Source organism: Pinus tabuliformis, chromosome 1_1 (assembly GCF_031772625.1).
Source record: "Pinus tabuliformis cultivar Carrire ecotype Pingquan chromosome 1_1, CPIR1, whole genome shotgun sequence".
Taxonomy (NCBI): domain Eukaryota; kingdom Viridiplantae; phylum Streptophyta; class Pinopsida; order Pinales; family Pinaceae; genus Pinus; species Pinus tabuliformis.
Genome location: NC_142297.1, coordinates 598335855 through 598407943, shown reverse-complemented (window position 1 = coordinate 598407943; position 72089 = coordinate 598335855).

Sequence of the window (72089 nt, the reverse complement as noted above, 5' to 3'; positions counted from 1 at the left end):
AAAGACTCAGGAAATGATTCGGTCGTAGTATATGATGGTTGGCACAGGCTCAGGGGGAGCATATGCTTTGAATAATGCATTGTTGGCATTATGGTTAGAAGTCCTTAGTAATGATGCTTATTGACACATCTTTCTACTGATTGTTGATTGACCAAGAGAATGGATTGCAGGTTATGATGCTTATGGTGTAGATCATATGGTGTATGATAGTTGCTGATAACTATCATGGTCATGTTTAGGTCCTTGGTCCTTGTGAGTTTATATAATGTATTTTGTTACCCCACTATGCATGGGATGGATGATGTAATGGTTCTTGTTGTTGAGTCATGTATAAACTTTTGGTATATCCCCACTTGGTTGGGTGGATGAGTCTAAAAATGGGTATTCCCACTTGGTTGGGAGATTGATGTATATAGTCATGTTATGCTTTTGCAGACCACGCATGTGCTCAGGGGGAGCATGAAGGAATTGGTACATCTTGAAAAATATAAATGGGGATTTCAATCAGAAATTTCAACAGGTACTCACGGGGAGTATGCACAGTAGAGGGAGAGAAATTCTTGGTCTGCCCTTTTCCCTTGATTTCAAAGGGGGAGAGTGACTTGGTATGGTGGTTTCCATCAAGTCCAAAGGGGAAGATTATTGGCATTATGATACAGGTGTTTTCCTTGATGGAAACTCACTTAGAGGTATGATATAGGTGTTGTTCTTGGTGGCAACTCAATCAGAGGACAGATCTTAGTACAACAGGTCAAGAGAGAGATATACACAGGTTAACCTTGATGAAAGTGTGTATACACGTGGGTGAGAAGAACGAAAGGCACGTATACGTACACACACAGGTTCACAGAAGGAAAGGTGCATACATGTCGGAAAACTAAGTTTTGGTCCATGGTATTTGGTCCAAGGTATTGGTTCTAAGTGCTTTTGGACCATGGTATTGAAAGAGGCCTAAACCTATATAAGGAGAAGATCATTAGGCCAAGGGGTGGATGTGCAAGTAATGAATGTCTAATGAAAGGTGAAGATCTAAGTATGTTGGTTATGGGTTTATGATGCTTGGGTCGATCTGAATCAAGTTGGAAATGGCAGCGAAGGTTTAAGTAATTATCTTTAGATCTGTACGTGGATTCTCACTGGTGAAAGCGCGTGTACACGCGGTTTTGACATAGTCAAGTAGCATATACATTATGATATTTGATGTTTCAGATTGCTGTTGGTTCTAGTGGTTGTGCAGAGTTTTGGGCTCTGGTCTATTTTGAGGTAACTGTATTTTGATGACAGGGTTTTAGTGATTTAATATCGGGTGATTCAGAGATTGACAGTACAGGTATAGGTGATGATTGTATTGCAGTGGTGATTGTTTTGTATTTATGGATACAGTCTGAAAATTTATGAAACATGGTCCCTAAAAGAAAAGAGAAGGTTGTAGCCTTATGTAGGTAAGCACCTACGTACTAGTACATCAGCTAGTACAAGAGCTAAGGGGGTTGTAGCTCCCTTCCAGGAGAAACTAGAGAACGAGAAAAGGTTGTAGCCTTCTACAGGTAGAAGCCTGTGTACTGGTATAAGACTGCACCAATACAGAAATATTGTAAAAAGAAGTTTCTTATTAAAAGAAGATAGAGACAACTTGCAGCAGGTGGTTTTCACCCACATTAAGTTTCCACCTTATATCATGGTGTTCATGTGTGCTTCTTATGTGTGATGATCTGTTCTATTTTACTGCACGTATTTACTATTCATATGGTTAATAATGTTCTAATGCACTCATTGAAGATCAACTAACAGAATCTTAATTTTACTAGATGTACGCTAGTTGCATTTGACACAGTCGCGTATATACACAGATATCCTTAACTGAAGTAGCGTATATTAATCTGAGCATGAAAATGAAAAGGTGTTTGATTTGCTAATACTGATTCACACCCCCCCAGTGTTATTTCCAACATGTTGGTGCAAAGATCTTTGCGTTAAGACCTCCCAACTCTTCCTGGATTGCTGCAAGATCAGCAACGCACTGAGCAGCTACCTAATGGACCTCTTCGACACATTGTTCAGAGACCGTTGTAGCTGAACTATTGCCCTGAACTTTTCCGTATGTTGCTTGCAGCTGTGTGAGCTTTGCTTCAATAGAGGTTGTATCAATGTATGCCTCATCAATCCACGACTATAAGCACACCTTCAAAATGGCTTCCTTGTGTCGAGCAACATCCACCTACTCCTTGAGCGCTTTTGCTTGCTACATCCAAGTGAGCCTCTGTGTAAGGGAAACCATTTGCGCGGTCCCTTTTACTTCATCATATTTCTGTTGCAGCTCACACACCTCTGTTTCTAGGCGCTGTATGTTCGGGTCCTCCTGCAGAGTGGTGAGAACCTTGAATGACTCCTCAAACAACTTTGTGTAGTCTTTCACTACACCGTTGACCTCCTCTATTGCTGTTATGATTGCAAGGGTGCATTGTTCCTTAAACTTTGGCAGAGTTGAAGGCTACGCCTTCAATTGCAATTCGGCTATCTGAAGGTTTAGTTCGAGCTAAACCCTAACCATTTCTTCCTTTGCCTTGCGCACCCCTGCTGCTAGTCTCCGGACACGCCCCTCCACTGGTTCTTCTGCTTGGATGGCCAACTCTAGGACCATCTAATAGGCTTCCTCGACCACCTACACCAGCTGCATGTTCTGCGCCACTACCTCTTCACCCTGCAGGCTCAACTGTTCGATGTTGATGCATTGCTTGCTCATTACGTGGAGCGTGCAACCCTCACTGGCTCGCAGTTCTGCAGTAACTCCATCCTACAAAACATAGAGTGTCTCTTGAGGGAGCGTAGCCATATTTAGCCCAATTCCCTTCAACCCGCTAACCATAAGCCTGTCGGCCTCATTTTCTATCATGAGTGCTCCATCTAGCAGCACTATGGTGTTGGTCATCCGGGCGAGCAGCATTTTCTCGGCTGCGGTCGTGCTTAGTGTGAGGCTAGTTGACATAGTAGCAGCCTATGGAGTGTGCATCTACAACTCCTGTATCTGCGCTCGGGTAGCCCCCAACACCATCTAGTGTTCCTCTGCGAACTGCTAGAAGGCCTCCGTAGTGACATCCCTCACTGTCTCCCCAATGTCATGCAGATCCCTTAGTAAGTGTGATTGTGTTGAAAGAAGTCTTTGAAGCCTTAAACTTCTTCCACGGTCCTACCTGCTCTTTTAGGCGTGGTCATTTCAGCTGAGTGAACGCTGTCTGCGGGTCCATGCCACATTGCATTGTGTTTGTCTCGTGTTCAGGTGAAGGCAAATTTTCTCCCTTGTGCTCTTCCTCAACTGCCTTCCCCTACTCTTCCGCCTCCTTCACAGCGTCATGTGTCACCTAGGTCTTAGTTGTTGTTGCTTCGTTCCTACGCTTCTCTGCCAACTGCGCCATCCGCAGTTTTGCCTCATCATTTTTCCTCTGTTCGGCAGACTTCTATGCTTGTACCGTGGAGTTGGCTGGAGCCCGCCACTCCGATGGCCACGACTCAAGGACCGTAAAGATGACATTGTCCGTTGCCAGGTAGGGTAGCTCATTCCATATCTTTGCAGGGTACTTCCACGCCCTAATGTACACGTGGTGGAAATCTTCCTTGAACTCTGCAAAGCTCTGAAAACTGTTGTAGACCATGGGCAATAACCACGGCTTGCGATTAATTCCCATTCTGATGTTCATCTCCATGAACACCCAAAATATTTTACCGTCCCTTATTCTCTGCGCATCTCTGGTTATCCACGGTGAAGCATACTTCACTGCCTCCGGAAGGTCCTACATGGTCGTTGGGAGCTGGCTGTCCTCAGGCAATTCCTATGCCATTAGTACTATGTACAACAATAGCCACGCATGATAAGTCTTCCCCTACTCCTATGCCTCGTGATAGTTCTCAAGGAACTCGTCCCATAAGTAGTTTTCCCAGTTAAACTGGACCCCTTCTGCGCATTGCGTGGCAAGTGCAACCATCGGTGCGGGCACCTCATCCATGCGGCACTTCCGCATAATCTTTCCGGCCAATATCTGCGTCACGACTTTGATTGCAGGGTTGGTGATGCTAGAAATAGCGTACCTTCACTTCTTCTTCTCCAGCTTAAACTTCTTCTTCATGGCATCTGCAATGGCCAAGTCATCACTCCTGCCCTCTGAGATATTTGTTGGATCCTCCCCTTTGCAAGGGAGCCAGGTAATTCTGTGAATCAAGTGATCTGTGATGGGGACAAGCTCCTCTAGCCAGAAGCACCCATCATGCACTAGGTAGAGAAGCTGCCTGATGAGAAAAATAGTCACTGAGATGCGATGGTAATGCGGCACCTAGAGTAGGTTTAACAGTCCTGCCTTCTTCACACCTCTCAGTGGCTGGTGCGACTCCAACTCTATGACTTCGGTCGGTGTGTTTTCCTTCTGCCACATTAGCTGTGCGGTTGCCAAATGTGGGAACTTCTCGTGGTCCACGAGATGCCAGTCTTCAAATTTTAGTACAGGCACTCGCCCTAAGCACGCTCCTTCAAAAATAATGTCGTCAGGGAGTAGCGGGGTTTGTAGAGAGCTCTTGCTCTCATCTAGGTCTTTGGGCACTTTTTCTTTCCCCTTTCGCAGAGGAACATACGTGGACAACCTGGTCAGAGGGTTTGCACCCTGTGTTTCCACCTCCATTTCTCCATCCTCCTCCTCCTCTACTAGGATTTCTTCAAATTCTTCCTCCTTGTCAGCCTCCAAGTTGATAGCCTTCCCCTTTTCTTCCATGGTAAGCCTAGTTCTTAGCGAGTTTCTAGGGGATACACGAACTGGTACCATAGCTTGCTTATCTTTCATGGGTCTCCGTGTGCGCTACAATTTAGGGATTTCTGTGACTATCCTAGCACTTTCTAGGGCTTCTACTTCCATCATGGCCCACATGGATTCCTCAACGGTCATTACTCCGATATCCATGGCTTCCTTAGGCGCGACCATAGTTCTATTCCACAATTCTCTCAACGGCTCGGGTAAGTTCTCAAACAATGACTTCGCCTTCAAAATATCGAACAAGTCTGGGTTCATAAATGTCTGGGTGCACAACAACTCAGTTCTCAAATTACCAAGTGTTGTTGGTTGGGCAGCCCTTTGTAATTTATAGTGCCTTTTGATTTTGAATTCAACAGTTCCCCCAACATTTGATCCATTATGCCCACTTGGCCGCAGATTTTCACAAATCTAGCCCATAAATTTTTCCTTAAATGCTTCCTGCCCACTCCATTTGGTCTCAAACCAAGAATCACATTGTGAATAGTGACTGTAACAGTCACTTTGCATCCAACCCACTCGGTATCACAGCTAACCTCGCACTGTCGCGGACCCTGTGACATTTCACTACTACACGCAGTCCTGACATCGCGCAGCTCCTGGGTAGAGTATTTTATAGTCCCGTGCCTCTTTTTAGCTGCTTGGAGTGCTAAAACTGTGCTTTCGTTGGCTAGTCAGATGGCCGAGCCACCTGTGTATAGCTTCAAATGAGTACCATTTACTTTTCTTGGGAAAAGTTCTCCATTTAATTTTACCAACTGCACCGTGCCACCATCTGTGATCTCCTTAATAACATACGGTCCCATCCAATGCATTTTGAGCTTCCCTGGGAATTTATCAAACTTACTATCATTTAACAACACCAAATCATTCATGTTAAAGGTGCGTAGCTTAATATGTCAATCATGTCAGTGCTTTTCGCACTACTTTTGTACCTGTCGGTGGAATCTAGCCAAAAATCATTCTTCTTCAAGCTCCTCCAACTACGCGAGCCTCTCTTCCAGGGATCCGTGGTCCATCATACCTATGAGCATTGCTATACACAGACTAGGCACGATGTACTCCTTAGGCATTACGGCTTCTACTCCATAGACAAGCCTAAAAGGTGTATGTCGTGTCAGTTTCTTGCATGTCATCCTATAATCCCATAATACAGTAGGTATGCGCAGGTCTCAACCACTTTGCTACGCATTGGATACCTTACTCAACGCATTGCACACCTTATTGAATTCCACGTGGAGAACCTTATGTGCGATTGTTCTTCCAACATAAAGAGCCATTTGCACATTTGTCCCCCTAACGCATGCTTATTGACCATACCTCTCAACCCAGAGTTCATGTGCATTTGCGTAGGTCATTTTCCATATGCATGCACCCACCTAGCCATATGTGCGCGCGGATCATCCCGTTCATTGTATTTGTTTTTCAATCGCACCCTAGGCTTCCCAAATCATGTGCGCATCATCCTTCTACATTCATGCCAATCGTTAAAGCTCCCTTTGTGCGTTCCCCACCATCTCATGGGCGAAGCGTGTAGTACCCAATCCAAAGCCTAGAAGCGTTGCATCTCTGGAACTTCCCTTTCAAATTTATCCAAGAAGGTATCTACCTCATGTAAACCATCATAAGTAGGCAGATCTCTTACTTATGTCAATACGCAGTGCAGTGACCTGGTCATCATATTACAATTTAGCGTGGTTACTTCGTGTAACTGATTCTGCCATCACTCTACCTCCTCATCAGAATTCGAAGTACAGGAGCTCTCGCACTCCCATGAAATTTTCCCATTCGTGGTAGGATTTACCCAGTCTTACTCTCACGCTGTTATCTTGTAGATATAGTCCAAGTCATCATCACTTTCATAATCATGCATCAGCTCTGTATAGCGCAATCCCTCAATAAGGTCTAAGGGTATAATTGCGCACAATGACTTCTTCTCAAAAATCATCTTGCACTTCTTCAGATTAATTACCCCGTTCATGTCAGTGGTGTTATAGACAATTTTGTGCCTTATAGCAACAAGCATGAATTGTCAATAATCCAAGGGATCCAAAGTTCCCTAAACATGATGTTCCTACCCCTAGAGGAACAAGGTCAGCAAACCAACAACTCTCAGATCAGTTCTCCACTTGAAAACACTCAAAAACAAGCAATCCTGAAATCAAAGCAGGTGCTCCACTAGGTTTCTGCGCTGAAACTCAGTTGCTCCATGGTGTACCTGCGTTGCAAAGCAAGTGGAACAAAGGCCACCTGCGCTGAGCGAGATGGGACAAGTGGCACACTGAGTCATTGCTCTGGAATCTTCCAAAAATGACACTTGGATCAGGTATTTCGCCTTGTGATGAGTCAGAGGCTCTGTTTCTCCAAGTGGAAGCAAGGTTCTCCAAGTGGACTCAAGAACTGAAGATCAACTAAAGATTAACTGAAGAGAGAGAAGACAGAAGGGAGCTACACATCAGTTGCAAGCTGACTCATCCTTTCTCAATTAATCTATATATTGAGCTCTCTCCTATGAGCTCAGGAGGCTGGAATTTTGTGCAAAGTAATGATATGCTATTGGTTTCACTATAGAGCTATTGGGTGATTGCTTGAGAGAGGTGAAGAGGAGAAATTCTTCCTGCTGGGAGGTGTTGCTGGATTAGGACCTTCAATGGTTGTAACACTCTCAGAACCTTTACTTCTTCATTAATAAAAGCTATTGAGGTTCTTCTATATGCTCTTGTTTCAATGATATATTGTGATGATTGTATATTTGATTTACACTAATCTATGAATCAGTTATGATTGCATGTTGCTTGTAGTTTCCTTCTTTGCTATTTTGCAGGATCTCACTGTAGCTGGGCTAGCAATAGAGCAAGGAGCTGGGAGCAAGCAACCATAAAGAAGAGTTTGGATTCGACATTAAGCGCAAGGCAACGGTTAGTGCATTCCTCCATTCTCTTTTGCTTTCATAAAGAAGTAAACCTTAAGTAGTTTGTTTTACAGTTGTTGCTGAGGTACTATCACCCTTAGAGTGGGATAGGGTCATCCAAGTCGGATACTTTTCCCTACAACAAACTGGTGACTCCGCTGGGGATCGTATCCATTTGATTGTGTTTGTAGTATTTTGCTATTCATTTCCTGAACAAAAGAATACCAAATCGAAAAGCTTTTGACTATATCAAAAGCGAAGTAGAGGGCAGCTACTCTAGCTCATTTCTGAGCAAGTTCATGATTTGAAGAGCTGATCTACAAGGATCCTTGTAAGCTCTTAGTGATAGCTTTTCACCTTCCTTATCATCCCTTTGAGTGTGCTTGACTGATTGCTTCTGATTTGAGCAAAAACCGTGCATTTTTTAGAAAATTATGACCCGGAAACTGTGAAAACGCAACTTTCGTTTTCCAAAGCAGGTAGTACACAGGCTACCTGCTTTGCAACGCAGGTCCCGAAGGGGCTACCTGTGCTGAGAGCCAGATTGGCTGTGCAGCACCTGCGTTGGCCCAATTTTGCCTAGTTCTGTTGGGGTTTCCTCCTTTTCTCTTGCCTGTTTTCACTATAGATTTGGCTGCCAGTTACCAGTCTTGCACCTGTTCTGAAACCAACATTACTTGCCATCATTCTGCCTCTGTTATATAACGAAATTGTACTTGTTATTTTGTATTTCTTACTCATTTACAATTTCCCGTAACGAAGAGTAAACTAGTCTTGCTTTTGGCCTCTTAGATCTGAACCTGTGTTAGGCATTTTGCTGGTCTAAAAGAGTTAGCTTGTTTGCTGTCCATAGCTGATTAGTCATTTTACTTTCGTCATTATGGTTTGATTTCATGTATTTCCAGTGATTAAACAAGTGAATCTTAAGGTGTCTTTTGATTTTGGACAAGCTTGTTTGTTTTCACTTTAAATCGAAATCAAAGTTATATAACAACTTTCTTTTTGTAAAACATCAACATTAAGAAAGGGAAAAGAAAATACATGCATTGTGCATTTTGCATTTGAAAAAGTTTGCATGATGATTTAGGAGAAAGTGCATTAGTTTGTGCTGTATGAGCTGTGTGAAAAGAATTTGCCTTTCTTCTCCCTCAGTAGTTAAGATATTCATCAGTCAAAAAGATTTGAAAAAGCTTGCTTCTCATCTTAGGCTGCATTTAGGAATTTGTCATATACATCTCGTGGTGAACCTTGCAAGGCAAACTTTAAAAAGATCAACTTAAAATATACTGAATGAACCTAACAACGCATTGTAACATAACGCAAACATCTAGAGGTCTAGGTAGAGACGTGTTCCGGCGTCGTTAAACATAGTGACTGTCGATCTCTACGAAGGTGGGTGATTCCTCCTGAGAGTCGGTGGCACTAATACGGACTTGTGCTCCCACGTACCGTCGCGTATATATTGGGAGACCCCTATAGGCAATTATCCTTTATCCATAGGAAGCCGTGTCGGCCGCCCTACTGATCGCGATGCAGTGAACACAACATTCACGAAGATCGACCACCCGTACCGTAAAACGTATTCTGTGGTTTCGCGAAAGGTTTGGCACACCCTCTGCCTAGATCTCCAGAGCAGTTTCTTTTGGCCCTTTTCAAACTCTATAACTGAAAAGGTCCAACCGAGCATTTGTCACTTCGGGCTCGTTAATACATCGAAGGAGACTAGAGTTATCTTTAGCTTTTTCTCGACTCTTAAAACATGAAAAAGCAAAGTTATGTTTAAAAGCGTCTAATAAAATTCATTCAAATCGGAAACACAAATTTTCCCCTTTATATTTTAGTTGATCGAGTAATCCGCAATCGTGGAAGAAAGTCAATTGAATATCCGTCGTTCTCGGAGGCTTGCGAGTCAACCGTCTTTGTCTCCGGAATCGAAAACAATCCGGGCAAAGCGAACTCGTCGAACCAGTTCAAAATCTCCTTTAAAAGTTAGAACAAGTGTTCCAACAACATCTGAGATTCTGGTTACTCCAAACATTTCCGGAAACCCTGCCTCCATAGAAGAAGTTCAACCGCCACAGAGGGACAGTATTACTGATCCTAGTCTGGGGGAAAATACTTGTATGACTAAACCAGTTCCATCTGTAACCGGTCCAGAGAGTTTTGTTCCTCAAACATCTGTCGCTGTCAATACAACCCCTTCTTCGGCACCGGAAATCTTTTACGGACCTGACGGTCTTCCTCTTCCACCTGGTCTGATTGCGATAGAGGAAATTATAGAGGAATCGCAAGTATCCGCTCCAACTCATTTTGGAGTAGGGGTCACTCTATTTCCTGCTACAACAGAAGTTTGTCCATCACCAGTGGAAGTTCCTGTAGAATCACTAGGCAATCAATTGGATAGACTAAAAATGTCTGGACAACCGTCGACATCTAGGACTGTGTCAAATGACACGGCGACGGCAGAATTACCTGCTGCAAATCCAACAATGTTCGCCGGCATACCATCTGTCCGAACTAGCTCTCAGTCGCTAGAAGGAGTCCACCAAGAGACTATCTCGACAGTATGGTCTGTTCCTGTTTGTTCCGAAGTAATGTCTGGTAACTCTTATGGTGAGACTCATCAAATTGACCCTTTTGGGAATCTAATTAGGCCATCCAGTCCTCCAGGACAATCAATTGCCTTGAGTTCTGGATTACCACCGTATGGGGGGCAGTATGCCCTTTCATTACCCCCTCCGGGAGGGTACCCATACGGGAGTTCTCAACCTTATTCAAGTTATGGTGGAATTGCAGCGAGTAGTTGGGTACCTATGCTATCCCAACCACCAAGAGTTGTATATTCTATGCAACAGTGTGTACCTGTGACGAACATCCCGACTACACCGGCTATTGTAACCGTGTCGCAAGTTCAAACAATGCCTGTTGTATGTCAACCTCAGATTTCTCAAGTTCTCATGCAACAGCCCCTTGACCCTGCGACCCAACCACAATCGCCTACTGGTGGGGCGACACAAGTACAATCGGGTACAATCACCTCACATCTTGGTCCAATGGTTAGTGTAGCGCAACAACCCATGGTATCGCAACCATGGATAGTGCAATACCAACACTCACAATTCCAACAAGTGTACCAAGGTTCTGAACAGCAAATCTTTGCGAATACTGGACAACCATATATCCAAAATGGTCAAAATCAACCACTTTATAGTGGTCAAGTCCATCAACCGTATCAATCATACCAACATCAACTCCATTATGCTGGTATGCAAAGACCAACTGTTCAGGCGATTCCATCGTATCCTGGTTACGCTTCACCTAACTTGAATCAACAGTTACCATTCGTGGCGACTTTAGAGTTGCCTGATTTACATCGGTTAACCAATGATCCAATTGCTTACGCCCCATGGTGGCCAGTGATTCCGCACAAACTTCCATCCGACATTCCTAAATTCAATGGAAATCCAGGTGAAGACCCGTCGAATCATGTGATGACATTTCATCTATGGTGTTCGTCGAACACTTTAAACGACGATTCGATAAGGCTTCGCCTCTTTCAGAGGACATTGACAGGTCCAGCGGCAAAATGGTATATAGAATTGCCTAGAGCTTCGTTCGACAATTTTAGCTCCCTTGCCACGACATTCTTAACCCACTTTCAATTACCAATAAGGTATGAAACGGGAACAGAGATATTGACCAACTTCAAACAGACAACCGCAACTCATATATCAGATCATATACATGAGTGGCGACGTGGACGAAGAATGGTTAAAACATACGTTCCTGATCAGCTTTTAGCTGAGTGGTTTATAAAGTCGTTACTTCCGGCCATAACGGAAGATGTGGCAAAGGGGGGAGTCGTAACAGAAGTGCAGGTTATCGCTCGTGCACAATATTTGGACTTAGTATATACTCAGTCCGGCACGCTCTATGACAAAATACCAGATGCCCCTAGACCAGAGTTTTCAATCCCTCCTCCTCCTAAATCAAATAGTGACTCTCATGCCGGCGATGGCGTGATTGGCACGGCAAACACGAATCCGAAAAGGAGCAATCAAAAGAAGGCCCGTAAGGATTCGAATCAAAATGCGCATGAAGAAGTTCTTGCTTCGGAAGTAAATGCCGTATCGACGGATAAGGGCAAAGAAACCAATCAACCAGGAAGCAAGAAGAATCAAAACGAAGGGAAGAAAGATCAAAGAAAGTCACCTCCTCGAAAAACTCCTCGTAGAAAGGAGAAAACACCTAGGAGATGTCACATATGTGACGATGATCATTGGACGGCAGATTGCCCATACAAAGCTGAGTTTAAAAGATTCGTAAAGAATCTGCATACTCCAGCTGTGTTGACTGATCCTTTTCCCGACCCAAGTCAAAATCTGGTTGTGAATCAAAATGCTTCCCGATCCCAAGTGCTTATGTTGTCCACCTCAAAGCAGCAGAATAATGCTTTGACAAGGAATAAAGGTTACCGGAATCCACAGCGGTCGAATAACAAGGCTGATAAACAAACTAGTAGTTCGACAACAACTTTGAACGAAGTTGTGCCACCCATCGTTCCTAAGCCAATAATAAACTCGCCAAAGGGAGTAGTACACAAATCGACATTTAATCCTCGTGAAAAAATAACACAGGATTATAATATAATAGAGGACCTAGCCCAATCGTCATCCGCTATGTCGACACTTGAGGTAGCGCAAAATTGCACCTCCCAAGAGCAAGCTTTATTATCAGCTATAGGTGGGATTGGCCCAATGGATTCCAATCTTGTGGCCTTTGATCATAAAGGATATGACCCTAAGTTACCAGCTCAACAAGCTTTCCTTATTAAAGTGAAAGCCCTCAACAAAACTGTTCATCGAACAATTATTGATGAGGGGGCATCTACATGTCTTATGTCAATGAGTTGCTGGAAAAATTTAGGCTCACCACCCTTGTCGAAATCGTCAACGGCGTTAAAAGCATTTGATGGACGATCATACACTCCAAACGAGATTTTAAGTAACTTGCAAGTTGAACTGGGGGGCAAAACAGTAGAATTTGATGTGGAAGTAATCGACGGAAACCTCGATTACAACATCCTACTGGGAAGGCCTTGGATATATGCCATGGCTGCAGTTGTGTCGACCTACTACAGGAGAATTGTATTTCCTTTTCAAGGAAAAATTACAATCGTTGACCAACAAACATTTCTCCCCAACAGTTCTCAAGTTACGGGAAGCAGCACAATGATCCATGAAAGTAATCAATCACTCCAAAATATTGGAGTAGGTCTCCTAAAAGATCCTGCCTTAATGGGTACTTTTTCCCTACCGCCAGTAGGTAATCTGGCGGAAGTAGCCACAGTGGAAACCTACAATATGAAATCTTCTATATCCAACGGATTCAAAAGATTCCTAAACATTTTGTCAGCATGGATCGTTGCCCTAATGGAAATACTGTAAATACAGTGGGCTTCGAGGACGGTTCTTATCTCGTGTCAACCTCGTTAAAAAATGAAACAAGAAGTCATGAGGATAGTTCTTTTACTATGTCAACCTCAATAAAAAATGAAACAAATCCCCTTTTCAAAATTCAAAGGTAAACCTTCATTCCAACCACCAAGTTGAATGCAATGAAGCTTGGGGGGCACCCTCCTTTGACATGCGTCATTATGATGCTGGGGGCATGCAAAATAATCGAGCAAGGTTTGATCGCTTTCAAGCTCGTTAAAAAATGAAGCCATCATCGAGCAGTTTTAGCACACAGTTCATGCTCGTTAAAAAATAAACGCAAGATTCGAGCAGTTTTTGTACAGAGTTCATGCTCGTTAAAAAATAAACATAAATTGTGAGCAATCTTTCCCTATAGTTCAAGCTCATCCAGAAAAAATGAACCGGTAAATAACCTGGAGAAATGTAACCTTTGAAAGCCGTTTTAAAAACCTTTGGTCGTGTTCTTGTAGTCTCACTTCCATCCGTTCATTTGGCCAATCGTTCATCTCCATATGTGTGTTTACCCATTTTGAGGAACAGCTGCGAAGAGTGATTTCACTTAGCCATCCTTGTGACACTGCCGTGATTGGAAAATTCCAACCTGTACCTGGAATCTGCTGCTATCCCTGTTTATCACTCGTTCCTCAAAAGACGAGTCTTCTTTGAGCTCTTTTCACTGACTCGTAAAATATGAAAAGTTTGCCGAGTTTTGGCCTTCCAGCTCGTTAAAAGGACCGGAAGAGCTATCCCTCCTCTAGATTTTAATCTTTTTGGACCTAAGGGATTATTGCACAAAAAGATCGAGCACTTGTTTTGTTCGGCTCGTTAAAGAAATCGAAAATTCATCCCTTTTGTATTGTTTTATATTTTTTCGGACTTAAGGGATTAGATGACGAAAAAGGAATTTTGGAGTTAACTTTCCGTACCTTTTCAGACTCTCTAAAAATGAAAAGGACCGAGTTTTCCTTGTCGTTAGACTCGTTAAAATGATTAAATAGCGACAAACTTGTCTTTAGACGAGAACGAGTTTCCCTATCGCTAGGCTCGTTAAAACATAGCGATGGGCTTGCCCGAAGGGCAGGTTATAGAACAAGCATATGTTATCCTCCTCAAGCTTGACAAAAATAAAGAGGTACTGGTCAGCAATGACTGGGGAAAAATTGGGAGAACCTCACAGCATTAATGGTAGCAAGTCGCTCTTGAACATGACACTTTGTCCTCCGTATCACATCGGGTTGGGTTGTTTCATTCACCGGTCTCATAACCATGGTCCTCGCCACACCATCCACAATTGGGGTAATGCTACCAATCCATCACATCAGTGTCGTTATATGTTCAAGAGATGTGGTTCTGCAAAGAGTCAACCGTGTCCCATCCACTGCCATACATTGTCCTTCATCCATTTCATGACCGCCACCCTAAATCATACATCACAGTTTGTTTTCACCTCATCACAATCACTATCTCCGTTCCGTGTCACTGATGTGGGATTCATTAAGGCCCTCCTTTGACGGATCGCTCCTTGTCGACATCAGCTCATTATCCAAGGAGTTGATCTAGGAACACCCCCTTTAGTACTTTGAAGCTTGCATGCCTCAATGGCAAGTTTCTCACTTCCGGCGACAGGTATACATCAATGACCTTCGACCAGAAGATTTTGCATGGTGGTCGACGCCAAGTCCTCTATTCCCATCATGTGAATTGTACTGCCATACCTTGAGGGTCATCATCCTTATCGGTGATTCCTCTCGCGCTTGTTAACGGTTTACATCATTGACCGGTAATCAAGCGATGTCTTTCCATGTTCGACTTCAAAAAATTCTCACATGGATCGACTTGTACATCGAGTGAAGATCGGAAGAGATTGAAGACCCTGGATCTAGTTTCATCCATCCGGGCTGCGATATATATTCAGGACATAAAGACATTTGATATGTACATCATTACAGCAGATGATCATCCTTCTCAAAGGATGATAATTTCAGCAGAGAATTATCGGTCTACAATCAGACGATCGTCTGTTCTATGTACCAAAATGTATTTATAAAGCTGAGCATGGGAATGCCCGCCTCAGCTAGATCATGAAAATGTATGAAAAATAATGTATTGTATTGTATCTTATTACAGGACACTTCTCAGCAGATTGAATGAACTTCGGATCCTCTCAATAAAGCATTTCACCCGATAAACGACCTCATACTTTAGGGGGCATCTGTTATAGACAATTTTGTGCCTTACACCAACAAGCATGAATTGTCAATAATCCAAGGGATCCAAAGTTCCCTAAACATGATGTTCCTACCCCTAGAGGAACAAGGTCAGCAAACCAACAACTCTCAGATCAGTTCTCCACCTGAAAACACTCAAAAACAAGCAATCCTGAAATCAAAGCAGGTGCTCCACTAGGTTTCTGCGCTGAAACTCAGTTGCTCCATGGTGTACCTGCGTTGCAAAGCAAGTGGAACAAAGGCCACCTGCGCTGAGCGAGATGGGACAAGTGGCACACTGAGTCATTGCTCTGGAATCTTCCAAAAATGACACTTGGATCAGGTATTTCGCCTTGTGATGAGTCAGAGGCTCTGTTTCTCCAAGTGGAAGCAAGGTTCTCCAAGTGGACTCAAGAACTGAAGATCAACTAAAGATTAACTGAAGAGAGAGAGGACAGAAGGGAGCTACACATCAGTTGCAAGCTGACTCATCCTTTCTCAATTCATCTATATATTGAGCTCTCTCCTATGAGCTCAGGAGGCTGGAATTTTGTGCAAAGTAATGATATGCTGTTGGTTTCACTATAGAGCTATTGGGTGATTGCTTGAGAGAGGTGAAGAGGAGAAATTCTTCCTGCTGGGAGGTGTTGCTGGATTAGGACCTTCAATGGTTGTAACACTCTCAGAACCTTTACTTCTTCATTAATAAAAGCTATTGAGGTTCTTCTATATGCTCTTGTTTCAATGATATATTGTGATGATTGTATATTTGATTTACACTAATCTATGAATCAGTTATGATTGCATGTTGCTTGTAGTTTCCTTCTTTGCTATTTTGCAGGATCTCACTGTAGCTGGGCTAGCAATAGAGCAAGGAGCTGGGAGCAAGCAACCATAAAGAAGAGTTTGGATTCGACATTAAGCGCAAGGCAACGGTTAGTGCATTCCTCCATTCTCTTTTGCTTTCATAAAGAAGTAAACCTTAAGTAGTTTGTTTTACAGTTGTTGCTGAGGTACTATCACCCTTAGAGTGGGATAGGGTCATCCGAGTCGGATACTTTTCCCTACAACAAGTGGCCTAATCAATTCCTAAGAGATCAGGGTAGGGATTATCTTCATAAAAAATCTCTATCACTTCAAAGTGTGCTAGCACGCTCGCTCCCTCAATATCCATGGTTATTCCTTGCAATCACCCCATGTGTATTATTTTCTGTTGGTTCACCATTTGCAGCTGAATTAGAGACCACTATAGTGTAGGTATCCCCATTGCTACCATGTTTGTTTCGACAGAACATTCGCATCCAATCCTAAATCCAGGATAACTTTTTCCATCTCATACTCTCTAATCTACGCGGTTAGTCTCATTTCTCTTCTCGTCCTTGTCTTATGCTTTCCAACCTTCCGGACTACACACGGTTCTCCTGTAATCCTTTTACAACCTTACTATCATGTAGTAACTTCATACATGCTTCCAGGAACATTGTGAGCATAGATGGGTCCATCTTCGGCTTCGGTCTATCTTTGCTTCCTGAAGTGGAGGCATTAGTGAAGCTCTTCATAGCTTCCATGAAGGTTTCCCGAGTGCGCTCCAAATCAAACTCTATCTCTTTCACCGGAGCTTTGCAAACCCAAGTACTATCTTCTGGCTGTTTTCCCTTATCATCTCCCGTCATGATTCTGCTTTGGAGCATAATGTTCACATTTGGATCTTCCTCGCATGACTCAGACCTCATCATCTGCAGGTTCTGAGTCGAGGGAGGCAGTAGTGCTCCTTTGTCGCATATCCTAGCTATCAGCGTAGTGTTAAAAAAAGTGCAACAAGAAATGTTAAATTTAGAATGTGCTAAAAATAGACCTGCTAAAAATAGCATGTCTAAAAATAGCAGTTTGGCCAGTGAGGTCATTGGCCACATTGGATGAGAGGTGAAACTGCTAAAAATAGAAATTTCTAAAAATAGCATTTCTCGGTCCCTTCCTATATATAGCAGTCCCAATTCAATCAATAGGAAGTAAAAACAAATTTGGTCTTAATAGCAATTTAAAATATTAATTAATTAATCTCCATGAGTTAATTAGTTAAGGAAAAACAAACTTAAAGTCTATGTGAGGACATGCAACAGTTTATCTATTAATTGGTGAACTTATCCATCAGTTAAAGAGATAAGGATGAGTTGTAATTAGTTTGCTAAGTTAACTGAGTCAAGTCCAGTTAGATTAATTTAACAGGCTGTTAAATTAATGAGATTCAGATTGTTAATGCTTGCATGCATGTAACAGCTAGTATTTTCAAATAACTGAATATTATAGCTTAAATAACTCATGCATGTCAGTTCAGACAAAGATCCAGTTGAGATCAGAGAAGGGACAATGTACTATCAGTTGGATGAATATTTTTCCTATAAAGGAAGCTCATCCATGATGAGGATTTATCTCCTTCAGGTTTGTGCAGTTATTTCAGAGGTCAGTGTTGTGTGTGAGATGAGAATCACACAGGTTGCAGCTGGAGGACCCAGGAAAACTATGCATAGAAATAGGAGGCTTGGAGGGCAAAGGAGAAGGCTTAGCAGAAGTCTTGATTTCCTGTGAGCATCCAGGAGGATTTCACTGAGATCTGGCTAGCTGTGAGAGCTAAGGCTTTGTGTAATCCTAATGTATTTCCACCTTTTTCTGTGAGGAATGTACGGAGAGCTGGCTAGCTGTGTGAGAGCTAAGGCTTTGTATAAATCCTATGTATGATAATACAAAGATGGGGTTTTAGGTTGGTGCTTTCCCCAGTGATATCTTCTATGTTATGTGAGTTTGATTTCTCCATATCAATTATATGTATTCTTATTGATAATGCTCATGGTTGATTAAGTTTCCACTAAATTGTTTGTAAAAGTAGATCAAGTGCTTTTCTTTCGTACATTGCATTACCAAGTTGATCTACAGGTGGGAAATTTCTACATGGTATCAGAGCTATTTGATTTGTAGAAAAATTCTACAAAATTATAGATGTAGGACAATCTTCCATCTCATGATCAAACAAGGTGCAATACAAACACGAGGGGCACATGGGGCTCATGGAATCGTTGGCGTAATGTCTTGGCCCTCCGCAATTGTAGCATATCAACTGTTCGTGACCTCTTCCAGGTCCTCCTCCGCCTTGGCCTCGTCCGCGCCCCTGAAATCATGTTCACGCCATTCCTGCATTCTGGTCTAGGGGATGTGTTTTGACTTGAACTCTGTAGGTGGGATTTCTATCCATCATCAACTCATAACTTCTACAGGAGCACTCATCGTGTCCCACCGACCTACAAAAGTTACAGAACAACTACTGTGAAGCTTGCGTATACTTTTGTAACAAGTGGCAGTTGTCCATGGTAGGTTTTCCAGCTATTTGACAAATCACGCACCACAAACCACGCTCCGCACTAGGTCCTACTTGCGCTTCTGGGCTTAAAGGCATCGGTCCTCCTCCTGCGAGGTAGTTTGTAAACACCAGGCAGTGGTCCTTGTCATGAGTTTGACCCTTGCATTTTACTCACCACACCTCTTCGCACACTTCTGGTCGAGTCGTCTTGTCTTGTTTCAAACTCTACATTGCAAGGCATAAATTATTCAATTATGTGTGGATATGCTGAACTCCTAAGTTAGGATCCTACATCGAGGTCTCATACAGCCTCATTTCGATCTCCAAGGCCTCTTCCTGAGTCGTTATCTTCTACTGCGATAGCGAACTCCTTAAATGCGGCGTTAGCGAAGCTACAAACCATTCGTGATGTTGTCCATCTGTCAGATTCATATTAGCCTTGAGAATTGTACATTTCAGCCTCTAATCCAGCTCCCAAGGAGTCTCACCTAGTAGCATCATGATCTCTTTGAATCCAATGATCGATTGTGCTTTTGACTTCGGCCCGCTAAATTCTTTATTGAGCGTTGTTTAGATATCCTCGATTCCCGCATTCGGATTATCATTAGAATGCTTAACATACTAGGTCAACGCGTGATCCTACAAGAAACTAACCAGTGCCACTTTCTTTATATTGTCATCTCTAACTCCTTGCGCTTCCCATATGACTCTTACAACGAACCAAAATTGGTCCAAATCCTCATTTCCCAATCCCTTGAACACATGCAACTTCATTGTGCTTTCCATATTGAATCGCGGTGGTGGTGGAGGTGGTAAAGGTGAAGATGGAGGTGATGGAGGTGAAGTTGGTGGCGGTGTGGGTGGAGGTGGTATTCGTGGAATTCTCTGCCTTATCAGATGTCTCACACTTCGCAAAAAGACCTTTGTGGGCTCTTCCTCGTCCCTTCACGGAGGTGAAATCAAGGGGCTATTTTCTAGTCCCTTACTTCCTTCGTTCCTATAATCTTTTCCACTTCGCATAGCCTCAAACATCAAGGTAATTGCATAACCCTATTTTCACACAATAGCATTTTAATCTAAGTGTTTAAATATTTTACGTACTTACCTCGCGGTCATTTGAGAATGCGTCGCTCTACCTCGCTATAGCTAACTGAAGTGTCGATCGCAAACTCAATAATGAATCCTCTTGTAATCCAATCGAGCCAAAGATCAACAGCGTGCATGATCTTATCCTCTGAGGCTTCTATCGGGTCCACACAATAGGACCGTCAAGTTTCCACCTTCGTTGGCTGTCTGCTAGCTTCACGATCCACTCGTATAGCTCAATAGGGAAGGACGCAAAGAAGATTTCGTGGATCTCCGTGTATAGGTAACAATCTAACCACTCTTACTTTGACAATCACAAGTTCCTGTTCTCCTGCACCATGAACTCATGAATTCTTCTATCCAACCAACCTTCAATTTCCTTGTTAGTTGGATTCCAATGATACGACGTGAGACAGCTCTATCCAGATTTTGGTCCCGGCAAAGGAACCATTTGTTGGCTTCAGGGGACCTGACCCAGGTTCAGAGTTATTTAGCCAAACAAATCCCTACATTATTGGCCCTTTCGGCATCAACCCATGGAGCGTGGACTAAAGTCTCACCCGAAGCAGTATGGGGGATGCTAGAACCAAGTTTCCACACCCTTGAGATGCCTGAGGTGTCGATTTAGTCCAACTATGCCTACCTTTGCATAGGTCACTTTGCGCACTGTTCTAACCTTCATAATCTATTATAATTTCCTTTCACGCAACCCTAACTAGGGGCTAAGATGCTTTCACGCTGCTATGGCAACGATCTGTGCTATTTCCCCAAATTACACTGTGTATCTTACTTATCTTCTTATAGATCTTAGTTAACTTCACGTAAACAGGTATTCTATCTCACATTCACTTAATCAACACAGTCATATATGTTCACACATAATATAAACGGTAGAAATGCAATTTATACCCAATATATTCAATGCAAAAAATAGGAAACAAATACACATAAATGATATTAAACTTATCTTTATTAATGCTTCCAATTGTTACAGACTCGACTCGCCCTGCACACTCAGCCGCAGGGGTGCGCGCACTCAGCTGCAGACTACTAGGCCTCTGCGCACTCAGCTGCAGAGCCTTCTCCTACTCTATGACCAAAAACTAGAATTTACACTCCATATATGACTCAACTATTCATCCTTAGATCTGATCTATTCTTCGGTGACTATCTTATCTACTTAGAGCCTCATTCTATTTTTACAATCCCATGGTCCACAGACCATGGGTAGGTCTCTACAGCTGACATTACATTACAAAATTGAGGGCGGACAACCATATGACTCTTTTACAAGCTACGTGCTCTGTGCCCAAAAAATGCAGAGTCTTTACATTGGAGTTACAATTTTTGAACAAAACTTCCCTTGGGGCATCCCATGCCCAAAAAAATCTAATGATGGTTTTGTGATGTCCAACCATGACATGGAATCATTGTTTGATGGGTTGAGGTGGATGGCCTTTGGAATCCCTAGATGGTTTTGGATTGATGTGTTCTATGAGATCCCACATTCATGCTTGGAATATGGCACGGGGGTGAATGGCTAAAGAGAGATTTGGCTCAACCATTCTACAGTCGGATGGAACGTGGTAGTCCCATACTGGGTTGGATTTTGCATCATTAATATGAGGTTATTTCTCCTTGTTATCTCACGAGTATTATACTAGTTTATATGTGGATTATATGGCTATTGTTTCCTTGGTATTTCTGTTGTTATTATGTTGGTTATGAATGTGTATTATGACAGTGACTATATATGGCTCCAATCATGTTTTACTTGTATATGAATGAACAATGTATCTATGGCTTAATGGATAAAACCGCAGCTAATGTGATAAGGAAACAAATCTTCATAGTGAATCTCAAATAAATATGAAACCCCTATGCTTAGATATGTTGTTTACACCTGTAGATTGCATTGATGCCAAGTGTTTGAGAGAATGCCAGTCCTGGTTGGGGATGATTAGGCCTAGTCCTAGATTTAGTTTTTGGTGTATTAGTCTTTTCATCATGTGTTTAATGGATTCTATAAGTTACAACAATGTGACAACCATGGTAAAAATCCATGTAAAAATATATAAATACCATGGTTGATGGGACACGTATTCCAAGTTGAATGTTGGGAAAAACATCCTAGTGGGTGTTCATTTGGTCTTTTATGGCTAAGGCTTTGGAAAGGCAAAGTGGAATTTTGGCACAATTATTTATGAAAATAAAGGAAATTAGGAGAAAAGGAAGGTGAAATGTCATAGGTTGCATGTGATGAGGAAATTGAAGGAAAATATGGAAAATGAAGAAGATAGAGGCCCCATTGATAAAAAAGGCTTTTGAGGATCAGTGGGCAAGCTTGGTCAATGTAACCTTTTGTCAATTGAGATTTGAAGCTCTCTCATTATTCTCTTTCTCTCATACTCTTGGACACTTAGAGTTCTCTTGGAGCATTTTGGCATTGGAGTAGGAAAGGCAAAGAAGGAAAGAGGAAGCAAAGATCAAGCAGGGAAATGCATGATCAAGTGGTTACAATAGGCTTGATTGTAGGTATCGACTTGCATGTGTATTTTCCTTGCTATATTTGGCATGCATGGCATTGCATGTGTTTCTTTTCTATCATGGCATGGGTTTTGCCAAGTGTAACAATGTTTTCAAAATAGCCTTGCCATTTCTAGATAGCCATGGTGTGATGGGGTTCTCATGTTTTAGTTGAGCTAGATTACCAAATGGATTCGACGCTGAGTGAGATGGATCTACGAATGTTAGAGCACATGGTCTAGTGGTCCCTAAACCAGACTGTGGATCATAGTAAATCCACTGACCTAGTGACCCCTGAGCCAGAGTGTGTCATGCGGTAAAGCAAGGATTATGTTGCCTTGATGGGCCTAGGAATCATTGTCGGTGAATGGCAAGATATATGGTAAAGCCAAGAGGTGGTTTGCTCTTTGTTGGGCCTAGTCATCCTGGGTTTGGGATATGTGGTAAAGCTTGAAAGTGGGTCTTGGTTTAGGGCCTAGTGCTCTGGGTTTGGATTGCGGTAAAGCCTGAGAGTCTAGGAGACAAGAAAACTCCTCATGGTGTAGGTGGAGAAACCCGGTGGCATCCATGCTTGTTTGGCCTAGTTATCGGGTGGAGATCAAAGTAAGGCTTGTTATGACGTGTTCGTTCTGTTGGCCTAGTGGTCCAAGATGGAATATAGTAAAGCCTGGTTTATGTTGATGAGGGCGAGGTGGTTTAGCCTCGGTATGCCCTGGTTGGTTCTTTTGGTTAGAGTCCCACATTCATGCTTGGAATATGGAAGAGGGGAAAATGGCTGAAGAGAGATTTGGGTCAGCCATTCTATGGTCGGGTGGAATGTGGTAGTCCCATCTCCAGTTGGTTTATTGCATTCATTAATGAGAAATTCATTCCCTTGATTTCCATGTGCAAAATTATTGATGTATATGTGGATTTTGATGGTTGATATGTTTATGGTAATTTTGTTCCTAATACCTATTTTGGTGGTTATATGTATATTTTATGACAAAAACTATGTATGGATCTCAACATGTTTTTAATTGCAAATGAATGGATAATGTATCTATGGCCAAATAGATGATAATGCAACAATTGACATGAGGGGAAAATGGTTCATATCGATTCTCAGATAAATATGAGATCCTTACACTTAGTTATGTTATTTACACCTATAGGTTACATGTTGATGATATGTTTGACAAATGCCTGGCATGGCTAGTAGGGGTCTAATAAAGGTCTTGTTCGACTTATTGCCTTTGCGTCATTGTTTACCTGTAATTTTATTGATTTCAAGCTATCACTCGATTTTGGGCAGTGGCCAAGCCTCTGGACCTCAAAAAATGGCTTAAATCCTAGGGTCACTAGCACAAAACTTGCAATTTTGGCCTCTAGTCACTAGCAGGCAAGCCTGTGAGAACGACTTTATGTTGTTGGTCACCCCCTTGCAAATAGGATGGAGCGAAAATGGCCTAAGAGATCCTTAACAAAATTGGGACCTAGGGACAAGATGTCTAAGTACCTGACATGTCACTTGAGGGTTCTGTTGTTGATGTTGGATGATTGTGTGTGATGTTCCATTGATTTCACTCCCTTAAGGTCACATAGGAGGTTGAATTTGATCATAGTAGACTCTTGTCTCATGCTTACCTCAGTTGCCCTGATTACTTGGGTATATGTGGGAGGAGTGTGTTACAGAGTGGTATTAAAGCATGTTTCAACTCTCGAATTGGATGGGTGGTGTGTGTTGGCCATGCATGCATGACAGTTTCATGTGTGTATCTTACACTTGCATTCCATGTGCGTGTTGCATTGCATAATGTTGATCATGGTTGTAGTGAGGTTGTCATGAGGAACTTGATTTGTGGAATGCATCATCATGATTATATGACTGGTTACATATTGTTATATGTCACTTACATGTTGTTATATGCTACTTGATTACATCCTTGTATGTTAGGTTGCATTCTTATATGTTTGATTACATGTATCAGTCTTGTAGGTTGGTTACAAGTATTAATCACTTATGCATGACTACATGCGTTCATGCGTATGTGTAATTGATTATGCATTTCTTATGCATGTTGATGGTTGCATGCGGCAATGCATATAGTGGAGTAGTGGTTGTTGTCATGCTTGAGGTCATAGTTTGTGAAGTTGATATGGTCATGCATTGACGACTGGACTCTAGCTAGAAGGATGTGTATATGGTTTTGTACTCATGTGTTATATGTCTATATGCAGTCGTTATGCATGTATGGTCTTGGTTATAGTTATGCATGAATAGTATGTCAAAAATTCCTTGTGAAGTCATTTTATGCAAATTTAGGTCATCTTGGTGCTATTGGTTATTATGATGCTAATGTATTGGCTGGGATAGAACAGGAGATGCAAATCATGATAATGAGGTTGTCACATTAGAATTTTGGGTAAGAGAAGATCGTCATACATGTATTGTATGTTGGTATGCAGGTATGTAAGTTAAAGATTATTATATGAATTAGGTTTATGTACATGTCTTTTGATGTTATGATTACATTCATGATAGATGTTAATTGATAAGTGTAGTTATATGCACATATGTCGAAAAGTCAAGAATGATAGTAACCTATAGTTGTATGCATTGCTATTGTTGTTTTATGTTAGATGACTTGATGATTAGGTTATATGTTGTTGATGAGCATGATATATAGCTTATTGTTGTTATATGATATTAACTTGATGATGAGGGTTATTTTATTAAGATATTGATGTTGTAATTTGGATTGGCCATATGTGTGATGGTTATGTTCATTACATTGAATATATTGATGTTATATGTATTGCGTTAACTTAGTTTTACCTATGTAGATGGTTACGGTTGCGATATCCAAGTATGAGCCGGCATATTTGAGATATGATGTCGTACTAATCTAGACTGATAGCACATATGTGATTGTTATGCATGAACGGTAAATGCTTATGAGCTTACAATGTAAACATTTTAGTTATTTACTGTTATGGATATCATGATTTATGTTTGAGTTGATATCTTGTGAAGTTGTATCGTGCTAACCAAGATTGATTGTGCAGACAAGATCGCGTCCCCTGAGATACATCAAGGTATGAGTTTCCTTATGCCGTATATTTGGTACTTGATTGTTTGATTATGTGGTCTAGTTGATTTAGCTGACATGGTGTGTTCATAGCTTGCTTGCATGTTTTATTAATTGCATGATATGAGTATGAGTTTAGAGCGTTGCATGAAGAAATGATCTTGCTTTAAGATGATTGTATGAATACATATGTGTTGAGACAATTGATATGTACTTTCATGTAAGAAGGTGATAGTTGTAGCATTATGTCTAATGATTATGAGTTGACTATGGATTATGACATGATTGTTAGTCTTGCTAAATGTTGATTTCAAATTTATAGATATGATTATCTTCATATTTGGAACATGTGGTTGACATGTGTGAGTAGTTGCAGGAAGCATGTTGGTATTATCTTGACAAGGTAATAGTTGACGTGTTTGTATCACTAATAGTTGGTGATGTGAAAATGCATAGTAACACACAATTGTAGCAAGAAAAAGGTCAAATAAAGGAATTGGACAATAATTCCTTTGGCTATGTTTGGAAACCCTAATTATAAACGAATGAATGCTTTGCATACAGGAAGTCTTATTACCCTTGATTTCGTCGGAATTATGTGGGTATGTGCTATATTCATGAACATGTATTTGACAAGTATATTAGCTAGTCTCTAGTTATAGGTGGATCTATCAAGGGAATTGGAGTCCCTTGAGAGATGATGTGGATGTGTTTAGTTGCTAGTAACGTGTTTGGAACAACAAGGTAAGGTAACTAGTGTATTGTGATGTTTATTTATGCATTGACATTATGTGTTGATGGAAGTATGATGCTGGGGATTGCATGGAAAGAGACTGCCATGAAATATTGAAGAAGGCTTAGGTTGAGCTTTCCTTTGAAGTCATTGGGAACCATGGGGATTGATTCATGGTGTCTATTGTTAGCCTTGTGCTTCTGGAATTTTGTGGATTTTTTGCGCTTTATTTTCAGTTTTGTTACGTATAGTGCATGGTCATGGAACTTTATTTGTGGTTTCTTATTGTTGTTGGCTTTTCAAGGTTTTCCTCTTCTTTTCTTCTCGGTCTTTCCTTTATTTTTTTGAGTCTTGATAATTGGTTGGGAAAGAAGAAAGTTAATGGAGCTTAGGGAGATACGTATGGTACCCAACAGGTAAAACCTAAATGAAGCTCGATGCATGAGTAAGCGCAACGGAAGGTAAGACTATGATAGTCGGTTGTGTTGGTTGGGTCCATTAGTGTAGATGGACACTGGCAGTATAGTCATGAGAAAGATAACAGGAAAAGGTAAAATAAACATATCTGAGGTGTCATATGCCTTGGCTATGTTGGGAATGGTTGTTCTCAATGTTTTTCATATGTTTCACACGTAAAGGGAGATCTCTTAACCTTGATCTTATAATATATAGTAATTTTGTTTGGATCATGATTATACTGATGTTTATATGTTATCGTTGTCTGACAGTATCATGATTATTTATGCTAATGTTTACGTATATCTATCTATGTATCTATCTCATTGTCTGATAGATCATCAAGAATCGTTCTTGTGGCAGAATGATTTCTTATGCAAGAAAATGACATGAAGAAGTTCCTAGCTATGAGGAATCAAGTGGGAAGAGTAGTCATGACAAATATATGAGGTCAGTATCATGTGAATATGAATTTATATTGTATTATTGTATTATGCCTCTGTTTATGTTATGACAAGTAAGGTGGAAGGATACATTAGTGAAATGAAATCAGTCTGGCCTACGACATGTTAGGATAAAGCATGAATAAGACAATGGAAGCAAGGTTTCTTGGTAAAGACAGTGTGGTTTTGGATGTGAGGTACTATTGTTGTGCATAGGTTATATATAATGTACATGTTGCATATTCAATGTTGGGTATAGATGGTGCTATGTACATATGGTGTGGTGTGTATGATTGTACAAGTGGTGTCGTGCACATGTGGTGCTTTGTACATGTTGTACAAGTGGTGCTATGTGTAGGTGGTGTTGCATACATGTCGTGCGTGTGGTATTGTGTACATGTGGTATTGTGTACATGTTGTACAATGGTGTAGTGTACAGATGGGATTGTGTACATGTTGTGCAGGTGGTGCCATGTACATGTTGTGTTACGGGCATGTGGTACTAAGTATGTGCATTGTGTAGTCACGGTATCGTGACATGTGTATTAGTTGCGTTGTACTATGTGTGGGTACATGTATTGTTGATCTCGATTTGAATAGGAACGCAACAAATCACAAAGATAACCATAAACACAGAGATGCAGTGGAAATAATACTTCATTTAATTAATGTAAAATACTGAAATATGCTTACAAATAGCAATGGAAATAAACCAGCAACGACGAAGGTAGCTTAACTCTGAGAAGAGATGTGGCATCTACATGCCTCTGCGATGTGTTACATTGAGGCTCGAAGACCTATTTATTGTTGAGAAACAATGGAAAACCATAAACATCAAAAAACCTAACCCTAGAAGATGAAATTCCAAACTGTAGGCCTCGTTTGGGTAAATTGGTACATCAACTTCCCGGGGTCATAACTTTGGCATATGATCTCTGTTTGATGCGCACAATATCTCATTAGAAGGATCCATATGAGAACTACAACTTTGGGAAGAGCAACATGGTCTTATCCTTGGAACCATGTTGCTCCCTGTTTTCCCAAAAAACATCATTTAGGGCCTCAAAACGGCTCTGGAAGTCCAGGACCTGAAAAACTGCTAAAAATAGTAAACTGTGCTACAATTAAGGAAACTGAAAAGCTAAAAGAAACAATGACGGGGGTCCAAGTGGACATGGTTGGTAGCCACCAATATCCACCTGGATTATTCCTCCCCCCTTAGGAAGAAATGGTTCCCATTGCAGTGAGTTCCTCCATGAGATGAGGAAACTTCTACTGAACTTGGTCCCTGGTGAGCCACTTGCCCTGGTGAAGGAGTTGGCCTACTTTGACAAATCGATACAGTTGGATATTATGTCAGAGAGTGCGCTTGATTTGTGTGTCCATGATCCGATCAATTACAGCTTGTTCCATGCAATCTGGATTTAACTCTGTGGGTATGAGTTGTTCTGCAATGTCCGACATGTCTAGCAATGGTGGAAAGTATGGCTGAAGGTAGTCCACATTGAACACTGGGTGCAGGCTAAGGAATGGGGGAATGCTGAGCTCAAATGAATTGTCTCCCACAACCTTGGTAATTGTGTAAGGACCATATTGGAGTGGTCTGAGTTTCCGATAGGCTCCAATAAGGTGTCCCTTTTGCAAATGCAACCAGACTTTGTTCCCAGATGAAATTTGTGTGGCACCCGATGTTGATCATGTTGTTGCTTGTACTTGGAATTTGATTTCTCCAGAATGTCATGGACCTGCTGGAGAATATGTTGGATGTGCTCAATGAAGCTGGTTTCCTTATCTGTTTTGGACTGGACATGAGCCGAATCTGCATGAGTAGCTGCAAATGGCATGGCCACATCAATGGGACATAGTGGATGGAAACCCAAGCCCACCTGAAAAAGGTCGTGGCGAGTTGAGCTATGAAGAGCCCAATTGTAGCTGTGCTGAACATAGGGGAGGATCTCGTCCCATGTGCATGGATGCTTTGTGTTGTACATGCGCGGAATGTGTACGATCATCCTATTGACAACCTCTATCTAGCCATCAGTTTGAGGATGGAAGGTTGTGTACTTAGTGAGTTTGGTGTCTAGCATCAACCAGAGACTGGACCAAAATGTACTGAGGAACCTACTGTCTTGATCTGAGATGATAGACTATGGGATACCAAAGTGTAAACACACTCGTTCAAAGAAGAGTTTAGCAGTGGCAACGTTGGCATTGGGCTCTGCATCGATAATCTACTTCCCTCTTCCATTCCCCTTGTCGGATTCTGACTCAGAGTCGGAACATGCATCTGATTCTAAAACCTTTATCTCATCCACCAGTGACTGCTTGACCCGACACTCACTTGTGTTATGGGTGGAGCTCTTATGGAACTCACGCCACTTTCCCATGTCCTTTTTTGGCTTCACGATGATGTTCTTTGCTTGCAGCTTTGATGAGTTGTCTTGGCTGCCCCGCCTTGGCCTTGTCCTTTTTTCTGTGGTTGGGGGCACATTTCCCTTGCTTTGAATTCGCAGATCCAAAGTCTCGCTTCTTCTGTTTAAACTTTTGCTTGACCTTGATAGCATATTGGTATGTCGTGACGAGCGAGGGGATGTTCGCGAATTCTATTTCTTCCTAGATGTATTTGTGCAGGCAGCCACGGTATTTGAGTACCAAATGCTGCTCCGAATCCTTGATACCCAACTTTGTGCGAAGGGTATGGAAAATATTGGTAAACTTTGGCATGTCTTGGTCCCTCCCCTGCGACAACGTGGTCCACTTTATGTATTGATCCTCATAGCTTTCGATAGGGTAGTACTGCTCCTTGATGGCATCCTAGAATGAATCCCAAGTGGGTGCAGCTGAAAATAATGAGACTATACTTTCATCCTTCTGCTCGTAGTATGTTTCCCACCAGTCCTTGACAAGGGGGGCTTCCATTAGAAGAGCAAAAATTATCTTTTCCCGACTTGAAAAATAATGAATAGAAAAATAACCCTCTAGCAGATTCAACCATTTATCGACATCATCTGCATCTATCTAACCCTCGAATATGGGGATTTCAAAATTAACTTGTACCTTAAACATTGTAGCATTTCCAAAGTAGTTGTTGGAAGTCAATGTGTCGCCCCTGGGTAGCCGCTGAAGGATCTGGGAAAAGTTGTCCATCATCGCATTCCTTTGTCGCTCGGGAGCTTCTTCGAGCAAGATTTTGATAGGATCTCGTGCCCCCTCATCGTTTTTTCATCCACTATGGGAGGCCGTCGAGATTTGCGAGGCTAGTCTTGCAAAGGTTCGACCAGGTCAACCCTACCTCCCTATATCCTGACCTCGTTGGGGCATGCATAGAAAAACAGAGAAAAAGCAGACCGCTCTGATACCACTGATCCAGATTTAAACAAAAACACAACAAATCACAGAGATAACCATAAATAATGAGATGCAGTGGAAATAATACTTCATTCCATTAATGTAAAATACTGAAATATGCTTTCCAATAGCAATGGAAATAAACCAACTACGGTGATGTTATCTTATCTTTGAGAAGAGATGTGGTGACAACATGCCTCTAAACAGTGTTACAATGAGGCTTTATGGTCTATTTATTGTTGAGAAATAATGGAAAACCCTAAACATAAAAAAACCTAACCCTAGAAGATGAAACGCCAAACTGTAGGCCCCGTTTGGGTAAATTGGTACATCAACTCCCTGGGGTCGTAACTTTGGCATATGATCTTCGTTTGACGCACACAATATCTTGTTAGAAAGATCTATCCGATAACTACAACTTTTGGAAGAGAAACATTGGTCCATAAACCAATGTTGCTCCCAGTTTTCCTAGAAAACGTCTTTTAGGGCCTCCAAATGGCTCAGGAAGTTCAACACCCAAAAAACTGCTAAAAATAGTAAATTGTGCTACAATTAAGGAAACTGAAAAGCTGAAAGAAACAAAGGTGAGGGTCCAAGTGGACTTGGTAGGTGGCCACCAATATCCACCTGGATCAATTGTGTGGTGGTGTACATCAAGTATAGACATATGAGTTATGTTGTATCTCAGGAGTATGTGTATGCATTTTGTGGTGTCTCACGTTGTGTGTTGATGTATGTCTTGTAATGTACATTGTGTACATATATGTGTTGTGCCGTGTTATACACTGGATTTAAGGGTATGTATGGTGTTTTGTTATGAACTGGGTGTTGTTATAGACATATTTGGGCACTGCAACCCCAATCACATATGTCGATAAACCAAGGGCTCTTAAACCCCTAAAAGTGTTGTTTCACACCCTAGAGAATCATGGTCAACTGATTACATCATTTCCTAGAAGTTCCACCTGAAAAACCACTCAGAACTGGCCAAAACTGGAACATACAGATTGCTCCATGGTCAAGGTGCGATGCATACTGGCTGCTACACTAGCCAGGTGCGATGCAGACTGAAATAGCCTTTTGAGGGGCGCGATGAGCGAGAGTAGACAAATGGCAAAGACAGTTTCTTAAGTGGAAACACAAAGAATCTTCTAGAAACTTTTCATATGACACTTGCCTCTCTAAATTCGCCCAGGGATGAGTAAGAGATCAAAGAAATCTCCAGGTGGAACCAAGAACTATCAGTGAAATGACACTAATAAAAAACCCAGAAGCTGACTCACCCTGCTGCAAATATCTATAAATGGATCCCTCATCTGAGAGATCTAGAGGCTGGAATTTTATAATTTGTAAGGAAGTGTTGTTGGTTTCTGTCTGAGAAAAAACATTGTATTGTTGAGTGATCTTGCTTTTCATGAGGTGAAGAGGGCTTTCATGCTGGGAGGATGATGTTGGATCAGACAGCTGGGTTGTAATCCTCTCTTCTATTTCTACTATCAATAAAGTTCTTTGAGTTTTCCTCCATATAATCGTGTATTTGTGGTAGATGCAATTGTATGGTCAATGTATTTTTGATTCTATATTGTTTATGATATCATAGATCGAGATGCTTTGATAGTGTTTTGTTGCATTGCCTCTACAGGTATTCTCTAAAGCAGGACAAGTAGGAGAAAAGTGGCAAGCTCTATCAAGGGAGAGAGGAAACAAGCAAGGAGCCAAGCGGAATATACATGTTGGTCCTCTTTTCTTCTCTCTTATCTATCATACATAAAGGAAATCTTGAAGCACTTTGAATTGTAAGATAGCTACCCATCTTAGTGGGACTAGCAGATCGAAAAGACATTAGTTTTCCCGGAAACAAAATGGCGACTCCACTGGGAAGCGAATAGTTTGTTTGTTTGCTTTATAAACTACAGACAGAGCCTGAAGTTAAGCCAGCTAGCCTTCAAACTGCTTTTGCTATGCAACTACAAAGTAGATCAACGCTACTTCAGTCAATCTCTGGGTTGGTTTATGAACTGAACATCTAACTTGCAAACATCCTAAGTTCCCTTGTGGTAGCTCAATAGCCTCATAAGATCATACCCCTGTACTTTGTTTTTACTGTCTATCATAGCTCAGCCTAAAACATTGAACTTAGCTGCAAATTTTGAGCAAAAAGCAAACTCAGTTTCATTCCCTGGCCCATCGCACTCTCTGTAACTGGCAGCTTGTATGCATCGCACCTCCCGTGTGTTGCAGGTGAGATGCATCCCTGTTTCCCTGAAGGACAAGTGCGATGACTGAATGATATTTTTTCTCTCTCTGGAATTTGGTTTTTTCCTCCTTGTTTTCAGCTCTGTTTAGTAGTTTTGCTGCTTATGATCAGTATATCATTGACGAAGCCATCTTCCTTCACATTATTCAGCATCCATTGATCAGGATTTGTGAATGTTTTTATGTATTTTTCATCATTTACAATCATCCTTTGTCAAGAGTAGCTAAAATCAAACTGTCATTTTCGATGCAAAAAAGTGTCGTAACTTTCATTTTGAGTCGAAAAGAAGAGTGTAGTAAAGTCTTCCTTTTCTAGATAGTCGATTGTACTTTTTCCATTGTATTTGATTTGAATTGTTAATATTTGAAGTGTCAAAAGCAGTTTTCCATTCGAAATTGAAAGTGTCATCTTAGTCTTCCTTTCCTTTTGAAAAGAGATTGTTGAAGTGTTGCTTTGGAGAAAATAATTCAGATCTATACTTACTTTTCCTTTTATGGCATTCTCACATTAAGGAAACAGAAAAATAAATACATGCATGTCCATTTGCATTTAGACTGCATGTGAAAAATGATTTAGGAAAAGTGCATTTAGTGTGTGCTCTTTGCTCTCTGTTGAAAGAATCATAGTCTTCTTTCCTTAGTAGCTAGGGTTTTCATTGCTACTCTCGATTGAATCAGATCCTTAAGAAGGCTACTCTGCAGGGAAGGCAAAGATGTGGATTTGACATCAAATAAGAAGTAAGATCGATCGTAATTTGATCTCTCTCGGTTGAAGAATTGTTTAGCCAGGGTAGTTTTCCCGACCTCGCCAAGACCTACAATTCCCAAAACTGTAGCCTTCTCGCTTTGCCACTGAAGTGACAATGTCCAGTCCACATCATTAATTTTTTCACAACTTGTTGGATGACTTCGTGGACGAGCTGCCATTCTTCCCTGAACAATATTCAAATCATAGTTAATTCACTAACGAGAAACATCTATATAAATAATCTGTGATATACTTATGAAGCCAACAAAGTACAAAACTCAAATAGTAGGGAGAATTGGAGGGTCTTACTTGTCCTTCAGCTCAAAACTGATTATGTCTGCCACAACAGAAAGGGTAATCCTCCATTTTTATATGGTCTTGGGGTCGTACCGTGGTTCCTGAGAATCAAATGCTCTCTTCCTTTCAATCACGCCCAAATCTCTAGCATAAACTCGATCTCCACCACGTGTACACCGAAGATTTGCGGGCTCAACTTTGTATAAAACTGGAATTATTGTTGACCTAGACTTCAACATTTGTTCCCTCATTAGTACGAGCTCGTGGAGACACCATCTTGATTGAGCATAAGTTGGTGAAAATATGGCTACATGAATAGAGGTTGTTTGAATAGCCCCTTCGATTTGAGGATTCAAGTTGTCTCCTCGTTGCAATTCTTTCTGGTCTAGAAAAACTAATAATCCAAATTTTTTTAAGCCGGTGGTAGATACGACTAGCGAATCCTTTCTTTATGTCAGGACCACGGTGATTTAGAAACACATCATACACATAGTTATTGGTGTCATCATGGGAGGGGGTTTTGGAGGTGGATGCGAAGGATGTGAAGTTATTAGGTGCCATTGGATATAGAATAACAAAGAACCAAGATCGAATATATTTGGCAGAGATTGAGAATGCGAGTTCAGCTTCAATATTTGTCTATGAACGATTCAGGAGAGTAGAGAAGCTATCAGTTGTAGCTTTTGTGGTATCAAGACCTCAATATTTGGGCACACGATTGAAAACAAAACAGCTGTGATTTGTAGTTGAATACTTGAGGTTCTTATTTCCTTTGAGAAAACCAAGTGGCAATAAATAGTGAACTAATACCGTAATTTGGTAATATAAACGGTGGAAGCATGAAGTTTCCTACCAGTTTTCCCTTCTTCCAACATTATTGACTATCAGTTCTGTCCCAACATTATTGACTAAAGTTCGGAAGCCTTTTATTTTTACGATTTTTTTTTTTTCATTTTTCATTAATCAAATGAGAAATTATATGTGGCAAGAAACCAAAGAGGTAGGCAAATCATTATTATACCAACACTAACCAAAGAAGCAAAGAGGAAATAACTAAGAACCAATATTAATAGCATTAGAAAAAGACACAAAAAGCCAATATGAGAAAAGATAGAGTAGATTGAAAAACAAAAACAAAACAGACAATCAGAAAGCGAAAGAACCAGTGTCCTGTATAATGACTAAATGAGAAATTACATATGGCTAGACACCAAAGAAGTAGGCAAATCATTATTCGACCAAAACTAACCAAAGAAGCAAAGAGGAAATCACTAAGAACCAATATTGATAGCATTAGAAAAAGAAACAAAAAGCCAAAATGAGAAAAGATAGACCAGACTGAAAAGCAAAAACAAAACAGAGAATCGGAAAGCAAAAGAACCAGCTTCCTGTGCAATGACAAAATGGGAAATTACATATGGCTAGGAACCAAAAAGGTAGGAAAATCATTATTAGACCAACACTAACTAAAGAAACAATGAGGAAATCACTAAGAAGCATTAGAAAAAGAAACAAAAAGCCAAGATGAGAAAAGATAGACCAGACTGAAAAAAAAAAAAAAAAAAAAAAAAAAAAAATAAAAAAAAAATACAGAGAATCGGAAAGCCAAAGAACCAACTTCCTGTACAATGACAAAATGAGAAATTTCATATGGCAAGAAACCAAAAAATTAGGCAAATCATTATTAGACCAACACTAACTAAAGAATCAAAGAGGAAATCACTAAGAACCAATATTGATGGCATTAGAAAAAGAAACAAAAAGCCAAGATGCGAAAAACAAAAACAAAACAGAGAATCAGAAAGTGAAAGACCCAGCTTCCTATACAATAACCTGCGTTGATTTCCTTGTGCCACAAGATTTCTTTACTCGGGAGTCAAGACCCATTCTTTATGCAGAACAATTTGTATCGACCTGTATAAGATATGATTTTTTTAAGTGGTCCATATTTTTATTGACTATTTGTTTGGAAGACCTGCATTGATTTTCTTGGGGAACCCTGCCTTACCACAAATAAGATCCCTTACTTGGGAATCGAGACCCATTCTTTATGCAAAACAATTGGCATCCAAGTGGTCCAGATTTTGTGAAATTTTTGGTAGGAATTCAGAAAAAGTATCACTTTCATCATTTAAATTAAATTTTTAACTGCATCTATAAATTCCAATGAAACCAACATAAAAAAATAAGCAAGTGGAAATGACGTAAGCAACTTCACGGTTTAGCCATCCAACGTTTTACGCATATCCCGGTATACCAAATGCTTTGACTGAGATGGGATCTTTTGTCCCCCTCTGTTCACGGGGAACAAATGGCAATGGCATTAATGGACGTAAATGTTACAACAATATAAAATTTCGAAAAAAAAATCAGAGTAGGTTAGTGGGGTTCTTACAATTTTTCATAGGCAACAGTGCGGATCAATCTCAAATAAATGTTATGACAACTTGACATCCTCATATGCCTTAATCGGTTATCAAATTGTTGAAAATCTTCTTTTTAATGCTAATACATTATGATAGTTGTACAAATTTCATAATCAATTATCAAAATGTTGAAAAAATCAGAAGATCAGAAGACCAGCTTCCTGTACAATGCCATCAAAATTGTTTTCTTGCAAAAGACCTACGTTGATTTCGTTGCGGAAACCTGGTTTACCACAAATAAGGTTCCTTTACTTGGGAGTCGAGACCCGTTTCTTTATGCAAAACAATTTGCATCGATCCATATAAGATATGTGTTTTTCAAGTGGTCGAGATTTTTATTGACTTGCGTCGATTTCCATAAGGAAATCCTGCTTTACGACAAATAAGATTCCTTTACTTGGGAGTGGAGATCCATTCTTTATGCAAAAACAACTTGCATCCACCCATATAAGATATGTGTTTTTCAAGTCGTCCACATTTTGTGAAATTTTTTGTGGGAAGTTGGAAAAGCATCACTTTTATTATTTAAATTAAAATTTTAACTGCATATATAATTACTATGCATGACAAACCGACATAAAAAATAAGCAAGTGGAAATAACGTCCATACGTGGCAATTTCGAGGTTTAGCCATCCAATATTTTACGTGTATCCCAAATGCTTTGACTGCGAATAGGACGCATCAATTTCAAAAAAATCAGAGTAGGTAAGTGGGGTTCTTACAATTTTTCATAGCCAACAGTACGCATCAATTTCAAATAAATGTTATGACAATTTCACATGGCAGTAGTCTAACAATTATGTTTTTTGCTTTGAAAGTTATGAAAAGAATTTCATATTTAAAAAAAAAATATCCAGTAGGGCTTTGTAAATTTAAGTAAAATTTGTTAAAATTCATAATTTTAAGTGTTTAAATGTTTTTGATGGTGCTGAATCTATTTCCATCATCAAAAACATAATTCAAACAGTTTCTTTACAAATTTTTTGAAATATTTTTTGCCCAAATTCTAACCACTTTTAATCATCCTTGCAATTCCTCCTCCTCCATAAATGACTCCTTTCACATCCTTATATGCCTTGATCGGTTATCAGATTGTTGAAATCTTTTTTTAATATTAATACATTGTACACATTTCATAATCAATTATCAAATTGTTCAATGTTTTAAAATATATATATATATAATTTAATACATTTTTAATATTAGGTATTAGTATAATTATTGTTTGAATATATTTTTAGTGGTTGGTAACACGATTAGAGTTTGAATATATTTTTGATTTGTGTTTTTATTATTTGAGTTTAAAATTATGAGTTTTTTACAAAGAATTTACACAATTTTATGTGGAAGCTATTTTTAAGGATATGACAATTGTTTGTTAGTGGTTGTTTGAAGCTTGTCATCTCTTCTTTTTTGAAAGTGATTGTATGCTATCACATGTTAATCATGGTATGGATTCTTTAATAGTTTGATTCTTTAATTTTCATTATTAGATAAAACTTGTATATATTTTGCATCTGATTATATCTAAGATTACAGCTCATAGAGGTAAGAAAATGCAATTTAGTTACAATAACCAATATTACAATGCTTTCAAGTGTAATTATAAATAGTGGATTGCAATAAATGAAGCGCATACCTCGGCAAGTAGCTTAGCCTTTACTCAATTCATTAATCAAGGCCATTCATTTGCTTCAAGATGCCATGGACAACACAAGTTACACTTCAAATTAGAAACTAACATGATAGTTTTGAATGAGATGTTTATTCAACACGCATTTGATATGTTCATGTTTTAGAAGAATGATAATGGGTTTCATCTCTTTCCTCCTTCCTTGTGTATTGTCATAGGCCTTCTATTAAGTGCTCACCTATGAATTCCATTAACCCCTATACATGTCCATCCACTAGCTTGTCATCTCCTTCAAAGTTATCAATGTCTTGATACTCTACTCTTATGCTAATTTATATGTACTTTTGGTGATTTGATCATGTATCAATCTTTTGCAAGGGCCCCTAACAACTGTCAATTCTTCTCTATAATCCTAGAATGACTATTAGTTGGGATGCCACTACCACAAGAAACAATCTCATGAATGATGTGTCATACCATAATGCAAGTATCTGTTTATTCAGGGAAGCAGTGTTTGAATCAACAAATGCAATCTCAAAGTCTCATTATCCATTATATGTGCTTGACACTTGAAATATCACATGAATTTAGGTCGTGTTTGTGAATCATCCACTCAAGCTCTTCCTACACTATCTTTTATCATAGTAGATTTGTCAACGTCTCTAATGTTTCCTTACCCAAATTATTATTGAAGTGCTAATTATAGAAACCAACATGTCCTTGTTACTTAATTTTTTGTCCTTGACATTGGCCTTCTCAAAGATGTCAAGCATCAAGTTTACAAAATCATTTCCATTTTCCACACTCATTTTCCTTCCCCCCTCAATTTTTTCTTTAGTAATTTCCTTCCATAATGCATTAAATTCTTTGCGCACCTCTTTGTGCTCTCTAATTTCCTACAAAGTTGACCATCCTACATAAGGAATGAAGTCTTTGATTTTGGAAGCATTGGCTACAACACACAAACCACACATAAGTTTACCCAATCCTTTAATTCGCACCAACTTATCCAATGAGGAACATAGAAGAGAGTAAAGCAAAGTATCATGAGGAGTTATGGTTGTACAATCAGTGACCTATTTTCATCCATGTATTGTTCCATCATCCCCAAATATTTATTCCCATTTACAACCCTAAGAAAAACAAGCCAATATATCTCTCTCAAATCTTAATTGAGATTGTGTTGTTATGAGTGAGTTCGTCATTGAAGACTTGTACCTCAAAGCTACCCTAGCAACATTGTTCATATCAACAACATATAATATGTTTAATGGTTTTTGCAATTTAATGTAAGAGAGTCATCCACATGTTTTAACATGGTTAAATAATAATTTGAAAATTAACAAGAAGAATGTTGTTAACTTGACCTAACTAAACCAAGCCTTATGTGTCAACTTGAGACACCCAACACTAATACCCTAAGTAGGATTTGGTTGCATTATGAAGCAAGGTAGTGAGAGTTGGAGTAGTCAATGAATCTTAAGAGTTTAGGAAAAATTTTCAATCTACAAAGACCATGTGGAATAACAAAGGTAAGAATAGAAATATACATTTCTCTGGAATCAATGGTAGATTTCTTAGATTCTCTCCATATTGAAGATGATGTCATAGTGGTGAATGCCATATGTGAAAGAAGTGACAACATAATGGTTTTAATATGTTGTAGATTTATGAAAATAACATGCCTTGGCTTAATAATGGTGGAAGATGTAACAACCATGGAGAAAATTCCATGTAATAAAAGTTAATAAAGGCAAAAATAATAAACATGATTGATGGGAAACTCCTTCCATGTTGAATGTTGGGCAAGACATCCTAGTGTCGTTGTTAATTTGGTTGTTAATGGCTAAGGAAATTGACAAAGGCAATGGCTAATGCTTTGGAAAGGCAAAATGGCATTTTTGGCACATTTATTTATGAGGAAATTAGGAGAAAAGGGAGGTGAAAGGTCATAGGTTGCATGTGAGGAGGAAAATAATGGAAAATGAAGAAAATAGAGGCCTCATTCATAAAAATGCTTCTTAGGATCAGTGGGTAGGCTTGGTCAGTGTAAGCTTATGTCAGTTTAGTTCCAAAGTTCTCTCTCTATTCTCTCTCTCTCATACTCTTGGACACTTAGAGTTTTCTTGGAGCACTCCTAGAGAGTGTGGCATATTTGGAGTTTTGGAGCAAGAAGGCAAAGGAAGAGCAGGAAAGAGCAAGAGGACATCAAGATTAGTAGCTACAACTAGTTTTTCTTACAGGTACCGAGCCGAATGTATGTTTTCCTCACTAGTTTTGGCATGTGTGGCATATGCATGTGGTTTGCTAGTTATGATCTGTCATTGGCATGGAGGATGGTCGGGATTGACAGTGGATTGCCTAGCCTTGCTATTTCCTAGATAACCATGGAGATTGTGGGTTTATTTCATTGTTTTAATTTGGTTGGTTCTCATGTTTCCTTAGCATGGGATGAGTTATTAGTCCTGGAAGCCCTGGTTGGACAAACACTCTGGAAGCCCTATAACATCTTGGGTTGAGTTACTACTCCTGGAAGCCTTTGTTGGGAAAACACTCTGGAAGCCCTTGGTGGGTTGAGTTACTAGTCTTTTAAGCCCTAGTTGGAAAAATTCTCTCGAAGCCCCGTAAAAGATGTGGATTGAATTACTAGTCCTAGAAGCCTTGGTTGGAAAGACACTTTGGAAGTCCTGGAAGCCTTGGATAGAGACAAATTTGTTGGCTTGAGGGGGCCTAACCCAGGTCCAGAGTTATTTGAACAAACAAATCCCTACACTACTGGCCCTTTCAACATCAGCCCATGGAGTGCAAACTGAAGTCTCACCCGAAGCAATGAGGGGTGATGCTGGAACCAACTTTCTGCACCCTTGAGATGTTTGAGGTGTCAATTTAGTCCAACTATGCCTACCTTTGCGCAGGTCACTTCGTGCACTGTTCTGTTATAATCGCCTTTCACGTAGCCCTAACCAGGGGCTAAGATGCTTTCGCATTGCTATGGCAGCAATTTGCGCTATTTCCTCAAATTGCACGTGTATCTTACTTATCTTCTTACATATCTTAGTTAACTTCACGTAAACAGATATTCTATCTCACATTCACTTAATCAACAAAATCATATATGTTGGCACATCATATAAATAGTAGAAATGCAATTTATACCCAATATATTCAATGTAGAAAACAGTAAACAAATACACAAAATTGATATAAAACCTCTCATTATTAATGTTTCCAACTACTACAGACTCGACTCGCCCTACGCACTCAGCTATAGGGGTCTGTGCAATTAGTTGCGTACTATTAGGCCTATACGCACTCAGCTACAAAGCCTTCTCCTACTCTACGACCCAAAACTAGACTTTACACTCCAAATATGACTCAACTCTTCATCCTTAGATCTCTTTGATTCTTCGATGAATATCTTATCTACTTAGAGCCTTGCTTTATTTATACAATCCCATGGTCCACGGACCATGGGTAGGTCTCTACAGCGAACATTACATTACAAAATTTAGGGTGGACAACCTTATGACTCTTTTACAACCTATGCACTTCGCACCCACAAAATGCGGAGTCTTTACATTGGAGTTACAATTTTTGACCAAAACTTCCCTTAAGGGATCTTGCGCCCAACAGGCCCCCAACACAAACATCATGACTCACCCTCGAGTCACTCTGTTGTGTTGGCATTATGATACAGGTGTTGTCCTTGATGGCAACTCGCTCAAAGGTATGATACAGGTGTTGTTCTTGGTGGCAACTCAATTAGAGGACAGATCTTAGTACAACAGGTCAAGAGAGAGATATACGCAGGTTAACCTTGATGAAAGTGCATATACACACGGGTGAGAAGAACAAAAGGCACGTATACGTACACACGCAGGTTCACAAAAGGAAAGGCGCGTACATGTCGGAAAACTAAGTTTTGGTCCGTGGTATTTGGTCCATGGTATTTTGGTATTGGTCCATGGTATTTGGTCCAAGGTATTGGTTCTAAGTGGTTTTGGACCATGGCATTGAAAGAGGCCTAAACCTATATAAGGAGAAGATCATTATGCCAAGGGGTGGATGTGCAAGTAATGAATGTCTGATGAAAGGACGATCTGCAGAAAATCACTATGAAACAGCTTCACAAAATCTTAACTACTTATGAGATGAGAAAAGGAGGACCATCAGATATGAGAGAAGTCGCATTCGAAGCATCAGCAAATGAATCAGGATACATTTCAGAAGGAGAAGATGAGGTAAATTTTGTTAAGAATCTTGAACAAGGATCTGGAAGGTTCAAAGGTAAGCTACCTTTCGAATGCTTTTCATGAGGTAGAGTTGGTCACTACACTGCTAGATGCCCTCATAATAAAGGAAAGATGTCTGAAGAAAGTAATAGAAGTTATTATACCTATGTTAAAAGTAATGACTCATCCAATAGTGATGAAGACATTAGACTTCTCATGGCATACGAAAATAAGGACATAGAAACAGAAGAAGTTACCAGATTAAAGGAGCAATTGGAGTCAGTAACCAGAGTAAGGGAGAAATTGTAGGATGTAGTAAAAGATCAGAGCATAACAATTCAGAGACTTGAATCAAAGATCCTCTCTCTAAAACAAGATCTTAAAGAATCAAAGAAGCAGAATAGAGAAGATCTTGAAGAACAAGAACATGAAGTGATCGAATTAAGGCAACAAGTGGAATAAGGAAGAAAAGTTGAAGAAAACATAAGGAAGCAGTATCTGGAAAAGGAAGAACAACATCAGGTTGAGGTAAATATCTTAAAAAGTAAATTAAAGGAAAAGGATAAACTGTTATGATTTCAAGATAGTACTAAGATTTTGGATGACATTCTTGGTAGTCAAAGATCCCCTACTATCAAAATTGGTCTTGGCTTTTATGAGTCTATTGAAGGTGAATCTAGCTCACAAGGTGAGGCAAGGAACTATAATGAGAATTCTGAAATGCTCAATAAGGAGATGAGAGGACAACCTCATCAACAACCAAGGAAAGAAATTCCTCAAAGAAAATCCTTTACTCCTAAATATGGAAGTGATAGACAATTATTTCCTCCATTGAATAATGTTGAATGTTATGTATGTCATAATCTTGGAGATGTTGTAGCCAGATGCATAAGTAGAATGGTTCAAGACCATCACACAAGATCATCACATTCCACGTACTTAGAAGGATATTGTTTTTCTTGCAATATGTTTGGCCACAAAGCAATTGATTGCAATAAAAGGAACATGAAACATGTAAGATGTTATGCATGTAACAAGTTTGGACATAAAGCAAGGGAATGCAGGAGCAAAATTCAAACTCCAAAGCAAGAGGATTATACACCATCACAATTCCAAGTATTGAAGGAGATAGAGTTAGAGACAGAAAGGTGTGACATAACTGAGTTAGCTGACATAACAGACGCAGGGGAAACTGAAAGTGTAGACCTTCAGTATTCCATCTTGCATAAGCTGATATAATAAACGTAAGTTGTGTATATACGCGAATCATAGGCTACATAGTCGCGTATATGGAGCTCTGAAGAAAAATAGCAGAACAGACTCAGGAAATGATTCGGTTGTAGTATATGATGGTTGGCACAGGCTCAGGGGGAGCATATGCTTTGAATAATGCATTGTTGGCATTATGGTTAGAAGTCCTTGGTAATGATGCTTATTGACACATCTTGCTACTGAGTGTTGATTGACCAAGAGAATGGATTGCAGGTTATGATGCTTATGGTGTAGATCATATGGTGTATGATAGTTGCTAATAACTATCATGGTCATGTTTAGATCCTTGGTCCTTGTGCGTTTATATGATGTATTTTGCTACCCCACTATGCATGGGATGGATGATGTAATGGTTCTTGTTGTTGAGTCATGTATAAACTTTTGGTATATCCCCACTTGGTTGGGTGGATGAGTCTAAAAATGGGTATTCCCACTTGGTTGGGAGATTGATGTATAAAGTCATGTTATGCTTTTGCAGATCACAAATGTGCTCAGGGGGAGCATGAACAAATTGGTACATCTTGACAAATACAAAGGGGGAGCTCAATCAGAAATTTCAGCAGGTACTTCACGGGGAGTATGGACAGTAGAGGGAGAGAACTTCTTGGTCTGCCCTTTGCCCTTGATTTCAAAGGGGGAGAGTGACTTGGTATAGTGGTTGCCATAAAGTCCAAAGGGGGAGATTATTGGCATTATGATACAGGTGTTGTCCTTGATGGCAACACGCTTAGAGGTATGATACAAGTGTTGTTCTTGGTGGCAACTCAATCAGAGGATAGATCTTAGTACAATAGGTCAAGAGAGAGATATACACAGGTTAACCTTCATGAAAGTGTGTATACACGCGAGTGAGAAGAACAAAAGGCACGTATACGTACACACACAAGTTCACATAAGGAAAGGCGCATACATGTCGGAAAACTAAGTTTTGGTCGTGGTATTTGGTCCAAGGTATTGGTTCTAAGTGGTTTTGAACCATGGTATTGAAAGAGGTCTAAACCTATATAAGGAGAAGATCATTAGGCCAAGGGATGGATGTGCAAGTAATGAATGTCTGATGAAAGGTGAAGATCTAACTATGCTGGTTATGGATTTGTGATGCTTGGCTCGATTTGAATCAAGTTGGAAATGGCAGCAAAGGTTTGAGTAATTATCTTTAGATCTGTACATGGGTTCTCACTAGTTAAAGCGTGTGCACATGCGTTTTTGACATAGTCAAGTAGCATATACATTATGAGATTTGATGTTTCAGGTTGCTCTTGGTTCTAGTGGTTGTTGCAGAGTTTTGGGCTCTGGTCTGTTTTCAGGTAACTGTATTTTGATGACAGGGTTTCAGTGATTTAATATCGGGTGATTCAGAGATTGACAGTGCAGGTATAAGTTGATGATTGTATCGTAGTGGTGATTGTTTTGTATTTATGGATCCAGTCTAAAAATTTATGAAACATGGTCCCTAAAAGAAAAGAGAAGGTTGTTGCCTTCTGTAGGTCAGCACCTACGTACTAGTACATCAGCTAGTACAAGAGCCAAGGGGGTTGTAGCTCCATTCCAGGAGAAACTGGAGAACTAGAGAAGGTTGTAGCCTTCTACAGGTAGAAGCCTGTGTACTTGTATAAGACTGCACCAATACAGAAATATTGTAAAAAGAAGTTTCTTATTAAAAGAAGATAGAGACAACTTGCAGCAGGTGGTTTTCCCCCACATTAAGTTTCCACCTTATATCATGGTGTTGATGTGTGCTTCTTATGTCTGATGATCTGTTCTGTTTTACTGCACCTATTTACTGTTCATATGGTTAATAATGTTCTGATGCACTCATTGAAGATCAACTAACAGAATCTTAATTTTACTAGATGTATGCTAGTTGCATTTGACACAGTCGCGTATATACACAGATATCCTTAACTAAAGTAGCGTATATTAATCTGAGCATGAAAATGAAAAGGTGTTTGATTTGCTAATATTGATTCACCCCCCTAGTGTTATTTCCAACATGTTGGTGCAGAGATCTTTGCGTTAAGACCTCCCAACTCTGCCTGGATTGCTGCAAGATCAGCAACGCACTGAGCAACTACCTACTGGACCTCTTCGACGCATTGTTCAGAGACCGATGTAGCTGAACTATTGCCCTAAACTTTTTCCTATGTTTCCTGCAGCTGTGTGAGCTTTGCTTCAATAGAGGTTGTATCGATGTATGCCTCATCAATCCATGACTATAAGCACGCCTTCAAAATGGCTTCCTTGTGTTGAGAAACATCCACCTACTCCTTGAGCGCTTTTGCTTGCTGCATCCAGGCGAGCCTCTGTGTAAGGGAAACCATTTGCGTGGTCCCTTTTACTTCATCATATTTCTGTTGCAGCTCACGCACCTTTGTTTCTAGGCACTGTATGTTCGGGTCCTCCTGTAGAGTGGTGAGAACCTTGAATGACTCCTTAAACAACTTTGTGTAGTCTTTCACTACACTGTTGACCTCCTCTATTGCTACTGTGATTGCGAGGGCGCATTGTTCCTTAAACTTTGGCAGAGTTGAAGGCTACGCCTTCAATTGCAGTTCGGCTATCTGAAGGTTTAGTTCGAGCTGAACCCTGACCATTTCTTCCTTTGCCTTCCGCACCCCTACTGCTAGTCTCTAGACGCGCCCCTCCACTGGTTCGTCTGCTTGGATGGCCAACTCTGGGACCATCTAATAGGTTTCCTCAACCACCTACACTAGCTACATGTTTTGCACTACTACCTCTTCACCCTGCAGGCTCAACTATTCAATGTTGATGCATTGCTCACTCATTACATGGAGCATGCAACCATCACTGGCTCGCAGTTCTGCAGTAACTCCATCCTACAAAACGTAGAGTGTCTCTTGAGGGATTGTAGCCATATTTAGCCCAATTCCCTTCAACTCGTTAACCATAAGCCTGTCAGCCTCATTTTCTATCATGAGTGCTCCATCTAGCAGCACTATGGTGTTGGTTATTCGGGCGAGCAGCATTTTCTCAGCTGCAGTCATGTAACGTGAGGCTGGTTGACACAATAGCAGCCTATGGAGTGTGCATCTACAACTCCTATATCTGCGCTTAGGGAGCCCCCAACACCATCTAGTGTTCCTCTGTGAACTGCTAGAGGACCTCCGTAGTGACATCCCTCACTGTTTCCCCATTGTCATGCAGATCCCTTAGTAAGGGTGATCGTGTTGAAAGAAGTATTTGAAGCCTTCAACTTCTTCCACTGTCCTACCTGCTCTTTTAGGCATGGTCATTTCAGCTGAGTGGACATTGTCAGCGGGTCCGTGCCACATTGCATTGTGTTTGTCTTGTGTTCAAGTGAAGGTAAGTTTTCTCCCTTGTGCTCTTCCTCAACTGCCTTCTACTACTCTTCTGCGTCCTTCAGAGCGTCACACGTCATCTGGGTCTTAGCTGTTGCTGCTTCGTTCCTACGCTTCTCTACCAACTGCGCCATCCGCAGTTTTTCCTCATCATTTTTCCTCTGTTCGGAAAACTTCTCTACTTCTACCGTGGAGTTGGTTGGAGCGTGCCACTCTGATGGCCACGACTCAAGGACCGCGAAGATGACATTGTCCGCTGCTAGGTAGGGTAGCTCATTCCATATCTTTGCAGAGTACTTCCATGCCCTGATGTACATGTGGTGGAAATCTTCCTTAAACTCGACAAAGCTCCGAAAACTATTGTAGACCGTGGGAAATAACCACAACTTGCGATTAATTCCCATTCTGATGTTCATCTCCATGAACACCCAAAATATTTTACCGTCCCTTATTCTCTGCACATCTCTGGTTTTCCACAGTGAAGCGTACTTTGTTGCCTCTGGAAGGTCCTACGCGGTCGTTGGGAGCTGGCTGTCCTCGGGCAATTCCTATGCCACTAGTATTATGGACAACAATAGCCACGCATAATGAAAAGTCTTCCCCTACTCCTATGCCTTGTGACATTTCTCAAGGAACTCGTCCCATAAGTAGTTTTCCCAGTTAAACTGGACCCCTTCTGCACATTGCGTGGCAAGTGCAACCACCGGTGTGAGCACCTCATCCATGCGGCACTTCCACATAATCTTTCCGACCAATATCTGCATCACGACTTTGACCGCAGTGTTGGTGATGCTAGAAATAATGTACCTTCTCTTGTTCTTCTCTAGCTTAAACTTCTTCTTCATGGCATCTGCGATGGCCAAGTCATCACTCTTGCCCTCTGAGATATTCATTGGATCCTCCCCTTTGCAAGGGAGCCGGGTAATTCTGTGAATCAAGTGATCTATGATGGGGATGGGCTCCTCTAGCTAGAAGCACCCATCATGCACTAGGTAGAGAAGCTGCCTGATGAAAAAAATAGTCACTGGGGTGCGATGGTAATGCAGGACCAAGAGTAGGTTTAACAGTCCTGCCTTCTCCACACCTCTCATCCACTGGTGTGACTCCAACTCTGTTACTTTGGTTGGTGTGTTTTCCTTCTGGTACATTAGCTATGTGGTTTCCAAATGTGGGAACTTCTCGTGGTCTGCGAGATGCTAGTCTTCAAATTTTAGTATAGGCACTCGCCCTAAGCATGCTCCTTCAAAAATAATGTCGTTAGGGAGCAGCGGGGTCTTTAGAGAGCTCTTGCTCTCATCTAGGTCTTTGGGCAGTTTTTCTTTCCCCTTTTGCGGAGGAACATGTGTGGGCAACCTAGTCAGAGTGTCTGCACCCTGTGTTTCCACCTCCATTTCTCCATCCTCCTCCTCTTCTACTAGGATTTCTTCAAATTCTTCCTCCTTGTTAGCCTCCAAGTTGATAGCCTTCCCCTTTTCTTCCATGGTAAGCCTAGTTCTTAGCGAGTTTCTAGGGGATACACGCACTGGTATCATAGCTTTCTTATCTTTCATGGGTCTTGGCGTGTGCTACAATTTAGGGATTTTTGCGACTATCCTAGCACTTTCTAGGGCTTCTACTTCCATCATGGCCTACATGGCTTCCTCAACGGTCATTACTCCAATATCCATGGCTTCCTTAGGCGCGACCATAGTTCTATTCCACAATTCTCTCAACGGCTTGGGTAAGTGCTCAAACAGTGACTTCGCCTTCAAAATATCGAACAAGTCTGGGTTCATGAATGTCTGGGTGCACAACAGCTCAGTTCTCAAATTACCAAGTGTTGTTTGTTGGGCAGCCCTTTGTAATTTATAGTGCCTTTTGAATTTAAATTCGACAATTCCCCCCACATTCAATAGATTAATGCCCACTTGGCGGCAGATTTTCACAAATCTAGCCCATAAATATTTCCTTAAATGCTTGTTGCCCACTCCATTTGGTCTCAAACCAAGCATCACATCATGAATAGTGACTGTAACAGTCACTTTGCAGCCAACCCACCTGGTAGCATAGCTAACCTCGCACTATCGCAGACCTTGTGACATTTCGCGATTGCACGCAGTCCTAACATCGTGCAGCTCCCAGGTAGAGTATTTTATAGTCCCGCGCCTCCTTTTAGCTGCTTGGAGTGCTAAGACTGTGCTTTCGTTGGCTCGTCAGATGGCCGAGCCACCTGTGTATAGCTTCAAATGACTGCCATTTACTTTTCTTGGGAAAAGTTCTCCATTTAATTTTACCAACTGCATCGTACCACCATCTGTGATCTCCTTAATAACATATGATCCCATCCAATGCATTTTGAGCTTCCCTGGGAATTTATCAAACTTACTATCATATAACAACACCAAATCATTCATGTTGAAGGTGTGTAGCTTAATATGTCAATCATGCCAGGGATTTTCGCACTGCTTTTGTACCTGTTGGTGGAATCCAACCAAAAACCATTCTTCTTCGAGCTCCTCCAACTACGCGAGCCTCTCTTCTAGGGATCCATGGTCCGTCATACCTATGAGCATTGCTATGCACAAACTAGGCACGATGTACTCCTTAGGCATTACGGCTTCTACTCCATAGACAAGCCTAAAAGGTGTCTGTCCTGTCAGTTTCTTGCATGTCATCCTATAATCCCTTAATATAGTAGGTACGCGCAGGTCCCAACCACTTTGCTACGCATTGCATACCTTACTCAACGTGTTGCACACCTTATTGAAGGCTTCCACGTGGAGAACCTTCTGTGCGATTGTTCTTCCTACATACTGTCTTTCCAACATAAAGAGCCATTTGCACATTTGTCCCCCCAACACATGCTTATTGACCATACCTCTCAACCCAGAGTTCATGTGCATTTGCGTAGGTTGTTTTCCATATGCCTACACCCACCTAGCCATATGTGCACGCGAATCATCCCGTTCATTGTATTTGTTTTTCAATCGCACCCTAGGCTTCCAAAATAATGTGCACATCATCCTTCTACATTCATGCCAATCGTTAAAGCTCCCTTTGTGCGTACCCCACTATCTCACGGGCGTAGCGTGCAGTACCCAATCCAAAGCTTGGAAGCATTGCTTCTCTGGCACTTCCCTTTCAAATTTATCCAAGAAGGTATCTACCTCACATAAACCATCATATGTAGGTAGATCTCTTACTTATGTCAATACGCAGCGTAGTCACCTGGTCATCATATTACAATTTAGCGTGGTTACTTCATGTAACTGATTCTGCCATCACTCTATCTCCTCATCAGAATCTGAAGTATAGGAGCTCTTGCATTCCCATGAAATCTGCCCATTCATGGTAGGATTTACCTAGTCTTGCTCTCACGTTGTTATCTTGTAGATACAGTCCAAGTCATCATCACTTTCATAATCATGCATCAACTCTGTATAGCGCAATCCCTCAGCAAGGTCCAAGGGTATAATTGCGCACAATGACTTCTTCTCAAAAATCATCTTGCGCTTCTTCAGATTAATCACCCCGTTCATGTCAGTGGCCTAATCAATTCCTAAGAGATCGGGGTAGGGATTATCTTCATAAAAAATCTCTATCACTTCAAAGTCTGCTAGCACGCTCGCTCCCTCAATATCCATGGTTATTCCCTGTAATTGCCCCATGTGTATTATTTTTTGTTGGTTCACCATTTGCAACTGAATTAGAGACCACTATAGTGTAGGTCTCCCCATTCTCTCCCATGTCTGTTTCGACAGAACATTCGCATCTGATCCTAAATCCAGGATAACGTTTTCCATCTCATACTCTCTAATCTACGCGGTTAGTCTCATTTCTCTTCCCGTCCTTGTCTTATGCTTTCCAATCTTCTAGACTACACACGGTTCTCCTGTAATCCTTTTACAGCCTTACTATCACGTAGTAACTTCATACACATTTCCAGGAACATTGTGAGCATAGATGGGTCCATCTTCGGCTTTGGTCTATCTTTGCTTCATGAAGTGGAGGCATCAATGAAGCTCTTCATAGCTTCCATGAAGGTTTCCCGAGTGCGCTCCAAATCAAACTCTGTCTCTTTCACCGGAGCTTTGTGAACCCAAGTACTATCTTCTGGCTGTTTTCCCTTATCATCTCCCATCATGATTCTGCTTTGGAGCACAATGTTCACATTTGGATCTTCCTCGCATGACTCAGACCTCATCATCTGCAGGTTTTGAGTCGAGGGAGGCAGTAGTGCTCCTTTGTCGCATATCCTAGCTATCAGCGTAGTGTTAAAAAAAGTGCAACAAGAAATGTTAAATTTAGAATGTGCTAAAAATAGACCTGCTAAAAATAGCATGTATAAAAATAGCAGTTTTTCCAATGAGGTCATTGGCCACATTAGATGAGAGGTGAAACTGCTAAAAATAGAAATTTCTAAAAATAGCATTTCTCGGTCCCTTCCTATTTATAGCAGTCCCAATTCAATCAATAGGAAGTAAAAACAAATTTGGTCTTAATAGCAATTTAAAATATTAATTAATTAATCTCCATGAGTTAATTAGTTAAGGAAAAACAAACTTGAAGTCTATGTGAGGACATGCAACAGTTTATCTATTAATTGGTGAACTTATCCATTAGTTAAAGAGATAAGGATGAGTTGTAATTAGTTGGCTCAGTTAACTGAGTCAAGTCCAGTTAGATTAATTTAACAAGTTGTTAAATTAATGAGATTCAGTTTGTTAATGCTTGCATGCATGTAACAACTGGTATTTTCAAATAACTGAATATTATAGCTTAAATAACTCATGCATGTCAGTTCAGACAAAGATCCAGTTGAGATCAGAGAAGGGACAATGTACTATCAGTTGGATGAATATTTTTCCTATAAAGGAAGCTCATCCATGATGAGGATTTATCTCCTTCAGGTTTGGGCAGTTATTTCAGAGGTCAGTGTTGTGTGTGAGATGAGAATCACACAGGTTGCAGCTGGAGGACCCAGGAAAACTGTGCATAGAAATAGAAGGCTTGGAGGGCAAAGGAGAAGGCTTAGCAGAAGTCTTGATTTCCTGTGAGCATCCAGGAGGATTTCACTGAGAGCTGGCTAGCTGTGAGAGCTAAGGCTTTGTGTAATCCTGATGTATTTCCACCTCCTTCTGTGATGAATGTACTGAAAGCTGGCTAGCTGTGTGAGAGCTAAGGCTTTGTATAAATCCTATGTATGATAATACAAAGATGGGGTTTTAGGTTGGTGCTTTCCCCAGTGATATCTTCTATGTTATGTGTGTTTGATTTCTCCATATCAGTTATATGTATTCTTATTGATAATGCTCATGGTTGATTAAGTTTCCACTAAATTGTTTGTAAAAGTAGATCAAGTGTTTTTCTTTCGTACATTGCATTACCAGGTTGATCTACAGGTGGGAAATTTCTACATGATATCAGAGCTAGCTGATTTGTAGAAAAACACTACAAAATTCTAGACATAGTACAATCTTCCATCTCATGATCAAACAAGGTGCAGTACAAACACGAGGGGCATGTGGGGCTCGTGGAATTGTTGGCGTAATGTCTTAGCCCTCTGCAATTGTAGCATATTAACTGTTCGCGACCTCTTCTAGGTCCTCCTCCACCTCGGCCTTGTCCGCGCCCCTGAAATCATGTTCACGCCATTCCTGCATTCTGGTCTAGGGGATGCATTTTGACTTGAACTATGTAGGTGGGATTTCTATCCATCATCAACTCATAACTTCTATAGGAGCACTCATAGTGTCCCACCGACCTACAAAAGTTACAGAACAACTACTGTGAAGCTTGCGTATACTTTTGTAACAAGTGGCAGTTGTCCATGGTATGTTTTCCAGCTATTTGACAAATCACGCACCACAAACCAAGCTCCGCGCTAGGTCCTACTTGTGCTTCTGGCCTTAAAGGCATCAGTGCTCCTCCTGCGAGGTAGTTTGTAAACACCAGGCAGTGGTCCTTGTCATGACTTTGACCGTTGCATTTTACGCACCACACCTCTTCGTGCACTTCTGGTCGAGTCATCCTGTCTTGTTTCAAAGTCTGCATTGCAAGGCATAAATTCTTCAATTATGCATGGATCTGCTGAAATCCTAAGTTAGGATCCTACATCGAGGTCTCATACAGCCTCATTTCAATCTCCAAGGCCTCTGCCTGAGTCGTTATCTTCTATTGCGATAGCGAACTCCTTAAATGCGGCGTCAGCGAAGCTATAAACCATTTGCGATGTTGTCCATCTGTCAAATTCATATTAGCTTTGTGAATCGTACATTTCAGCCTCTAATCTAGCTCCCAAGGAGTCTCACCTAGTAGCATCATGACCTCTTTGAATCCAATGATCGATTCTGCTTTGGACTTCGGCCTGCTAAATTCTTTATTGAGCGTTGTTTGGATATCCGCTATTCCCGCATTCGGATTATCATTAGGATGCTTAATATACTAGGTCAACGCATGATCCTACAGGGAACTAACCAGTGCCACTTTCTTTATATTGTCATCTCTAACTCCTTATGCTTCCCATACGACTCTTACAACAAACCAAAATTGGTTCGAATCCTCATTTCCCAATCCCTTGAACACATGCAAATTCATTGTGCTTTCCATATTGAATCGCGGTGGTGGTGGTATTCGTGGAATTCTCTGCCTTATTAGATGTATCACACTTCACAAAGAGACCTTTGTGAGCTCTTCCTCGTCCCTTCATGGAGGTGAAATCAAGGGAATATTTTCTAGTCCATTACTTCCTTCATTCCTATAACCTTTTCCACTTCGCATAACCTCAAACATCAAGGTAATTGCATAACCCTATTTTCACACAATAGCATTTTAATCTAAGTGTTTAAATATTTTACGTACTTACCTCGCGGTCATTTGAGAATGCATCGCTCTACCTCGCTATAGCTAACTGAAGTGTCGATCGCAAACTCAATAATGAATCCTCTTATAATCCAATCGAGCCAGAGATCAACAGTGTGCATGATCTTATCCTCTGAGGCTTCTACGGGGTCCACACAATAGGACCGTCAAGTTTCCACCTTCCTTGGCTGTCTGCTAGCTTCGCGATCCACTCGTATAGCTCAATAGGGAAGGACGCGAAGAAGATTTCGTGGATCTCCGTGTATAGGTAACAATCTAACCACTCTTATTTTGACAATCGCAAGTTCCTGTTCTCCTGCACCATGAACTCATGAATTCTTCTATCCAACCAGCCTTCAATTTCCTTCTTAGTTGGATTCCAATGATACGACGTGAGACATCTCTATGCAGATTTTGGTCCTGGCAACGGAACCATTTGTTGGCTTGAGGGGACCTGACCCAGGTTCAGAGTTATTTAGCCAAACAAATCCCTACACTATTGGCCCTTTCGGCATCAGCCCATGGAGCGCAGACTAAAGTCTCACCCGAAGCAGTATGGGGGGATGCTAGAACCAAGTTTCCACACCCTTGAGATGCCTGAGGTGTCGATTTAGTCCAACTATGCCTACCTTTGCACAGGTCACTTTGCGCACTATTCTAACCTTCACAATCTGTTATAATCGCCTTTCACATAGCCCTAACTGGGGGTTGAGATGCTTTCACGCTGCTATGGCAACGATCTGCGCTATTTCCCCAAATTACACTGTGTATCTTACTTATCTTCTTATAGATCTTAGTTAACTTCACGTAAACAGATATTCTATCTCACATTCACTTAATCAACATAGTCATATATGTTCACACATAATATAAACAGTAGAAATGCAATTTATACCCAATATATTCAATGCAGAAAATAGGAAACAAATACACAGAAATGATATTAAACTTCTCTTTATTAATGCTTCCAACTGTTACAGACTCGACTCTCCCTGCACACTCAGTCGTAGGGGTGCGCGCACTCAGCTGCGGACTACTAGGCCTCTGCGCACTTAGCTGCAGAGCCTTCTCCTACTCTATGACCCAAAACTAGACTTTACACTCCATATATGACTCAACTATTCATCCTTAGATCTGATCTATTCTTCGGTGACTATCTTATCTACTTAGAGCCTCACTCTATTTATACAATCCCATGGTCCACAGACCATGGGTAGGTCTCTACAGCTGACATTACATTACAAAATTGAGGGTGGACAACCCTATGACTCTTTTACAAGCTACGTGCTCTGTGCCCAAAAAATGCGGGCTCTTTACATTGGAGTTACAATTTTTGACCAAAACTTCCCTTGGGGGATCCCATGCCCAACAAAATCTAATGATGGTTTTGTGATGTCCAACCATGACATGGAATCATTGTTTGATGGGTTGAGGTGGATGGCCTCTGGAATCCCTAGATGGTTTTGGATTGATGTGTTCTATGAGATTCCACATTCATGCTTGGAATATGGCACAGGGGTGAATGGCTAAAGAGAGATTTGGCTCAACCATTCTACAGTCGGGTGGAACGTGGTAGTCCCATACCGGGTTGGATTTTGCATCATTAATATGAGGTTATTTCTCCTTGTTATCTCACGAGTATTATACTAGTTTATATGTGGATTATATGGCTATTGTTTCCTTGGTATTTCTGTTGTTATTATGTTGGTTATGAATGTGAATTATGACAGTGACTATATATGGCTCCCATCATGTTTTACTTGTATATGAATGAACAATGTATCTATGGCTTAATGGATAAAACTGCAGCTAATGTGATAAGGAAACAAATCTTCATAGTGAATCTCAAATAAGTATGAAACCCCTATGCTTAGATATGTTGTTTACACCTGTAGATTGCATTGATGCCAAGTGTTTGACAGAATGTCAGTCCCCGTTGGGGATGATTAGGCCTAGTCCTAGATTTAGTTTTTGGTATATTAGTCTTTTCATCATGTGTTTAATGGATTCTATAAGTTACAACAATGTGACAACCATGGTAAAAATCCATGTAAAAATATATAAATACCATGGTTGATGGGACACGTATTCCAAGTTGAATGTTGGGAAAAACATCCTAGTGGGTGTACATTTGGTCTTTTATGGCTAAGGCTTTGGAAAGGCAAAGTGGAATTTTGGCACAATTATTTATGAAAATAAAGGAAATTAGGAGAAAAGGAAGGTGAAATGTCATAGGCTGCATGTGACGAGGAAATTGAAGGAAAATATGGAAAATGAAGAAAATAGAGTCCCCATTGATAAAAATGCTTTTGAGGATCAGTGGGCAAGCTTGGTCAATGTAACCTTTTGTCAATTGAGTTTTGAAGCTCTCTCATTATTCTCTCTCTCACATACTCTTGGACACTTAGAGTTCTCTTGGAGCATTTTGGCATTGGAGTAGGAAAGGCAAAGAAGGAAAGAGGAAGCAAAGATCAAGCAGGGAAATGCATGATCAAGCGGTTACAATAGGCTTCATTGTAGGTATCGACTTGCATGTGTATTTTCCTTGCTATATTTCACATGCATGGCATTGCATGTGTTTCTTTTCTATCATGGCATGGGTTTTGCCAAGTGTAACAATGTTTTCAAAATAGCCTTGCCATTTCTGGATAGCCATGGTGTGATGGGGTTCTCATGTTTTAGTTGAGCTAGATTACCAAATGGATTCAAAGCTGAGTGAGATGGATCTACGAATGTTAGAGCACATGGTCTAGTGGTCCCTAAACCAGACTGTGGATCATAGTAAATCCACTAACCTAGTGACCCCTGAGCCAGAGTGTGTCGTGCAGTAAAGCAAGGATTATGTTGCCTTGGTAGGCCTAGGAATCATTGTCGGTGAATGGAAAGATATATGGTAAAGCCAAGAGGTGGTTTGCTCTTTGTTGGGCCTAGTCATCCTGGGTTTGGGATATGTGGTAAAGCTTGAAAGTGGGTCTTGGCTTAGGGCCTAGTGCTCCAGGTTTGGATTGCGGTAAAGCCTGAGAGACTAGGAGACAAGAAAACTCCTCATGGTGTAGGTGGAGAAACCCGGTGGCATCCATGCTTGTTTGGCCTAGTTATTAGGTGGAGATAAAAGTAAGGCCTATTATGATGTGTTCGTTCTGTTGGCCTAGTGGTCCAAGATGGATTATAGTAAAGCCTGGTTTCTGTTGATGAGGGTGAGGTGGTTTAGCCTTGGTATGCCCTGGTTGGTTCTTTTGGTTAGAGTCCCACATTCATGCTTGGAATATGGAAGAGGGGCAAATGGCTGAAGAGAGATTTGGCTCAGCCATTCTATGGTCGGGAGGAATGTGGTAGTCCCATCTCCAGTTGGTTTATTGCATTCATTAATGAGAAATTCATTTCCTTGATTTCCATGTGCAAAATTATTGATGTATATGTGGATTTTGATGTTTGATATGTTTATGGTAATTCTATTCCTATTTTGGTGGTTATATGTATATTTTATGACAACAAATATGTATGGATCTCAGCATGTTTTTAATTGTAAATGAATGGATACTGTATCTATGGCCAAATAGATGATAATGCAACAATTGACATGAGGGGAAAATGGTTCATATCGATTCTCAGATAAGTATGAGATCCTTACACTTAATTATGTTATTTACACCTATAGGTTACATGTTGATGATATGTTTGACAAATGCCTGGCATGGCTAGTAGGGGTCTGATAAAGGTCTTGTTCGACTTATTGCCTTTGCATCATTGTTTCCCTGTAATTTTATTGATTTCAAGCTATCACTCGATTTTGGGCAGTGGCCAAGCCTCTGGACCTCAAAAAATGGCTTAAATCCTGGGGTCACTAGCACAAAACTGGCAATTTTGGCCTCTGGTCACTAGCAGGCAAGCCTATGAGAGAGACTTTATGTTGTTGGTCGTCCCCTTGCACATAGGATGGAGCGAAAATGGCCTAAGAGATCCTTAACAAAAGTGGGACCTAGGGACAAGATGTCTAAGTACCTGACATGTCTCTTGAGGGTTCTGTTGTTGATGTTGGATGATTGTGTGTGATGTTTCGTCGATTTCACTTCCTTAAGGTCACATAGGAGGTTGAATTTGATCATAGTAGACTCTTGTCTCATGTTTACCTCAGTTGGCATGATTACTTGGGTATATGTGGGAGGAGGGTGTTACAGAGTGGTATTAAAGCATGTTTCAACTCTCGAATTGGATGGGCGGTGTGTGTTGGCCATGCATGCATGCCAATTTCATGTGTGTATCTTACACTTGCATTCCATGTGCGTGTTGCATTGCATAATGTTGATCATGGTTGTAATAAGGTTGTCATGAGGAAATTGATTTGTGGAATGCATCGTCATGAGTATATGACTGGTTACATATTGTTATATGTCACTTACATGTTGTTATATGCTACTTGATTACATCCTTGTATGTTAGGTTGCATTCTTATATGTTTGATTACATGTATTAGTCTTGTAGGTTGGTTACAAGTATTGATCACTTATGCTCGACTACATGCGTTCATGCGTATGTGTAATTGATTATGCATTTCTTATGCATGTTGATGGTTGCATGCGACAATGCGTATAGTGGAGTAGTGGTTGTTGTCATGCCTGAGGTCATAGTTTGTGAAGTTGATATGGTCATGCATTGACGACTGGACTCTAGCTAGAAGGATGTGTATATGGTTTTGTACTCATGTGTTATATGTCTATATGCAGTTGTTATGCATGTATGGTCTTGGTTATAGTTATGCATGAATAATATGTCAAAAATTCCTTGTGAAGTCATTTTATGCAAATTTAGGTCATCTTGGTGCTATTGGTTATTGTGATGCTAATGTATTGGCTGGGATAGAACAGGAGATGCAAATCATCATAATGAGGTTGTCACATTAGAATTTGGGGTAAGAGAAGATAGTCATACATGTATTGTATGTTGGTATGCAGGTATGTAAGTTAAAGATTATTATATGAATTAGGTTTATGTACATGTCTTTTGATGTTATGATTACATTCATGATAGATGTTAATTGATTAGTGTAGTTATATGCACATATGTCGAAAAGTCAACAATGATAGTAACCTATAGTTGTATGCATTGCTATTGTTGTTTTATGTTAGATGACTTGATGATTAGGTTATATGTTGTTGATGAGCATGATATATAGCTTATTGTTGTTATATGATACTAACTTGATGATGAGGGTTATTTTATTAAGATCTTGATGTTGTAATTTGGATTGGCCATATGTGTGATGGTTATGTTCATTGCATTGAATATATTGATGTTATATGTATTGCGTTAACCTAGTTTTACCTATGTAGATGGTTATGGTTGCGATATCCAAGTATGAGCCGACATATTTGTGATATGATGTCGTACTAATCTAGACTGATAGTACATATGTGATTGTTATGCATGAACAATAAATGCTTATGAGCTTACAATGTGAACATGTTAGTTATTTACTGTTATGGATATCATGATTTATGTTTGAGTTGATATGTTGTGAAGTTGTATTGTGCTAACCAAGATTGATTGCGTAGACAAGATCGCGTTCCCTGAGATACATCAAGGTATGAGTTTCCTTATGCCGTATATTTGGTACTTGATTGTTTGATTATGTGGTCTAGTTGATTTAACTGACATGGTGTGTTCATAGCTTGCTTGAATGTTTTATTAATTGCATGATATGAGTATGAGTTTAGAGGGTTGCATGAAGAAATGATCTTTTTTTAAGATGATTGCATGAATACATATGTGTTGAGACAATTGATATGTACTTTCATGTAAGAAGGTAATAGTTGTAGCATTATGTCTAATGACTATGAGTTGACTATGGATTATGACATGATTGTTAGTCTTGCTAAATGTTGATTTCAAATTTATAGATATGATTGTCTTCATATTTGGAACATGTGGTTGACATGTGTGAGTAGTTGCAGGAAGCATGTTGGTATTATCTTGACAGGGTAATAGTTGACGTGTTTGTATCACTAATAGTTGGTGATGTGAAAATGCATAGTAAAACTCAATTGTAGCAAGAAAAAGGTCAAAGAAAGGAATTGGACAATAATTCCTTTGGCTATGTTTGGAAACCCTAATTATAAATGAATGAATGCTTTGCATACAGGAAGTCTTCTTACCCTTGATTTCATCAGAATTATGTGGGTATGTGCTATATTCATGAACATGTATTTGACAAGTATATTAGCTAGTCTCTAGTTATAGGTGGATCTATCAAGGGAATTGAAGTCCCTTGAGAGATGATGTGGATGTGTTTAGTTGCAAGTAACGTGTTTGGAAAAACAAGGTAAGGAAACTAGTGTATTGTGATTTCTAGTTATGCATTGACATTATGTGTTGATGGAAGTATGATGCAGGGGATTGCATGGCAAGAGACTGCCATGAAATATTGAAGAAGGCTTAGGTTGAGCTTTCCTTTGAAGTCATTGGGAACCATGGGGATTGATTCATGGTGTCTATTGTTAGCCTTGTGCTTCTGGAATTTTGTGATTTTCTTGCGCTTTATTTTCAGTTTTGTTACGTATAGTGCATGATCATGGAACTTTATTTGTGGTGTCATATTGTTGTTGGCTTTCCAAGGTTTTCCTCTTCTTTTCTTCTCGGTCTTTCCTTTATTTTTTTGAGTCTTGATAATTGGTTGGGAAAGAAGAAAGTTAATGGAGCTTAGGGAGATCCGTATGGTACCCAACAGGTAAAACCTAAATGAAGCTCGGTGCATGAGTAAGCGCAACGGAAGGTAAGACTATGACAGTCGGTTGGGTTGGTTGGGTCCATTGGTGTAGATGGACACTGGCAGTATAGTCATGAGAAAGATAACAGGAAAAGGTAAAGTAAACATATCTGAGGTGTCAGATGCCTTGGCTATGTTGGGAACGGTTGTTCTCAATGTTTTTCATATGTTTCACACGTAAAGGGAGATCTCTTAACCTTGATCTTATAATATATAGTAATTTTGTTGTGATCGTGATTATACTGATGTTTATATGTTATCGTTGTCTGACAGTATCATGATTGTTTATGCTAATGTTTACATATATCTATCTATGTATCCATGTATCTATGTCATTGTCTGATAGATCATCAAGAATCATTCTTGTGGCAGAATGATTTCTTATGCAAGAAAATGACATGAAGAAGTTCCTAGCTATGAGGAATCAAGTGGGAAGAGTAGTCATGACAAATATATGAGGTCAGTATCATGTGAATATGAATTTATATTGTATTATTATATTATGCCTCTGTTTATGTTATGACAAGTAAGGTGGAAGGATACATCAGTGAAATGAAATTAGTGTGGCCTACGACATGTTAGGATAAAGCATGAATAAGACAATGGAAGCAAGGTTTCTTGGTAGAGACAGTGTGGTTTTGGATGTGAGGTACTATTGTTGTGCATAGGTTGTATATAATGTACATGTTGCATATTCAGTGTTGGGTATAGATGGTGCTATGTACATATGGTGTGGTGTGTATGATTGTACAAGTGGTGTTGTGCACATGTGGTGCTTTGTACATGTTGTACAAGTGGTGCTATGTGTAGGTGGTGTTGCGTACATGTCGTGCATGTGGTACTGTGTATATGTGGTATTGTGTACATGTTGTACAATGGTGCAGTGTACAGATGGGATTGTGTACATGTTGTGCAGGTGGTGCTATGTACATGTTGTACATGTTGTGTTACAGGCATGTGGTACTAAGTATGTGCGTTGTGTAGTCATGGTATCGTGACATGTGTATTAGTTGCGTTGTACTATGTGTGGGTACATGTATTGTTGATCCCGATTTGAATAGGAACGCAACAAATCACAAAGATAACCATAAACACAGAGATGAAGTGGAAATAATACTTCATTTCATTAATGTAAAATACTGAAATATTCTTACAAATAGCAATAGAAATAAACCAACTACGACGATGGTAGCTTAACTCTGAGAAGAGATGTTGCAGCTACATGCCTCTGCGCTATGTTACAATGAGGCTCGAAGACCTATTTATTGTTGAGAAACAATGGAAAACCCTAAACATCAAAAAACCTAACCCTAGAAGATGAAATGCCAAACTGTAGGCCCCACTTGGGTAAATTGGTACATCAACTTCCCGGGGTCATAACTTTGGCATATGATCTTCGTTTGACGCGCACAATATCTCATTAGAAAGATCTATCTGAGAACTACAACTTTGGGAAGAGCAACATGATCTTATCCTTGGAACCATGTTGCTCCCATTTTTCCCAAAAAACATCATTTAGGGTCTCAAAATGGCTCTGGAAGTTCAGGACCCAAAAAACTGCTAAAAATAGTAAATTGTGCTACAATTAAGGAAACTGAAAAGCTAAAAGAAACAATGATGAGGGTCCAAGTGGACTTGGTAGGTGGCCACCAATATCCACCTTGATCATTCCTCCCCCCTTAGGAAGCAATGGTTCCCATTGCATTGAGTTCCTCCATGAGATGAGTAAACTTTTGCTGAACTTGGTCCTTGGTGAGCCACTTGCCCTGGTGAAGGAGTTGGCCTACTTTGACAAATCAATACAGTTGGATATTCTGTTAGAGAGTGTGCTTGATTTGTGTGTCCATGATCCGATTAGTTGCACCTTGTTTCATGCAATCTGGATTTAACTCTGTGGGTATGAGTTGTTCTGCAATGTCCGATGTGTCTAATAATGGTGGAAAGTATGGCTGAAGGCAGTCCACATTGAACCCTGGATGCAGGCTAAGGAATGGGGGAATGTTGAGCTCAAATGCATTGTCTCCCACAGCCTTGGTAATGGTGTAAGGACCATATCAGAGTGGTCTGAGTTTCCGATAGGCTCCAGTAAGGTGTTCCTTTTGCAAATGCAACCAGACTTTGTTCCCAGATGAAATTTGTGTGGCACCCGATGTTGATCATGTTGCTGCTTGTACTTGGCATTTGATTTCTCCAAGATATCATGGACCTGCTGGCGAATATGTTGGATGTGATCAATGAAGCTAGTTTCCTTATCTGTTTTGGACTGGACATGAGTAGAATCTGCATGAGTAGCTGCAAATGGTATAGCCACATCAATGGGACATAGTGGCTGGAATCCCAAGCCCACCTGAAAAGGGTTGTGGCGAGTCGAGCTATGAAGAGCCCAATTGTAGCTGTGCTGAACATAGGGGAGGATCTCGTCCCATGTGCGTGGATGCTTTGTGTTGTACATGCGCGGAATGTGTACGATCATCCTATTGACAACCTCTATCTAGCCATCAGTTTGAGGATGGAAGGTTGTGGACTTAGTGAGTTTGGTGTCTAGCATCGACCAGAGACTGGACCAAAATGTACTGAGGAACCTACTGTCCTGATCTGAGATGATAGACTATGGGATCCCAAAGTGTACCCACACTCGTTCAAAGAAGAGTTTAGCAGTGGCTTTTGCTGTGATATTCTTCTTGCAGGTTGCCATAATGGTCATCTTCGAGAACCTGTCAACAACCACAAAAACGCAGTCATTTCCATGCTTAGTGGAAGGAAGGCCTGACATGTAATCCACGGAGATGGATTCCCATGGTCGACTAGGGGTAGGCAGCGGGGTATAGAGGCCTTGCTTCTTGATGGTCGGTTTGGTAATGGTGCAGGTAGTGCATGATCTGGTGTACTTCCCGACATCCTGTCGAAGATTCGGCCAATAGAAATACTTCTGCAGTATTGCCACCATTTTCTCGACCCCAAAATGCCCAGCAGCCCGACTGTAGTGTGCTTCCCAAATCATCTTGGCACACTCGCTTGAAGGAACACAAAGGTGACCCAAGTGGCATAATAGGGCATCCTGGAGGTGAAAATCTAGAACATGCTGACCCTCTAAGAGTGTCTAGTATGTGTGGCCGAATTCTGGGTCACTTTTGTAGAGAAGTGGCCAATCAGAAGTCTCGTGCCCACAAGAGTTGAGCACAGTGGTTAACGCCATGATCGGTGGTCAACTAAGGCAATCTGCAACGTTATTGGTGCTGCCCTTCTTATACTTGATATTCAAATGGAACTATTGCAGGTATGTGGACCACTTCTGATGGCGATCATTCTGCAATTTCCCTTGGGTATGTATGAACTATAGGGGTTGGTGGTCTGTGTGGATGACTGTTTCCTTCCCCAAAATGTAATGCTTCCATTGTCGACAGGCCTGCATAATGGAATACATCTCTTTATTATAAGTGGGATACTTCTGGACTGTGTTTGAAAGTGTCTCACTGTGATATGCCACTGGATGCCTGTGTTGAGTAAGGACTGCCCCAATAGCATAGTCAGAGGCATCTGTCTCGACCTGAAATGGTTGTTGCAAGTCTAGTAATGCGAGTAATGGTTCCATGTAGAGGCAATCATTAAACTCTGTGAATGCCTTTTGTTAAGATTCGGACCAAAATAATTTTTCTTTCACTCCTCCCTTGGTGACTTGACTCAAGGGCCAAGTGATATGAGAAAATCCCAACACAAACCTCCAGTAGAAGTTGGCAAGACCTAGAAAGCTACGGAGCTCTGTTAGAGTGGTTGGAGATGGCCAATCCCAAATGACTTGGATCTTGGATGGATCGACATGCAACCACTTTTCATCAATAATGTATCCTGAATAATGAACCATGGTCATGCCAAAAGTGCATTTCTCCAAATTGGCACATAACTTGCATTGCCACAGCATTTGGAGAACCTGTCGGATGTGGTGGAGGTGCTCTTCCCAACTCTGGCTAAAGATCAAGATGTCATCCAAGTATACCACCACAAATGAGTTGGTGAATGGCCAAAAGATGTCATCCATTAGTCTCATGAAGGTTGCAGGAGCATTTGTCAATCCGAAAGGCATAACCAACCATTCAAAAAGGCCCTCCTTGGCTTTGAAGGCAGTCTTCCACACATCGGAGGGTTCGATTGGTACTTGGTGATATCCTGACTTCAAATCGATCTTGCTAAAATATTTTGCCCCTTCAGATGATCTAGGAGGTCATCAATCCGTGGGATCAGGTACCTATTACGGACAGTGATCTTGTTCAACACCCGATAGTCAATACAAAGTCTCCAAGTCCCATCCTTCTTCTGTACTAACATGATTGGGCTCCCACAGGGCAATGAAATTCGATGTATGTGACCTTTCTGCAACAACTCCTGAATCTGCCTCTGATTTCATCATTCTCCAGAACAGAGCATCGGTAGATTGTTCCATTGGGCAGCGACGCACCTGGGGTCAAATCGATGGAGTGCTTGACTTGACAGTGTAGAGGAACCCCTATGAGGAAGGTGAAGATGTCCTCGTACTCCTCCACGACCTTGTCCATCTGTAGTTGTCGTGCAGAGGGGCCCTGTCTAGAGGTCGTGGCCACTGTCTTCTTTTTTCCTTCAGGGCATATCATCAGGAAAACAAATTTCCTGGTTTTGGAAATGAGCTTACTGCATTGTTTTGAAGTAACCGAAGAGATGGTGGTAAGCGGTGCTACCTCCAATATCCTGTACAAATTATTTCCCAAAGTAACAATAACAACACGGGGCCTTGATTCATACACAACATGTCACTTCCACAAGTATGGTTGTCCTAATAATACATCACAAACTTCAAGGGGAGCAATGTCACACAATACCTCATCCGTGAAGGGCTTGATGTTGTATGGGAGGTGACACTGCTGGCTCATGCAAAGATCCTGTCCTTGGTGAAGCCACCCGATGGTGTACAGTTGTGGATGTGCTATTGTCGGTAAGCCCAGCCGCTTCAAAACCTCTGCCGAAATGAGGTTCTTTTGGTTTCCATAGTCGACAATGAACTGTAGCTGGGAGCCCTTTACCCACATCTGGGAGTGGAAGAGACGCTCCTCCTCCTCTGGATCTTCGGGTTCCTCCTTCTGTATCTTCATGGTGGCAACATTGGCGTTGGGCTTTGCATCGATAATCTGCTTCCCTTTTCCATTCCCCTTGTCGGATTCTAACTCAGAGTCAGAACATGCATCTGATTCTAAAACCTTTATCTCATCCACCAGTGACTGCTTGGCCCGAAACTCACTTGTGTTATGGGTGGAGCTCTTATGGAACTCACGCCACTTTCTTGTGTCCTTTTTTGGCTTCATGACGCTGTTCTTTGCTTGCATCTTTGACGGGTTGTCTTGGGCCACCTCGCCTTGGCTTTGTCCTTTGCTCTGTAGTTGGGGGCACATTTCCCTTGCTTCAAATTCGCAGATCCAAAGTCTCGCTTCTTCTGTTTAAACTTTTGATTAACCTTGATGGCATATTGGTATGCCGTGCCGAGTGAGGGGATGTTCAGGAATTCTATTTCTTCCTAGATGTATTTGTGCAAGAAGCCACGGTATTTGAGTACCAAATGCTGCTCCGAATCCTTGATACCCAACTTTGTGCGAAGGGTATGGAAAATATTGGTAAACTTTGGCACGTCTTGGTCCCTCCCTTGCCACAGCATGGTCCACTTTATGTATTGATCCTCATAGCTTCCGATAGGGTAGTACTGCTCCTTGATGGCATCCTAGAATGAATCCCAAGTGGGTGCAGCTGAAAATAGTGAGACTATACTTTCATCCTTCTGCTCACAGTAGGTTTCCCACTAGTCCTTGACGAGGGGGGTTTCCTTTAGAAGAGCGAAAATAGTCTTTTCCTGACTGGAAAAATAATGAACAGAAAAATAACCCTCTAGCAGATTCAACCATTTATCGACATCATCTGCATCTATCTGACCCTTGAATATGGGGATTTCAAAATTAACTTGTACCTTACACAGTGTAGCATTTCCAAAGTAGTTGTTGGAAGTCAATGCGTCGCCCCTGGGTAGCCGCTGAAGGATTTGGGAAAAGTTGTCCATCATCGCATTCCTTTGTCGCTCAGGAGCTTCTTTGAGCAAGATTTTGATAGGATCTCATGCCCCCTCATCTTTTTTTCATCTGCCATGGGAGGCCGTCGAGATTTATGAGGCTGGTATTGCAAAGGTTCGACCAGGTCAAGCCCTACCTCCCTATATCTCGACCTCGTTGGGGACATGCATAGAAAAATAGAGAAAAGGTAGACCGCTCTGATACCACTGACCCAGATTTAAATAGAAACGCAACAAATCACAGAGATAACCATAAATAAAGAGATGCAGTGGAAATAATACTTCATTTCATTAATGTAAAATACTGAAATATGCTTTCCAATAGCAATGGAAATAAACCAGCTACGATGATGTTATCTTATCTCTGAGAAGAGATGTGGCGACTACATGCCTCTAAACAGTGTTACAATGAGGCTTGCAAGTCTATTTATTGTTGAGAAACAATGGAAAACCCTAAACATAAAAAAACCTAACCCTAGAAGATGAAACGCCAAACTGTAGGCCTCGTTTGGGTAAATTGGTACATCAACTTCCTGGGGTCGTAACTTTGTCATATGATCTTCGTTTGACACGCACAATATATTTTTAGAAATATCTATCCGATAACTACAACTTTGGGAAGAGAAACATTGGTCCATAAACCAATGTTGCTCCCAGTTTTCCCAAAAAACGTCGTTTAGGGCCTCAAAATGGCTCAGGAAGTTCAAGACCCAAAATACTGCTAAAAATAGTAAATTGTGCTACAATTAAGGAAACTGAAAAGCTAAAAGAAACAACGGTGAGGGTCCAAGTGGACTTGGTAGGTGGCCACCAATATCCACCTGGATCAATTGTGTGGTGGTACATCAAGTATAGACATATGAGTTATGTTGTATCTCAGGTGTATGTGTATGCATTTTGTGGTGTCTCATGTTGTGTTCCGATGTATGTCTTGTAATGTACATTGTGTACGTATATGTGTTGTGCCATGTTATACACTGGATTTAAGAGTATGTATGGTGTGGTGTTATGCACTGGGTGTTGTTATAGACATATTTGGGCACTGCAACCCCAATCACATATGTCGATAAACCAAGGGCTCTTAAACCCCTAAAAGTGTTGTTTCACACCCTAGAGAATCATGGTCAATTGATTACATTATTTCCTAGAAGTTCCACCTGAAAAACCACTCAGAACTGGCCAAAATTGGAACATACAGATTGCTCCATGGTCAAGGTGCGATGCATACTGGCTGCTACACTAGCCAGGTGCGATGCATACTGAAATAGCCTTTTGAAGGGTGCGATGAGCGAGAGTAGACAAATGGCAAAGACAGTTTCCTAAGTGGAAACAAAAAGAATATTCTAGAAACTTTTCATATGACACTTGCCTCTCTGAATTCACCCAGGGATGAGTAAGAGATCAAAGAAATCTCCAGGTGGAACCAAGAACTATCAGCGAAATGACATTAATAAAAAACCCAGAAGCTGACTCACCCCTCTGCAAATATATATAAATGGATCCCTCATCTGAGAGATCTAGAGGCTGGAATTTTATAATTTGTAAGGAAGTTTTGTTGGTTTCTCTCTGAGAAAAAACATTGTATTGTTGAGTGATCTTGCTTTTCATGAGGTGAAGAGGGCTTTCATGCTGGGAGGATGATGTTGGATCAGACAGCTGGGTTGTAATCCTCTCTTCTATTTCTACTATCAATAAAGTTCTTTGAGTTTTCCTCCATATAATCGTGTATTTGTGAATCTTGTTATTTGTAGATGCAATTGTATGGTCAATGTATTTTTGATTCTACATTGTTTATGATATCATAGATTGAGATGCTTTGATAGTGTTTTATTGCTTTGCCTCTACATGTATTCTCTAAAGCAGGACAAGTAGGAGAAGAGTGGCAAGCTCTATCAAGGGAGAGAGGAAACAAGCAAGGAGCCAAGCAAAAGATGCATGTTGGTCCTCTTTGCTTCTCTCTTATCTATCATACATAAAGGAAATCTTGAAGTTGAATTGTTTGTTTCAAAGATAGCTACCCATCTTAGTGGGACTAGCAGATCGAAAAGACATTGGTTTTCCCAGAAACAAAATGGCGACTCCGCTGGGGAGAGAATAGTTTGTTTGTTTGTTATTATTTTTTGCTTTATAAACTACAGACGGAGCTTGAAGTTAAGCCAACTAGCCTTCGAACTGCTTTTGCTATGCAACTGCAAAGTAGATTAACGTTGCTTCAGTCAATCTCTGGGTTGGTTTATGAACTGAACATCTAACTTGCAAAAATCCTAAGTTCCCTTGTGGTAGCTCAATAGCCTCATAAGATCATACCCCTGTACTTTGTTTTTACTGTCTATCATAGCTCAGCCCAAATCATTGAACTTAGCTGCAAATTTTGAGCAAAAACCAAACTCAGTTTTGTTCCCTGGCCAATCGCACTCTCTGTAACTGGCAGCCTGTATGCATTGCACCTCCCATGTGTTGCAGGTGAGATGCATCCCTGTTTCCCTGAAGGACAAGTGCGATGACTGAATGATATTGTGTCTCTCTCTGGAATTTGGTCTTTTCCTCCTTGTTTTCAACTTTATTCAGTAGTTTTGCTGCTTATGATCAGTATATCATTGCTGAAGCCATCTTCCTTCACATTATTCAGCATCCATTGATCAGGATTTGTGAATGTTTTTATGTATTTTTCATCATTTACAATCCTCCTTTGTCAAGAGTAGCTAAAATCGAACTGTCGTTTTCGATGCAAAGAATTGTCGTAACTGTCATTTTGAGTCGAAAAGAAGAGTGTCGTAAAGTCTTCCTCTTCTAGATAGTTGATTGTACTTTTTCCAATGTATTTGATTTGAATTGTCAATATTTGAAGTGTCAAAAGCAGTTTTCCATTTGAAATTGAAAGTGTCATCTTAGTCTTCCTTTCCTTTTGAAAAGAGATTGTTGAAGTGTCACTTTGGAGAAAATAATTCAGATCTGTACTTACTTTCCCTTTTATGGCATTCTCACATTAAGGAAACGGAAAAATAAATACATGCATGTGCATTTGCATTTAGACTGCATGTGAAAAATGATTTAGGAAAAGTGCATTTAGTGTGTGCTCTCTGCTCTCTGTTGAAAGAATCGTACTCTTCTTTCCTTAGTAGCTAGGGTTTTCATTGCTACTCTCGATTGAATTAGATCCTTAAGAAGGCTACTCTACAGGGAAGGCAAAGATGTGGATCTGACATCAAATAAGAAGCAAGATCGATCGTAATTTGATCTCTCTCGGTTGAAGAATTGTTTAGCCAGGGTAGTTTTCCCGACCCCGCCAAGACCTACAATTCCCAAAACTGTAGCCTTCTCGCTTTGCCGCTGAAGTGACAATGTCCAGTCCACATCATTAATTTTTTCATCGAGGCCAGTAGGATATTTGGCAACGTTCAAAGGTGGTTTGGGAACCCTTTTCACAACTTGTTGGACGACTTCGTGGACGAGCTGCCATTCTTCCCTGAACAATATTCAAATCACAGTTAATCGACTAACGAGAAACATCTATATAAATAATCTATGATATACTTATGAAGCCAGCAAAGTACAAAAATCAAATAGTAGGGAGAATTGAAGGGTCTTACTTGTCCTTCAGCTCAAAACCAATTATATCTGCCACAACAGAAAGAGTATTCCTCCATTTTTCTATGGTCTTGGGGTCGTACCGTGGTTCCTGAGAATCAAATGCTCTCTTCCTTTCAATCACGCCCAAATCTCTAGCATAAACTCGATCTCCGTCGCGCGTCCACCGAAGATCTGTAGGCTCAACTTTGTATAAAACTGGAATTATTGTTGACCCCGACTTCAACATTTGTTCCCTCATCAATACGAGCTCGTGGAGACACCATATTGATTGAGCATAAGTTGGTGAAAATATGGCTACATGAATAGAGGCTGTTTGAATAGCCCCTTCGATTTGAGGATTCAAGTTGTCTCCTCATTGCAATTCTTTCTGGTCTAGAAAAACTAATAATCCAAATTCTTTAAGCTAGTGGTAGATATGACTAGCGAATCCTTTCTTTACGTCAGGACCGCGGTGATTTAGAAACACATCATACACATAGTTATTGGTGTCATCATGGGAGGGGGTTTTGGAGGTGGATGCGAAGGATGTGAAGTTATCAGGTGCCATTGGATACAGAATAACAAAGAACCAAGATCGAATGTATTTGGCAGAGATTGAGAATGCGAGTTCAACTTCAATATTTGTCTATGAACGATTCAAGAGAGTAGAGAAGCTATCAGCTGCAACTTTTGTGGTATCAAGACCTCAATATTTGGGCACACTATTGAAAACAAAACAGCTTTGATTTGTAGTTGAATACTTGAGGTTCTTATTTCCTTTGAGAAAACCAAGTGGCAATAAATAGTGAACTAATACCGTAATCTGGTAATCTAAACGGTGGAAGCATGAAGTTTCCTACCAGTTTTCCCTTCTTCCAGCATTATTGACTATCAGTTCTGTCCCAACATTATTGAGTAAAGTTCGGAAGCCTTTTTTTTGACGATTTTTTTTTTCATTTTTCATTAATCAAATGAGAAATTATATATGGCAAGAAACCAAAGAGGTAGGAAAATCGTTATTATACCAACACTAACCAAAGAAGCAAAGAGGAAATCACTAAGAACCAATATTGATAGCATTAGAAAAAGACACAAAAAGCCAATATGAGAAAAGATAGAGTAGATTGAAAAACAAAAACAAAACAGACAATCAGAAAGCGAAAGAACCAGTGTCCTGTATAATGACTAAATGAGAAATTACATATGGCTAGACACCAAAGAAGTAGGCAAATCATTATTCGACCAACACTAACCAAAGAAGCAAAGAGGAAATCACTAAGAACCAATATTGATAGCATTAGAAAAAGAAACAAAAAGCCAAAATGAGAAAAGATAGACCAGACTGAAAAACAGAAACAAAACAAAGAATTGGAAAGCAAAAGAACCAGCTTCCTGTGCAATGACAAAATGAGAAATTACATATGGCTAGAAACCAAAAAGGTAGGCAAATCATTATTAGACCAACACTAACTAAAGAAACAATGAGGAAATCACTAAGAAGCATTAGAAGAAGAAACAAAAATCCAAGATGAGAAAAGATAGACCAGACTGAAAAACAAAAACAAAAACAAAACATAGAATCAGAAAGCGAAAGAACCAGCTTCCTGTACAATGATAAAATGAGAAATTACATATGGTTAGAAACCAAAAAGTTAGGAAAATCATTATTAGACCATCACTAACTAAAGAAACAAAGAAGAAATCATTAAGAACCAATATTGATAGCATTAGAAAAAGAAACAAAAAGTCAAGATGCGAAAAACAAAAACAAAACAGAGAATCAGAAAGCGAAAGAACCAGCTTCCTGTACAATAACCTGCGTTGATTTCCTTGCGCCACAAGATTTCTTTACTCGAGAGTCGAGACCCATTCTTTATGAAAAACAATTTGTATCGACCCATATAAGATATGAGTTTTTTAAGTGGTCAAGATTTTTATTGACTATTTGTTTGGAAGACCTGCATTGATTTTCTTGGGGAACCCTGCCTTACCACAAATAAGATCCCTTACTTGGGAATCGAGACACATTCTTTATGCATAACAATTGGCATCCAAGTGGTCCAGATTTTGTGAAATTTTTGGTAGGAATTCAAAAAAAGTATCACTTTCATCATTTAAATTAAATTTTTAACTGCATATATAAATTCCAATGAAACCAAAATAAAAAAAAATAAGCAAGTGGAAATGACATAAGCAACTTCGCAGTTTAGCCATCCAGCATTTTATGCATATCTCGGTATACCAAA